Source organism: Pomacea canaliculata, linkage group LG4, assembly GCF_003073045.1.
Source record: "Pomacea canaliculata isolate SZHN2017 linkage group LG4, ASM307304v1, whole genome shotgun sequence".
Classification (NCBI taxonomy): domain Eukaryota; kingdom Metazoa; phylum Mollusca; class Gastropoda; order Architaenioglossa; family Ampullariidae; genus Pomacea; species Pomacea canaliculata.
The window spans coordinates 15,656,390-15,726,892 of NC_037593.1; the positions used below are offsets into that span (position 1 = coordinate 15,656,390).

At 38.9% G+C, this 70,503-nt stretch overlaps 7 protein-coding genes across 8 annotated transcripts; 6 read left to right on the top strand and 1 right to left on the bottom strand.

The window, feature by feature from the left end:
- The first annotated feature begins 1,813 nt into the window (after window positions 1-1,813).
- Window positions 1,814-4,442, top strand: LOC112563308 (galactoside 2-alpha-L-fucosyltransferase 2-like). The gene is made up of 3 exons (XM_025237174.1): window positions 1,814-2,003; window positions 2,123-2,197; window positions 2,797-4,442. The coding sequence occupies exons 2-3, from the start codon at window positions 2,173-2,175 to the stop codon at window positions 3,990-3,992; spliced, it is 1,221 nt and encodes a 406-aa protein (XP_025092959.1). The 5' UTR covers window positions 1,814-2,003; window positions 2,123-2,172; the 3' UTR covers window positions 3,993-4,442.
- A 6,415-nt stretch (window positions 4,443-10,857) lies between these two features.
- Window positions 10,858-32,353, bottom strand: LOC112561584 (DENN domain-containing protein 3-like). Its single transcript, XM_025234146.1, has 28 exons — window positions 32,213-32,353; window positions 31,565-31,708; window positions 31,194-31,393; window positions 30,630-30,787; window positions 30,129-30,253; window positions 29,265-29,410; window positions 28,740-28,848; window positions 26,754-26,951; window positions 26,188-26,328; window positions 25,450-25,640; window positions 24,439-24,549; window positions 24,181-24,277; window positions 23,605-23,753; window positions 23,119-23,272; window positions 22,391-22,522; window positions 21,467-21,595; window positions 21,072-21,195; window positions 20,617-20,791; window positions 20,235-20,365; window positions 19,858-19,875; window positions 17,689-17,866; window positions 17,094-17,296; window positions 16,650-16,777; window positions 16,248-16,393; window positions 14,372-14,511; window positions 13,631-13,752; window positions 12,907-13,029; window positions 10,858-12,721 (listed from the first exon to the last, which is right to left on the bottom strand). The coding sequence occupies exons 1-28, from the start codon at window positions 32,246-32,248 to the stop codon at window positions 12,500-12,502; spliced, it is 3,930 nt and encodes a 1,309-aa protein (XP_025089931.1). The 5' UTR covers window positions 32,249-32,353; the 3' UTR covers window positions 10,858-12,499.
- Window positions 32,354-32,544: 191 nt separating this feature from the next.
- On the top strand, window positions 32,545-38,593 carry LOC112562140. Its single transcript, XM_025235192.1, is given in 5 exon segments — window positions 32,545-32,644; window positions 32,836-33,482; window positions 34,041-34,196; window positions 36,977-37,052; window positions 37,055-38,593. Coding segments are annotated over 5 exon segments (1,545 nt in total). The 5' UTR covers window positions 32,545-32,556; the 3' UTR covers window positions 37,633-38,593.
- Window positions 38,594-44,832: 6,239 nt separating this feature from the next.
- LOC112562539 (epithelial membrane protein 1-like) lies at window positions 44,833-49,453 on the top strand. Its single transcript, XM_025235828.1, has 4 exons — window positions 44,833-45,207; window positions 47,614-47,825; window positions 48,369-48,512; window positions 48,826-49,453. Exons 1-4 carry the CDS (start codon window positions 45,014-45,016, stop codon window positions 49,014-49,016), a joined length of 741 nt encoding a protein of 246 aa, XP_025091613.1. The 5' UTR covers window positions 44,833-45,013; the 3' UTR covers window positions 49,017-49,453.
- Window positions 49,454-51,509: 2,056 nt separating this feature from the next.
- LOC112562544 lies at window positions 51,510-54,202 on the top strand. The gene is made up of 4 exons (XM_025235835.1): window positions 51,510-51,896; window positions 52,304-52,491; window positions 52,888-53,034; window positions 53,597-54,202. The coding sequence occupies exons 2-4, from the start codon at window positions 52,317-52,319 to the stop codon at window positions 53,749-53,751; spliced, it is 477 nt and encodes a 158-aa protein (XP_025091620.1). The 5' UTR covers window positions 51,510-51,896; window positions 52,304-52,316; the 3' UTR covers window positions 53,752-54,202.
- A 4,594-nt stretch (window positions 54,203-58,796) lies between these two features.
- On the top strand, window positions 58,797-63,444 carry LOC112562542 (epithelial membrane protein 1-like). Of its 2 annotated transcripts, XM_025235832.1 has the most exons (5): window positions 58,797-59,042; window positions 61,026-61,061; window positions 61,349-61,552; window positions 62,241-62,378; window positions 63,106-63,444. In XM_025235832.1, the coding sequence occupies exons 3-5, from the start codon at window positions 61,369-61,371 to the stop codon at window positions 63,276-63,278; spliced, it is 495 nt and encodes a 164-aa protein (XP_025091617.1). In that variant the 5' UTR covers window positions 58,797-59,042; window positions 61,026-61,061; window positions 61,349-61,368; the 3' UTR covers window positions 63,279-63,444. The 2 variants fall into 2 exon arrangements, with proteins under 2 accessions (XP_025091617.1, XP_025091616.1); XM_025235831.1 differs by lacking the exon at window positions 61,026-61,061 and having other exon boundaries at window positions 58,812-59,042.
- Window positions 63,445-65,284: 1,840 nt separating this feature from the next.
- On the top strand, window positions 65,285-69,887 carry LOC112562540 (epithelial membrane protein 1-like). Its single transcript, XM_025235829.1, has 5 exons — window positions 65,285-65,309; window positions 65,431-65,510; window positions 67,429-67,632; window positions 68,123-68,260; window positions 69,030-69,887. The coding sequence occupies exons 2-5, from the start codon at window positions 65,504-65,506 to the stop codon at window positions 69,236-69,238; spliced, it is 558 nt and encodes a 185-aa protein (XP_025091614.1). The 5' UTR covers window positions 65,285-65,309; window positions 65,431-65,503; the 3' UTR covers window positions 69,239-69,887.
- The last annotated feature ends 616 nt before the right edge of the window (window positions 69,888-70,503 follow it).

The following is a 70,503-nucleotide window of genomic DNA, read 5'->3' on the forward strand; positions in this document are numbered from 1 at the left end:
CCTACCAGTTTGCGTATAAAGCGAAAAGAGGAGTAGATGACGCCTGTTTGACTCTCTACAACCTGGTAGCAAGCCACCTGGATGGCACTGGTACATACGCCCGCAGTCTATTCATGGACTTTTCATCTGCATTTAATACCATTCAGCCACACTTGCTTTTACAACGTCTCCTAGCACTAAACGTTAACTCAACCCTAGTGCTCTGGATGAGGAGGGAGTTTCTCAGAGACCGGCCACAAAGGGTCAGCTTGGGAGACACAATCTCGAACACTCTGATCATAAATACCGGAGCCCCACAGGGGTGAGTTTTGTCCCCGATACTGTTCTCTGTTTATACTAGTGAAGTCAGGACGGAGTTCTCAAATTGTGTCCTATCACTGATTAAGTTTGCAGACGATATGACATTGGTTGCTGGGCTCAAGGATGAGGAGTCGCTGGCAAGCTATTTCCTCCAGGTTCAGAAATTAGACTCATGGTTTGAAGAAAACTTCCTGATGCTCAATGTCTCCAAAACTAGGGAAGTGGTCCTTGACGTAAGAAAATATCAACCTGTCCACACCCCATAATTATTGATAATGAGGTAATAGAACAGGTGCAAAGTTTTAGGTACCTGGGCACATTGCTAGACAACATAACTGTCCTTTCAGGAAAACACCAGCCTTGTTTTTAGAGAAAGCACATCAACGCCTGTTCCTGCCGAGGTAATTGAGGAATTCTGGTGTCAGTAGCCCTGTCCTCGAGTTAGTATATCGCAGCCTCTTTCAAAGCATCTTATCATTCAATATGTCAATGTGGCTTGGCGTTCGCTCTATCAAAGATAAAGTTGGTTTGACGAGGGTGGTCAAGAGTGCCAGTAAGATCATTGGTTCTCCACAAAGACCTTTTGGTGAACTATACATCAGGGCTGTGAGGTTAAAAGCGGTCAGCATTATCACAGACCCTTCTCGCCCACTACGTCCCTTATTTCCTAATTTCTCTTCTAAAAGGAAAAAAAAAGTGATACTGTACTTGTAATTTGAGAGATATTAACTAAAAACTTGAAGTAAAATTAGGTTTTCCACCAACGAAGCTTGTTTACTTTTCTAAACCATCTGTAAAATGTTGACATGGTCTTTCAGAATGCTTGTAAGGATTCAGGGTTCAAATCCCTACTTTGTAGTAGCACAGGTAGAGCTGTAAGCTTATAGCAAAAGTAGATGAAACACGCATTTTAATGGCTCGTTGCCTCGGATATCATTCACTACGGACGATAGACAGAACTATCATTATTTTTTAATTCTCTTTTGGTTGATTTTTTTAACATTAAATGTGTTGAACGTTGTCCGGACCTTTTTGTGTGACACAAGGGTAGAAGAGTGCCTCGAGCGTAGTTACATGTAGATGTACATTCACACTCGCAAACATCCATAACTGCACTCTTCTCACAAAACGTTACAATGCTTCATAAATTCAGCTATTGCTACTGATTAAACGTGATCAGTAGTATAAATGAAACAAAACAATTATAATTAAGTAAACATGTTGGGAAGTTATAAAAACAGTCTATAATGAAATATGTGTTTTGTGGATATGTTTCGCTTGGTTGTATCAACTGTTGTTTACTCTTTGACTTTTACTTATACACTTTGAGCCAGAGTGCTCTTCGTTAGGTCACGATCGCACTATCAGTTTATAAAAGTATTTGGGGGACGGGAAGGGCGATAGAGTTGGGGGGGGGGATCGCTCGTGACCGAGTGTGCTTCATCATCAAACAAAAGCGTCATCAATGAAACACGTCACGAGTGAAAAAAGAAATGTCGTCATAAAAGGAAGTCTTGGGGTGGGTTTAGGCAGGAGATAAAATGTCTTGTGGAGATATTTGAAAAAAAGTTACCACAGACATCTCTCCTCGGCTTCCTCATTGCTGCTGACGTCTAATCATCGTTTCTGTCTTAATCACGAACCGTGCGACCGCGGATTTCACCCTGGACAGTTGGCTATTGCGGTGGCAGCGGGCGACGCGGGTAACCAATTAATTCTTTTTCCGCTTAATCTGTTGTGTTGTTTGTTTGTTTGTTTGTTTATTTGTTTGTTTATGTTCTCCCTTTGGGGGTATTTTCCTCTACTCCTTTTTTCCTTACAGATTAAGTGTTTGGAAATATTTTTCAAGTGGTCAACATACGTCTATCAAGGATGGGGAAGAAAACACGATATTTTGGTAAGCTACTTTTTTTAATAATCCACTGATCTTCTCTCTGTCGTTCATGTGTGTGTGAGAGAGAGAGATAGAGATAGAGATAGAGAGAGAGAGAATAATTTTATTTAGTTTTTGGGAGGCCATCTGGCCAATAGCAACATTACATACTTCATAACCCTAGTCCTAACCCTACATGCTAAAAACCCTCTTCACATTTTTTTCAATGTCGACAAATCAAGTATTTCTACAAATTAGAAAAGACGTGTTCTGTCGACTGACGGATGTTAACAAGCAGTGATGATGATTGACGATGGTTGATGGATGATGGCTGATGGTTGATGGATGATGGATGATGGATGGATGGATGATGATGATGATGAGGAGGATGAGGATTTTCATGTTCTTCACTATTTTGAGTAAAAAAAGCGATCTAATACATCAACTGTAAAGTAATCAAAACGAGGGATAGAGGATCAATCAGCTTCAAATGTTACTTATTACACACATAAAGTAGCTAACGCCCGTTAATCACTGTACATGGCCTTCAAATAATCTTCATCATCATAACTTTCTCATCTTCTATCAATTTTTTCTAATTCCGTTATTAATTTATGTTTCAGTTGGAATCCTTTGCGTCGTTCTTGCCTTGGTGGTGTTTGTAAGACGCCATTATGTTGTGGACTTCACGCCCTCTTTCCTTGCTCCACTTGCAAACAGCGACCTGAGCATCCAGTCGGGAGCAGCAGACCATGACCATGATTCTTCCACTAATGTGAGCACAAGATACCCTACAACTTCTAGCATCCTGAGTATTGATAATCAACAGTCTGAAAACCCAGAATACACGTCTATAGCCGATAGAAATTTGCATCAGCCGACCACTCTCTTGTATCCTCTAAATTCATGTACTGGAGGCTGGGAATTCCCAAGTTCATCTACTCCACCATCTGTCACAAACACCACTACAACGACTGGTTCGTTGGACAGCATCAACGGTTCCAAGGTGATCTGCGCAAGAGCCGTAGGCAGGTTGGGCAATCAGATGTTTGAGTATGCGTCTGTTATTGGGATTGCACTGAAAACAAATAGGATACCCGTCTTTTTAGGCATGTCGTCTACTTTACATGATGTGTTGCAGAATACTTCGATAATTGAGAATTCTGTCAAATACTCAAACCAGTGCGAAGAGAACTTTGTACAAGAGCCCGTGTGTTGCAAATTTTTCCCACGGTTCATTGAGCTGGATCCAAACAAGAATTACAGGATCGGGCATTACATTGAGTCGTGGCGATATTTCTTTGAACACGAAGCGGAAATACGAGAAGCGATGAAGTTCAAGGACTCTATAGTGACCCAGGCTCGCAAAGTGGTTGACAGCCTCCGACACAAGCACAACCGCACGCTGACAGGCATCCACGTACGACGGGGAGACTACCTTCAAGTTGAGATTTGGGGATATAAGACAGCTCCGGTACAATATCTTGTGCACGCCATGGACTACGTCAGACAAAGGTTCCGTGACGTCACGTTTGTTATCTCATCGGATGACGTCGAATGGTGCAAGGAACAGTTTGCAAACACAAGTGACGTCACTGTGCTGCAGGCGAATTCGCCGCCTGCTGTTGACATGATGATTCTTGCGTCACTGGATCACATGATCATGACGGTGGGGTCCTACGGATGGTGGGCTAGTTTCCTGAACCCCGGGATTACCGTCTACTACCGAGATTTCGTGAACCCGGGTACATTTCTCTCGGGACAGTTTAGCCCAAACGGAACTGACTACTACTGTCCAACCTGGATTGCCTTGTCGTGACTTACAGTGTTATTGCCATCAATGTTGGCAGTTGATAGTGAGTTGCAGGTACACCCCTGACAGTCGTGTCGTGACTTTCATCTATTTTAGGATCTTAAATCTCAAAATTTTTGTTTCTTTTTAAAATATACTACATTAAAAATTATATTTTAAATAACTTAAAATCATGAAGTGTAGCTTTTACTTTGTGTAATTATTTATGGTTTGAAAAATCCTTGGGAGAGGTATTCAATATAAATATTTTTTTTATACATGATGGTCCCTCCCTTTTGATCCTTTAAAGAAATCCCTCTACAGTAGAAGATGAATGTCATTAAGTAACTTCTGAAGGCATTGTAATTTTTTCTTTTATATTAAAAAATTCTAACTTTTTATAATTTTATAGCTCTGTATTAATAACTGCATTATTGTATTATCATTGATGTTTGCTCCACCTTCTAAGGAACAATATAGCCCACCATCACTTTCACCTGATGACCATTTAACACTACGTCGTTAGTTAACCGAGGTGCAGTGAGTGTGTGTGTGTGCATGTAGGGGTGAATATGGTTCAATGCTCAAGCCGTTAATGGTCATCAACGGAAAGTTAACGACCTAGTGGTATGCACTAACTTCAAACGAATGATTTCTTGATGTCCGTCTTGGGAAGCTCTGCAAGTCACATGTAGATGTGCACGCACGTCTCGCAAGCAGTCGCGTGAGTACTACTCATCACAAAACGTTACTATAGGTAACTGCTGCTCTAGGACTTGTGAACTACAGGTTGTCTCCCTGAAAACAACTGCAGAATATGATGATTTATTCAAGAATACGTTGCAGGTCTACGTATTTTTTTTTCATCTTTAAAACCACGCCTTGCGGTCAGTGTAGTTCATAATCGCACGCACGGACACACGAAGAAGCACAACCACACACACACACACAGTGATATATACTTTCTTTTATAAACTCTTTCATATAGACACTCTTGCAGACCGACACATTCACCTGCGGACACTTATAGAGTGTCCCGAGACGGGATCTGAACCCTCTCACTGCAGTGGTGACAGGCGAGTGTTTTATCTACTAGACTACCAGCAGGAAATTCGTGACGTCAACAGCTTTATATTTTTCCAATCCTTATGTCAATAACTTTGCATTTTGTTTCAGTCCCACACTTAGCCATTGACCCACTTCATAATTTGACCCTAAGTACTATCCACACTTATTAACTGTTAGTCCCTGTTACAAATATACAACTGTTAGTTCATGTTTACTTTAGGCTTGATATGAGATTATCCAAAGGTTTTCTTTACCAAAGTCTGATTTTATGCTGCCATTAACCATGTTTAACGATTGTTTACATAATCATTTCCTCGCAAATATGTATGTTTGCGACTTCATGCAAGTTGTAGCAAATCAAACGTGTTGCAAGCGTGAAGAGAGAAATAACATGACAGGAAACCTCGCATTATCAGGTCACTACATTGTCAACCAGGGTGTCGCAGATAGTTCCCTACAGGCAATAACTCTGATAGCAACATGTCTTCTTGTGGACTTTGGGACTAAAGGTATGACAAGAACGTGAACACGTTTGGGTAATCTGTCTCTCTCTCTCTGTCGTATGTGTGTGTGTGTGAGAGAGAGAGATAGCCATACGAACTTATGACATGTGAGGGGTGAGGGGTGAGTTCTCATCTTCCTCACGAAGATCAGCGCCTTTAATTGTGTTTGGACGCAGGGACAGAACATAAGATGGACACTTAATAAATGAAGCCTCCACAGATGACCTGATGAACTCTAATTTTTAAAAAAATTCCCACAACTTGTTATTGAAGGCTGTTTGAACATTTGTTCCTTCCATGCCATCCCCTCCTTCCTTCGCCGTGGTCGAACTGCTTTAAAAAGAACCTTTGCTCTAGTCGTCGCACCCAAATCACGTCTCCACTAGGAAGTTTACTTAAACATTATCAACCGTTCCCTGGACGGGTGGAGCGGGGTCAAGTCATAAACCTAGCAACACAATTTATCACATGGTACGCCCATCCCGCCAAAACATTTTCCCAAAAACGTAAAACGACGTTTAGGCTTTGTCTAATGTGTCTACACGACTCCACAACAGAATTCTTTTGATTTGCTGACATGAATTTTTCGAAGAAAAGTGTGAAACTGTCTTCAGAAGTGGACGACACTTCACTGCTTAGCTTTAGTTCCCCACAAGGAATCCTTATCCCTGTTTCGTCTAGTGTCTTCTTAAAAAAAAAGTTAAAAACAAACAGCTGAGTGAGTAGAACATCAGTGACCGATGATGTACACACCAACGGCGACGATCCTCATGTGGTGCATTTACCATCCTCTAACCCTCCTGTTGAATGGGCGCCTAACTCTCTAGAGAACCGGGGAAATACAGCACAGCAATAAAAATAATGTACAAGTTTAATTTAAGAAGTTACGATCAAAGGTCTCTTATCTTTGGACAACACGTTTCTTTTTGTGGATTTACTATGTCAACAATAATGATTGGGGAGCCGTCATATTCCCGATAAGACCGTACAAATGACACTTGATAACCCTTTTTGAATTTTCGGTCGCTATGAACTTAGGTAATACACAGAACGCACTTCTGGTGAGAGGAAACCTCTCTCAAACATTTTCAATGAGATTTCTCAAAGCGACTTCGCCATTACCTTTTGAGAGCGTCATATCAGTTGTCAATTCATCTCGTGTCCTACCCAGATATATACGGTCCAACAGATCTTGACAATGAGTAGACAATAGCTCACCTAGTAAAAACTCTTGTCCACAACAACACTGACAACGAAGTTCTTCAAGGATTTCAGAAACTGAAAGATACCAGATTTTACGATCAACTAGGAACTGAATGACCAAACTCCTCACTGGATTTCAAAATCTAAAAAAAATTAAAAAGCCAAAACAAATAAACAACAAACACACAAAAAACCCCTGCATAAACAGCACTTTACAACTGACACAAGACCTGTGGAAGTCACGGCGGAAAGATGCCTGTCGCGTAACCGTCCCCGGAGGCACGCTCGCAACCGCTCCAACAGCTGGCAACGAACGCACAACCACCCGCTCGGCCGGAGACGGTTCGCGACGTACCAGTCGAACCTCAACTGAGCGCAGACCATGCAGCAATGACAAAGACGAAAATTTACGATACAAAACAAATTTATTAACCGCATAAAATAATACTGGCGCAGCAGGGTCACGTGTTCACGAGGCGATGAGGATGCAGGGTAGACGGTCGACACAATGGTGGACAGTAGCTCGAAGAGAATACGAAGAAACTACGACACGGATGAAGAACAAAAAGCATCAAGAAGAAGAATACGAGGAAGAATAAGTAGAAGCCTGTAGAGAGAACAATCCATGCAATCATCAGGCGGTTCTCACAAAACTGCTCAGTTCCTAAAAATATCCTTATATACATACATATATATGACCATCAGACTAGTCACAAAATCGCTCACTTTATAAGAAATGTTCTTATACAAATACATATATATATATAACCATCAGACTAGTAGTCCTAGACACACAAATTCACACAGGGAGAAACGGATGCGCGCCACAGGCTCCGCGACCCGGCCATCACAAATGCAAACATAACATTGTGAAGCAACATGTCTTGCACTCAAAAATCTGAACATGGTTTTTAACATATAAAAATCCTCTCATTCGCCCTCACGCGCACTCCCACCGCCAACCAGGGCCCCTACAGACTAGAACAGTGTGCAACTTGTGACAAAGAGACCAGCGCCGACAGCCAGGTCCCCGGTCTCGGACCGTCCCCCACGTCCGGCGCCGTCCGTTGCTGGATGACTACTGTCCAGAAACGACAGAAAAACGCGTCAAGGACCGCGCGCTCGCGAAGGAAAAAAAAAACAGAAAAGAAAGAAAGAAAAAGGGGGTGGAGAAAAGTCAAGGGTGTGTGTGTGTGTGGGGGGGGTGCATTCCAGTCCCGTAAAGAAGAGACCTGGGAGTACCTGACGCATGACAACAACGCGACATCAATGACATCCGCTCGCGAGACGGGTCTGGTTATACAAGATAGGCGTGAACTGTCCCCTGATTCCCCTCCATACGTGCGCGCACACCCGACGACAGGCCAGCAAAAATACGGGAAGCCCAACAGGACAACAACACAATCGCCGACACGCGACAATGTCCATGTACATTCCCGAGATTCCGGTCTGTGTGGCCATCGGATGCAGTGGGGTGGCCTCTGTGTTCCAGCTCGTAGCTGTCGCCGGATCGGGGTGGGTGAAATTGAACATTCCTGGTTCGTTGGGAACTGGGTTGTTCTGTACTGAAGATTTTTGTACTTGGAAAGGTGAAGGTAAGTGTACACCCAAGAGGACTAAAATGTGTAGACGTACGTCTTCAGTGTATATACGTAAGTTTTCAGTGTCCATAAGTAAGTTTGCAGCCAGTCTATCAGAAGAAAACTATCATCAAGAGAGAGAGAGAGAAAATAGAAGAGAGATTAAGAAAGAAACATGAAAGAGTAAATTAAAGAGAGAAAGAGAGCTGTCAAATTAACCATTAAAAGGTAAAATAGGAGAAAATTTTACGATGGTATTAATGTACTCCTAAAAAAAACCCTTTTCCTCAGTTCTTCGTTGTTTCTTTAATTTTTAAATTTTGGTTTTTAGATTAAATAATTGTTGAATGCTATCAGAATTTGAAGGGGATGCTTGATCAACTCTAAATGCGTACTGACGCGCGTGTTTCTAGACTTTTATTTGGCTCTTGTTTCTCTAGTTGGATGAAAGTTTGTCAGTCGTTGTCCATTTTCGCACTGGGGACTATTGTCAGCAATTTTCTTCTCGGAGTCATGCACATTTTCAAAGAAGACACACAGAAGCTCACATTTCCTGCTCGGGCTTTCAGTGCAACCGCAGGTAAGACGTGAGAGGTTTACCTCCCTAGTTTATTCCCTTCCTTCCTCCCTTCTCTCTCTTTTCCCCGCTCTTTTTGTTTCCATATATGTATATAAAATATTCAATTGTCTCTATATCTCTCTTCCGCCTCATTGTCCCTACATTTTGTGTTTGTAAACAGGTGTGTCGGTAACTTCGTTTAGCACGCGAAAACAAACGATATGCAATACATAGAAAGAAAACATGAAGTAAGAGACTTGTTCATAAAATGTTCATGTCAGCCCCTCCTCTTCTTTTTCAGCCGTTTGCGTGGCGATGGAGGTAGGCGTGTACGCTGTTAACACTACAGACTTAGACATTATTTCATCGTCTCCATTTTCATACGGGTACGGCTTCTACCTGTCGATCGTTGCCGGTGTGTTGAGTGTCGTGTCCACCATCCTCCATAGACCTTCAGCTTTTTGGGTGACATGTGTCACTAATAAGTACACTAGTATCAATTAAGCTGGCTTCAAAATGTCTTCAGTTGATAAATTTGTGAGGTTCTGCACAAACCCGCATTTTCTATCGAGAAGACAGATATTTGTAAAGCGTCTTATAAGATGAAGTTGTATGTGTACTTAGTGTGGACATATTTGTCCATATAGAACAGTTGATGAAACAATGGCTAAATACATTGTAATCACTGAAGTCTTATAAGAATAACACTAGTTATGATCATTTCCGTTAGTGAAGAGGTCAGACCTGAAGAATCAGTGGTCTATGGAAAAAGTCTTGGGGTTAAATATGAAATTTAAACACAAGACCTTTCTACTCCTCATGCTGAAAGTGAGTGATGATTTATGTCCCCGCATTCTACGCAAACAAACAAACCGTCACATTTGAATCGCTTTTAAAGCAGTGTAGATGATACATGAAAGACACAAATGCAAACATATTTCTTCAAACATGTTTCCAAAACATAGTATAAGCTACCGCTCTAGATTAGCTTGACATGTGTTGGACATTTTTGACAATCTTGTGTTCAGGAGCCCTGCACAATTTTAAAGAAGATTTCAGCTTACGATGTGGAAATGGTAATTGTCTCGTTTCTCTCCTTCATCTTTCTTCACATCTCCCTCTCTTGTCTTCTTCCTCTTTCTCTTAATCATCGTTTCATCCCCTATTCCCTTCCTATCTCGGCTTTTTTTTTTCGCATCACATGATAAGTGAGGTAAACAAAATTGATACATGCAGACCTGGAGTAAGAAGTTTGGTCAATTAGTTAATGTCTGCTTCCACGTGGGTTTGTATGTTGGTAAGACTAAAGAAATTCTCGCTCATCGTTTATCTGAAGCGTGGTACAGGGTCTACACCTGTCGATCTTTGCGTCGTGTCCCACGTTTTTCTTATGTTGACAAAATATTTCGATGTTGTGCTCAAACCTTTGTGTTCTTTCGAAGGCAATAAATAACATCAATTATTTTCAAAATGTCTACGGATATTGTACTTGAACATGAATGTGCTAACGTTTGTCTATACATTATTTTAGAAACAATTGATATAAAACGGTGTAATGAGGCACATCAAACAAACTTAACATCGCTGGCAATAATGATATCCAAGTGAAAAAAGCAGTGGACAGGCTTCACATGAAAAAAAAAAAGCAGACTTCACATGAAAGGAGTCTTGGAGCCAGATGCGAAATATATCTCTAGGACCTCGAATGCAGGCGCAACAAGCAGAAATGTTGAACCTTTGAACCCTTGACAACTCTTATCTGCACACCCAGAGATAGTTTCTTAAGGGTTAGCAAACAATAGCGAAAAGAAAAAAAAAAAATCGCATGTACTGCCCCATGAACTCACACGACAATGAGTGACGCGACACCTTAATTACAAGCCCCAAAGTAACAATGTAACCGATCCGTACCAGCAAGTAACACTTCATATTCTATTCACCTACTTCATTTAGACAGGTTCATTGCTCCAAACACAAGAGACAATCAACAGAGCCTGTTTATTATACCAATGCAATAAAATAAGCACAGCCCTAAAAATCATGCATAAGTTTAACTTAAAAAGTAACATTCGGAAATATCTTACCTATAAACAACACAATTTCACTGCTTGGATTTACTAACTCTTCAACAAGAAAGAACAAAAGGGTATCATTCTCAGGTAAGATTTGTCAAATTCACAGAAATGTATATGAAACCATGTTTACTAAAGACACTTTACTGGAATGTATGAAAGCCTGAAATGGTAATATAAATAAATCGAACGAAACATTAAACTTATTTGAAATGATCTGCAAGGATACAAATTTTGCTGCTGCCATGATCAAAAACTCATAGAAATTTAACAAGTTCACAACCATCACAATATCTTAGTAACAAATACTGCCAACATCAGTATGAATATTAGACACACTTCAGCGGTGGAACTATTAATATTACTGGCATCGCTATCCATTGAGCCATCATGGAGTCAACAGCATATCACTGTCAGGCTTCCTATTTTTTAAAGGAATAAAAAGAATTGTCCAAACGTGTAGATGACTACTGAAAACATCACTGGCACAATTATGGAGATCCACACAATCATAAACTAGCTAATAATAAATGCATGCTCATGCTCATGAAAGAGCATGCTGGTAAGGCAGAATCGATAAATAATAACAGGCACAACATAGAAGATGTATAGAGGAAGTGGGTAACAAACAATAAGGGTTGAGAGTTTCATGAATGCAGAGTAGGCAGACTAGTCAAAAGACAAAATGCAGTCACAGAATGCAGAATATAAGCCTGCACAAACAGCATACAATACAAGCTACATTGTATTTCCAACATGCAGATTTACTAAACTGATGTTTATGAACATCCACACTGCATCCAGTCTAGTTAATAATTGGATAATCATCACAGTTCCCATGAGCACACAACATCAATGGTTGCTGTTCTTGTTTGGGTTATTTAATAAGAAAACATTTCCAGCAAATGATGGCTATACACTATGTGGGAGGGGTAAAGGGTTTAATGAAAAGAAATCGTAAACCTCACCCTAATGACCCTGTAAACAAATGCCAAATGTTACAAAAAAATGTGTCTTCATTTTACATAGTTTGGCAACCCTATATTGTCACACAATAACATACAAAAACAATCTGTCCAGCAAATCTAATACAGCAAGGAATAAATAAATTCTTCTTTTTTTTTACGACATGATATGAACAGGAGGAAGACTATTAATAAAATTCTGAGAAAACGTTTGCACATATAAAAATAAGTAAAGTCAGTTTTGATTAAAGTCAAAGGAATCCATTTGAGGTAATAATTTGGTTGCTCTGCACACTCCTCTCCTGTGTCCCTATTTATGTAAGTAATTCTGTTTATGTAACTTCACAACCACAACTGCATCCTGTGCCCTATCATGTCAAAGTTGACTAATGAACACATACTTTGATATGAAATACTTTTTGTCTCCATCCCTAAATACAGATGGCTTTGAGTATAGGAATATAATGCTGCTCATTGGCATAATGCCCCAGCTAGGTAAACTTCATAATTTAGTTCATTTTCACGATTTGAGACATTTTAACTTGACACTTATCCCATGCATAAGACTTTCCAGAAGTGGCCTGCTACTCCCCGTGAATGCTTGGATTGGATAGCTCCATGCTGTACGCAAGTGGAGACCATATGGCCACTTTGCCATCCTTGCTGCCTGATCCACTTATAACATATCGTTCTTCAGCCGTGCACATGGCTCGAATAGCATCGTCGTGGGCCTTGATTTTTTTCCAGAGCTCACGATTTTCAGGTTTGTAGATAAAAATGGTCCCATCCTTGGTGCCCACCCAAATCTGAGGGGAAAAAAAATACAATATTGATTATAATTTTAAAATAACAATACAGACGTGATAACAAACTGACCAAGAAATTGTTACAGAACAACACCAACAGGCGAGTGCATATACAATTACAGAATATCTTGAATGAGGAAAAGTTATTTTAAAAAACCACAGAAAAAATGTACAAATCAACTCACTTTGTCTCCAACACACAGCATAATGCTTACACCCCGGCATTCGACCTGGATAGTATCTTTATATTTTGCTGTTTTTTTGTCCCATACAACAATTTGTCCTGAGCGCCGACAGCCAGCCCAAATCTTTTGGAAATGTAGTAAAATAAAAGTAAAAATGCAATTCTAATTCATTTCATTAAAGAACAATCTTTTAGTTTAGCCTACTTCTTAACAAGTCAATGCATAACACTAGTGTCTAAAGATCAAGAATCTAATTTTTTTTAAAAGATTTTCTTTTTCACTGGAAATTAAGTGGAACTGTAAAGAAATGTAATCTTCTGACACATGTTATGAGACAGCATACAACCTGCTCCTGTCTAATGGAGGACCAAAATTACTTGATCAATGAACAATCAAATTTAATCTAAATGTGCAGACGTACGAATTTTATGTTATAGTGCATCGCATCCAAAAAAAATAAGAAAAGGCTTTTAAAAAAATCTTGTGAGGACAAAGGAGATAATTTTCCCCCATAATACATAAAAAACTTGGGGAAAATTATTGTTCATTAGTATCATAGATGAGTAAACTTTCCCCCTTATAAAGAGATGCATGATGAAAGGGTAGTTTTCTTGAAGACTGTCGATTTAAAATAAGCAAATTAGACTAAAAAGTTGAGTAATATTGCAAAGAAAAATGAAATGTGCGGTGCTGATTGAACTGAAGCAATAATGTGGAAACAAACCTCTCCCTTCACCACAAGAAGACAGTCTAGCTGTTCTTGTTTGGATTTACCAGTGGCGGGATATTCAAATGACTGCAAGTACTTCCCATCTGCACTCACAACATGGATGCTCTCCCAAGTGCCTGCAGTACATAATGTATAGATATGACTTGTATAGATGTATCAACGTTTGTATATATTCCGTCTAAACAAAGGTGAACAGATTTAAATATTCAAACACTGTTATTAAAACATAGTAAACTGTACACTGAAATATGTAATCAGCTGCTAGAATTTGTTCTACAAAAACATATCCTCCTTTCTACTATCATCCAAAAATAAAGAAATACATATAAAGAGAGCTGGATATATATATATATCTATATGATACAGATGGGAAAAATGTCAGTAAATGTGTAAACAAATATCTATAAGGTTAATGTCAAACATTCCCTGTCCGGCAAAAAAGAATGGATTCAACCCTATGTAGGAAGGCAAGGATGCTTGTCGGCTCATATAGAAGCAATTAGTGAAATATGGTAGCTGGCATAACCTTAGGTAAAATTATTCTTTCCTGGCATAAGCTAAAAGATTGGTCTTTGAGTATATGTAGATATATGTTTGCATTTGTGTATATGCAAGCAAGTGCAGCGTGTCTTTGTGTATCTATAGGTATGTGTGGGTGTTCATTGATGCATATGTACATATAATATGCATACTGCAACCATGCATGTCTTCTGTCTGGACAGGTGTGCATCTTACCACACCAAAGCTGATTATCCTCATTCAGACTGAGGGATCGGATGGCGCGGTCTGCCCCTAGCGAAAAGGTGTACAAGGCAGTCAGGGTCTGAACTTCCCATTTGATGAGGACACCACCCACACACGAGCTGTAGGCATGGCTGGCATAGCAGGAGTGAGCATAAATATTAATAATGATATTTCCAGGGGATCACACGATTGTTTCATTTCTGAGGTTCCCAGTCACTTAATCCCCAGACACTTCATCCCCGACACTTAATCCCCGACACTTCATCCCCTAGACTTTTAATCCCTAAGCACTTCATCCCCAGACACTTAATCCCTAAACTAAATCCTTAACTATAAAAATTATGAAGCCAGCGAAAAATTTAATTGAAATTCAAATAATTCAAATTCAAACCATGCTATTAACTTCAACATCATTTGAACATCTACAACATGAGTTAAAGTTCATATAAGTTAGTAAATTTAATGTTCTTCAACAATATGATATGAAAATTGTTCTTGAGTGTTCGCGAGGTAATTGCTGTTAATCAATATGAAAGGTAAGCTAATGATCGGAGGTACAGAAGACGATCCATTGACTCATATCTCTCTACAATGTTGTCAGGAATAAGTGTGTGGGGATGACGTATTCTAATTCAATGCTTTGACAGAAGCATTACATAATGCTTTATGAAGGATTAAGTGCCTGGGGATTAAGTGTCGGGGATGAAGTGTCGGGGATTAAGTGTCGGGGATGAAGTGTCTGGGGATTAAGTGACCGGACACCCATTTCTGAGAGGTTTGGGGGCTTAGTGTGTCTGCATATGTTGAAAAGTGTAATATGTCAAAATATAAAAAGGATAAAATCAAAAAAACGCCTAAGCAACATATCTGAACAAGAAAAAATGTAGGCACAAACCATAGCTTTTAAAAACTACACGTACCATAAAGCAACTATGCATTGGCCTGAAAAGAAGCTTTCATAAACAACAGCAGAAAGATCTCAAATCTTCACTGAAACTTATTCCAGCTGAGAATTCCCTAAGCAGATCACATGAATAGAGAAGCAGAACAGTTGATATGATATTCATTAGATATTAAAAGCTAATTTTAGATAAGAATAAGCAAAGCTTTTAAGTGATGTCCCATCGCCTAATTGACTAGTGACAGCTCTTCATCACATTTCATCTTTGCCTATTTATCTGCTTCAGGTTTTGTGGTACTAGTCATTCATGAATCTTTGTCATCATTACCTAGGTTTCTGGATTGGTTTCTGAGTCTTCACAACTTGTTTCAATTTTCTAGAACATTTTTATTCAACCATAATGTCTGCGACATCTCGCCATATTTTAGATCTGTGCATCATTTGGAATACTTGTGCCTACTTCACTGAAACTTTTAACTTTTTTGGCATTTCCAGTTTCTGATCTGTGGGCCTGTGCTTTATGGCAGCAATTTCTGCAGAATACATCTTGGATGTCGCTGTCGTTCTGCTCTATGTGTGTTTTGAGGATGCTGTCATGTTTGCTTCTTGAGTGCCTAGATACTTAACTGTATTGCCCCAAAACTGAAGTATTCACATGAATTTATTCACCTCTCCTTGACTGCGTGAGACCTGAAATGTTGCTCTGCATAATGCCGTTGTCTTGTTTACAACATATTGAGCTTACCTATGGTCAGATTGTGCTATGGAGTCTGCTAATTTACATTAATATTGCTTATTGCTTATGTCAAAGTGCATCCAGCTTGCTGCCAGCAGGGAAGTGTGAGCTGTAGAAGTGATACTATAATTAGTAAAGCATTTTGACATTGCATTTAACATTATAGTATTAAAATCACAACGGAATTTTAACTAAAATTTCGATAACCACCTACATCTAATTTTTCTTACCGTCCACTCTTGCTTATAGCAATATCAGAGACTAAGTCTAAGTGATCTGTGAGAGTCTTGTTGCAGCTGATGGTGGCAGTGTCTATGATAAAGATCCCTTGAGAACCTGCCCACACCTGTGTATCACCTACAGCAGCCAGACATGTCTGAAATACATTTTAAAGGGTATAATCACACAAGTCTTAATCACATGTAGCAAGTAATAGCTGGCTAGACTGACAGAAGTATGATTGCAAGTTCCTTTCTCTGTACCTATGGTCTGTCTAAACTTGTTTTTTCTGCCACAAGGACAAACACAATCCACCTAATTTTGTGTAAAGACTAAGTGAAATGCAATTAAAACTCAACTTGTAGGTATATTTTAAAATGTCACCAAAGAATAGTTTTAAATACATTACATACAACAGTGCTTTTCGTTTGGACAAAAGTCTTTTCCAAGGTCCAGTTAGTAGCATCAAACACTTTGACTTTTCCATCCCCCATTCCACACCAGAGACGAGGAGGAATATTTCCTTGAGATACGTGCAATGCTGAAACGTATAAAAAGAGCTTTTCATAACATGATTTTCCTTACACAAACAAAGGGAAAAAAAGAAGTCTAACATTTGTGCTGAATATGCTGCATTACCAAGTGACAATCACTGATCAAATAAATTCATAAGCAACTAAAAATGTCTCCCTCTCCCTCCTGCCCTTCCACAGCACTCACGGGCTCCATGTACTTTTTGACTCTTCCTACAGAGATTGTACCAGCGAGTGTGAATGTCTGCATAGCTGTGGCCCAATTGCGTTCCATTAATTTTGAACGAGTTAAGAGATTCAATATTTATTAAAAGAGATGCTTACATTCGCAGCCAGGTGTGTACAACAGAACTTCTACAGTTTTGCGTTCTCTTTGTCCAATGTTTGGGTCCACTCGCTGTTGCAGTGCTAGCATTGTGTCTTGAGATAATTTATGGTGTCCTTCGGCAACAAAGGTCGTGAAGTAACACATGCTTTCTGCTACCTGTGTGAGGTTTCTGTGATGTGTTGTGTTCTCATCTTGCCCACTAAAAATGATACAGACCAGGCCCATTAATGAACGGGTCAAACAAACTTAAAAAAATCTAACTCTGAAGACTACTCAATACAAAATGCATCTTGCCAAGTTCTTAGTCCACCATAACTAAGCACACTATTAAAACCTTACTACATTCCTTCTGCTGACATAATATTCAACATATAATTAGACTGTTAAAAATATCTAACAGAGCATAACAAAAATTTGTAGCAAAGAAGAAATTTAGAAAAATTTAATTTAAAAGAAACATTAGGGAAAGTGTGGCAGCGTTTTTATTTAATTTTTAATTGAAAGGCAGACGAATGAGACAGGGGACTGGGAGGGTAGGGGGATGGGAGTGTACATTTTCTCCATGGAGTACCAACTGACTCGAAGACTCACCTGCGTATGATTGCATCCACAAGTAGGACATTCTGAATTGCTTGTGAGACTGCTGTGACATCTTTAGTTGCCTCAGCAACCAGTCTTCCTGCTCTCATTTCCTCTACAAGCATGGCCCAGCAGTTGCGCTCCTCTTTGAGTACTGCAGTGAATCCCCCTAGCTTGCCATTGTCACCATCTGTAGGGCCAGAAGGATGAGTCTACACAAAATTTCTTCCTTAAGACATTGTCAAGCACACTTTCAGCCCCTAATCACCGTGAAGGTAATGTCTATGTATGTTGTACACAATACATCTTGCTTTAACAAAGACTAATGTGAAAAAGAGAGTTTACACTACATTAATATAGCTGAACAACATCTGAATAGAGATTCATCCCTTAACAAGCAAAAGATGAATGATTTGATGCTTGAAACAGATGGCAGATAAATATGACAGAGAAAAGAGAGCTCAAAATCAATGAAAACAACAACCATCTTGATGCTGAATTTGTAAATAACAAAATAAATTGTAGATGTTGTTGACAATCCTGATGATGGTTCGGCAAGTGGTTGTTGCAAAAGATCTACAAGAATTTAATAATAATAATAATAAAAACAGTGTTTTTAAATAACCCCTTTTCTTAGCACCAAAGCTGAGCTCAAAGCATTTACATACAAGAAAAATAATGATAATAATTATCTTAAGAACACTTTAACCAACAAAGGCAGCTCAAAGCACTTTACAGATTCAAACAGAAATGATATTTAAAGGGTATCATCCTAAGGCTATATATGTGCTTTATACTAGCAAAAAGATTCACCCTCTCTCTTGAACGGATTTGTACACAACCATATCAAATGGTAAACAACACTTTACAGCAATAAGACACAAATCCTGTGAATTAAACAAATTAAGAAACAGAATTGTTCATCAGCATGATGTCACTGTTTTCGCAGTCCAGGGTGTTTATGAGTAAATATTTACAGTGTGGACAGACCATTTTTTCACCTGAAAGCACAGACTAATCAATACTCAGAAGAATCTTGACAGTAGATCAGATAGCTGGTTCCATGGCCACCTTGCAGAGAAAATAGACCACACTGCATTCAAATGCAAAAAACATGCGGCTGGCATAACTAAGGTTCATCTGCTGGCAACTTCCACAAACAAAAAACCTTGACTATTAGAGGAAAGAGTGGAAAGACCATAGTCTGATGATACTATGTTTCAGGTAATCTGTATGCAAAATATTGTTTTTCAGATATAAATTTTGGTGTTTTTTAAAACAGTTTTTAATCAAAATAAATCAGGGAAGAGAAGTTCATTTCAGAATATTTTTAACTGTCAATATAATTGTTTTTCTTCCTCCTACCATTCACACTTTAATTTGTGATTGTTGTTGTTGTGTTGTTGTTGTTAAATACATAAATCTAATGCATACTTCAGTGATTTCTAGGATTTATTTTCTGATGTTACTGGATGCTCTGTTGTCATAAGCAGACTATATTTGCCACAAATCTGGTCTATAAAAATGGTAAAAGGTAGAAATAGTTCCATATGCTTCTAGTCATTGGGGTAGGGTACTGATAGGTGTTTGCAATTCTACTTATCTCAGGGCCAGATTTTTTGTGAGGACAGTGCTCATCCTCTCACCTTAGTGTCCTTCCATCTCCAAACCCTCTATGGCAGCGGTTCTCAACCTTTTACATGTGACGCCCCCCTGACGAACAAAGGTACGTCTGCGCGCCCCCCTTAGCCAGCAATGTAAGCTAATTTCACTAATACCGGTATAAGAAACTTTAAAAAAATGACCACCTTCGTGCCCCCCTTGTAAGCATGTCGCGCCCCCCCCCCTTGGGGGGGGAGGCGCCCCACAGGTTGAGAACCGCTGCTCTATGGGATCAAGTCCCCAATTAAAAGTATGATCAACAATGACGAGTATGCTGCATCATCAAAGCAACTAGCATGTACATCAGGCCTTGGATGCTGGAGCCAAACCGTTGGCTACTCTTTTCCCCAAAAGCAGCAGTAAGAGCTAAAAGCAGTTTGTAGGTAAATTACTAAAAAATAATGGCAAAAAAAGCAAAGTATGATAAAAATACAATGTTTAAAGAATCCGAAAATCTATCTGAATGCAAACTCAAACTGATGCAAACACAGTCTATAATGACTACTTGAAACATCTCACCAGAGAGTCTTGAGCGCTCTGTAAAACATCACGTTTTGCATAAATGGGCAATGATGCTATTTTCATAATTAATATGGGTAATACCATCATAATCATAATCAACAATAAGAGGTTTCAAACTCAACCATCAGTTAGTCAAGTCAAAATGGTGACTGACCCTTTGGTAAAAAAATGTCAACCAAAATTAAAAAAAGCTAGGTATGAAATGTGCAACAATCATAAAATGCAAGTTAAATGCCAAATTTTATAAATATTTATAACTGTAATTAATAATATTAATACACATAAAGGTGTTTGGCTTTCAGCATCTAATCTGTAACTTATATTAACGTCTCAGTAATGAATCTCACTAGTTATCTATTGATACTTCTACTCACTTGGATAACCAATGAAAAGAGTTTTCACGCTATAAAGCAGTGAATCTACTTGTTGTTTTTCCACACTGGTGATATTTCTTACTTTGACCACTTCCCTGAAGGCATTTGTACCATCCTTTAGGAAAAAGATTCTGCACAAATTCATGAAACTTAAAAGACTTTGGAATCCTGTGTAAGCTTCAAAAACTTAAGAGCAAAATGATTTAAAAGAAAAAAAAAAATCACACACACATCTAAAAATTACTGTTAACAGAGAACCAAATATCTGGTATGCAGAAAAAAAAGTGACATATAGATTTTTCACACAAAAACTAGGAAATGACCCCAAAAGCTTATTAACAAGTCTAAACATTACTTAACGATTACATATCTGTTACCAGACCTCTTATCAGTGAGAACAATCCTTCCATTGCCAAAATCAGTTTTTACTAATGCTGACACACGTAGAAGTAGTTCCTCAGATTTGAGAAAGTCTTCTGGTACAACTAGCTGTTCACACTGCTTTTCATTTTCCACATATGCATGGTACAGCATTTCCATTGTGTAGTGGTCTACATCTGGAATAAGAATGCAACAAAGGAATAATAATAATCATAAAAATATTCAATGTGTTTTACATAAAACCAAACATACATAAGAACATGAATGTGCACAATCACATGTTCAGGCAAGGCATCATACATGTCTTATAGTCACTATTATTTTCACACACATGCATATGTGATCACTTTTTCAATGCATACCAACAGCAGGAATTAAGATCAGCCAATGTACATGTTGTTCTTTAGTGGAATAGCAATGATACAGCAGCTCAATATAAAACCGATGTCTACTCACGTGTAGGTCTCATAGGCATGCATAATGCATGAAACAAGCGCTGAATAGTGTCATAATCATTAGACATCGCCAGAAGAGAAACCGTCTCCACAAATTCCTCAAGACCTGAATATTGCAACATGTTCTTCAGTAACATTAAAAGGAGCATTAACACATTGAAGGAACATCACTTGAATATGATCACCATCTTTAGAAGTATATGAAATATGTGCACAAATCAATAAGAAAAAATATTCTAGTGATGCAATAAGTTCATACTAAGAATTATGAAGTACCATTTATATAAAAAAAAAAATGATCAAACGACAACAAAGACTGGAAAATTGTGAAATCTTTTTTTTTTTTTTGTATGTTGAAGGTTTCTGCAGAAAGTTCTTCTCAGATGAAATACATACTGAGGTCATTTTGAGGTATTGAGCAGTCTCAACAAATCCTGGAGATCTAGGCTCATGTCCTTGAGTCAGTTCCTGAACATGATTCAAGCCTTTGCGCCGAAGTATATCTTCACGGTCTATCTCAGGCAGCTGTGATAGCAAATCTTGACATAACCTTTAACAAAAGTTTCATCAGCCTTGTGATTTTCATTTATAGTTTGTTTGTACTTAGTTGGAAAAAATAAGTTTTTTCTGAAATTCAAGAATAAACAAAAATTTACCTGGGAAATAAATGAAGAGCTACACAATTTATATTAAGCACTCACTCTACTGGATTAATTCAATGTTATGTTTCATAAGGATGACATAAATACATACATTTGTTAGCTTTGATATTTCAAGAGTTGTATATACAACACAAACCATAGCACATTATAGTCTCTGCTACTTGTCCATTAGTACTGCTGCCTATCTGCCTTTCTTTGGAACTTCATGCAAAGACATTAAGGCTAACACAAAACTATCTTTATCGACACAAACAAAAACTCTTGTTTTGAAAAGTGTGTGCAGCAAAATTATCAAAATAATACAACTAAAATGTCAAGGTACTGCATAACATGGTGGTTAGAGCACTTTATTTTGGACCTTAGGGTCATTTAAGGCCCACCTTGAACTCTGGCTTTAAAGTTCCTCTGCTCTTCCAGTAGCTTTCCAGAAAAAAAGGGGATGCTGATTTATCTGAGAAGACAATGGCAGGGAGTGCATCGGGCTCAATTAATTAACATATTTTCTGGGATGGAATGCTATTTGTAATGCATATTAGGAGAGGACAGGGCTCCATTCTGCATGTCCCACCCATACGGCACATGTAAGTACTTACTGTCACTTCTGTTAGGTTTGGGACTCTAGAGCACTCTATCATTCTTTTCGATGATGCCTACCTTATCGGCAAAATCCATGAGTTTGCTGACTGTATGGACAATAAATCTTCCAGAGCTTGCATAGTGTCTCCTTGAGCAGCATAGAACACACACGCAGATAAAGGTAGGTAGCACGTGTATGTAAGTCTTTACTTGTCTGGAAAAAAAAAAAGGAATTTTAATAATGTGTTCATTCTGCTAGAGTTTATAAAGTATTGTAGTGAAGCACATATATCACACACATAATCATGTCTGCTCATATTTTTTTGCTCACTCAAGCGTAGACATCCTTTCACACATATACACTCTTTCTCAGTCACTCTCTTGCACTCACACACACAGATAGGCTAACATATGTACACGCTCAGGGTGTTACAGTAGCAAAAAGCATCTGACTACCTGTCAACCCTGTCCAAGGGCTCACCCAGAGAGAGTGTGATGGATGGGAGCTGCCTAGCAAACAGAGTAAGGGACCTGGGCACTTTTTGAAATCTAGGGGTAAGAGAGTCAGAAGGCAAGTGACAAAGGTCAGTCAGAAAGAGAGTTTTGAGGTGGAGCTATACCCAATAGAGCAGCGTGATCAAACTGTATGTTTTGCGGTGGCACATGAATAAGCACCTGAATCCAACAACAGCATCAAGTTGATGTGAGTAATGGGAGACAGTTCAAACCATCCCCTCCATCTCGCCTGTTACACATGCATGTGCACACTCTCTCTCTCTAAACATGTGAGGATGTTTTTTTTTTACTTACATCAAATGCCTTGTTCAGTTTGCAAATAGAATTTCTGATGTATGACCTAGAATCATTAAGTGGAGGAAGAGAGAAGACTTCAAACACTTTTGGTGTTAGGGAGGATGAGAAAGTTGAAATGGACACCTGTTTTCTGAGTGGCTTTTTCAAGTGCCTGAAATATAAAGAACTGATTTATGACCTTGAACACGATAATGAAATAGTTATGATAATGTATCTAGAAAGATTATATATATCAACAATATTTTTAAACGATTTTGAATGGAAGGGAGGGAGGGGTGCAGAAAGATCAGGTCTCAAGAAAAGTAGAGAGAGAAAGAACAAGTGACAGGACTGAACTGATACAAATTTTTTTTAACCATTTAATTTATTCCTTGAAATTTATGGATGCAAATCATGCAAAATTCAAGGTTTAAAAACAACGAATCAAACAAAAGTTTGTTTTAAAGACAAAAGCCATAAGCACAGAGCCAAATATTCACATACTTTGCTCTCACTGATATACTAGTGCTGTCTACCAGTCCACCAGCTCTTTTGGCCCAAGGCCGAGTTTTCATCTCATACTCTGACCACTGATCAACTCGCTCATTCAAACGATCTTCAATGAACATCTTGAACATGTCTGTTGTCACTACCTTCAGACATAAGCATTACAGATACTGAAATTTTGTACTCTTTTTTCCATTGAATAACTCAAAAGTTCATACTTTGAGTTCAGTCACTCACTTGTCTCAAATTGCTAAAATGTAGACAGTATACACTGCTATTGAAAGTACAAAATAAAGACCAATAAAATTTCTCAAACATTACAACCAAAGTTTAACAAACTGAAATTATTATATTTCTATCAAGTTTCTATCGAGTAGAATTGAATGACCATGACTTCTATGTGGCTGAACAAGAAACACCTTTTTTTAATTTTAAAAAAGTTATAATTGCTTAGTCATCAAAGCCATTTTCATATCAAAATTGACTCCTCCAAACCCCACAAAAAAAAAAAAAAAAAAAACAAAAAAAAAAAAAACCCAAAAAAACAAACTGTTAATCCGCTGAGCTACCTACCTTTTCATAGAAAGGTTTATCAGTAAATTCTATGCTTTCCAAAAAGCTCTGTTTATTGAACTGTCTCACTTCTACTCGAAGACAAGGCATGACACCTCTGCAACAGATACATCCTACATATAATGGAAACTCAATTGATAAACAGATGTCAACATTCTAAACATAAACTGGTAAGAAATCTCTATCTGCAAATTACAAAGGCACTAAAATGACATTTTCTCATGCATATGGCAGTAGGAAGAAGAAAGGCTTGATCACCTGAACAAGTTTACCATCAGTTCAAGAAATGCAAAACTGATCTCTGCATTGAACTGTAGACACTTTTTCATCCGGAACATTCTCTCTTGCTCGATATCATAATAGAATGGCCTAGAAAAGATTAAAAAAAACAACACCAGATTAGTTGCACAGTGAAGTTCTACAATAAATCTAACTCTACAGTGGACTTTGATGTGCAGATATGCTTCTGTTACTTTATTGAGGCGTCATGACAAAAAAATCGTGTGCTGGATGTTTCTTTAAATCATACAGTTAATTAATGTGACAAATTAGTATACTAAAAAGATAATGACATCATCACCCCAGCATTTATAAGGTTTCTATTCTGCAAATGCAAGGTACACCATTCAGCCATGTCTGTCATTGAAAAACATGACAGACAGGTCAAAAAGTAACTAGGAGAAATGCCAGTGATAATGGTATAGTGGATACAAGTAACATTGTATTTAATGTGCTCATAGATGGGAAGCCAATTCAGCTTCTTCATTACAGGAGTGAATAACTGGTGGTGATGTGTTTTGAAAATAAGGCAGGCAGAGGATACTGAACTTTCTGAAGAGGGAAGACAGTTTCCATGACAATAAGTTTAAGAGCCTCAATTTTGGCCTTATCTTCTATTCTATGTAACTACAAGGGGTGATTAGAATGTCAGAAGACTTTATATCAAGCACATTACAGTTCATTACTGCATGACTAAAGCATCAAGATCAAGAGTCTGTGCTACTAATAAATAACATGCTGGTGCCTTTACATTTCTATTTTTCTTAAGCCATGGGTACCATGTAGTTTTTTTATAAATATAGCGAAATTACAACCATTCACTGTGGAAAACTTATAAAAACTGTATAAACACTATTCCAAAAATATGGTGGGAGACGATAATCAACCACCCTTGTATTTCAACTCTGTGACAATTGAGTGATGGTTAAAATGGTGCAAACAAACGTTGTGTAATCTTTTAGTGATCCAAACGACTATGCAGGGATTAACCTCTGAACGTCAGAGAGTTCAAGCTGAAACCTGACTCGTTTGCAGATCTTTTTAAAGAGGTTTGCAGATTCCTGAGGCACATCTGGAATAATGTTACTATTGGTGATGCTGCCACGGCGAGGTGAAAGGCAGGTTTCTGGGTTGACACTCAGTGTTCCTTCATCCACATTCACAACCACAAGGCCACCAACCTATAACAGAAAAGTCTCACTTTCAAAACATCCTGGATTTTTTTAAGTTGGTGCTTATGCATCTTATTTTGAAAATCCTGGATTATAGATAATACTAAAATTGTACTATCTTGAATACTTCAAAAATTATTTCATCATTTTACTCTCTCTCCCTCACTCTCACACATACACACATGGGTGTGGATGCATGCATCCCTACACGCAGACAAAAGTATGAATAAAATGGCTGATGAATTTGTAATTGAAATATAAACACCAGTCAAAAGACTTTACAATAATAAATTTGGCTTACACATGTAGAAATAACAAAATAAGATACCAAAAAAATATCTTTTACTATAAAGAGAAAAATAAGTTATAACTTTTAAAAACCATTTCTAAAGTATCAGTACACAACTATATAAACAAAATTCTTTTTAAGAAGAATACAATCACAAGTGTATTCTTTTGTCACTGATCAATTAATACTTTATTGAACTCTTCTTAGCCATTTCAAGTGAGAGTGGAAACTGATAGAAAATTCAAGAGATGGCTTCTTGTTGCTTACCAGAGCTACAATATCAAGGTGTCGAGTGTGGCAGCCCATCATAAAAGTACCTGGTGCTTCAAGTAGCTCCAGAGAAGTTGCTGACAAGATAGGGACATACGTAAACCGCCATCGAAATGGCAGAATGTAGTAAAGGAAACTCTGGAAGACATATTCAGAACTGCGATTCTTTAAACACTAAATTAAATTGCATGGAAGAAATATTTTATGACAAATTCCGGAAAGAAAATTTAATTAATATTAATGTTACATTCAAAAGCATAAAATGCAATAATAACACCAAAACCAATGTGTATAAACGGTAATGTGAGAGCTTTAAGGTATGATAGTTTAAAAAAAAAACAACAATTTTAAACAGTTTCAATTTTGGCATTTATAGTCAGGGTTTCTTAGTAATCAGTCCCACGAAATGTTTAGTTTCATTTCTTACTGTTAGATTATGCATACTAAAACCTTAGAGGTAGTGATATCCACTGAAAGCATACACAACATTAAAATGTTAAATGAAATAAAGATAAGAAAAATAAAAGATAATTTTTGTAGATTTGTGTGAATTTTTCTCTTACCTCCATTATTATGGTTAGTAGGGCATAGTTGCTGGACACAAACACGATCCGCTGCTCCATAAGTACTGCAGAAAGTATTCTTAGCACATCATCGGCATGGAAACATAAGAAGACTAAATGCAATGGAAGATCATTCACAGGTTTCTCAGCACACTCTGCCGGATATAACATGACTGACAAATTGTAGACGCTCATCTCCTGTGAAAAACATAAAAGAGCATATATTAATCCGTTTTGTTTCTAACAAGTTATGGATTATATTCTGTTGAATCAAAGCACATGTGGAAGACAATAACATCCGAACATGAAAATGTAATAAACATTTTATGTTAATTTAGTCCTTGTTACTCCTTGAGGAGCATAAGGCCGCAACAAAACCTTGCCAGTGGACCCGGCTTTGGGCAGCCCCCTTCAGTTGGGCCCATGTGGTTCCGATGTCTCACTTTCTACTGTTCTTTTCCAAGTCTGCTTTGGTCTCCCAAGTCTCTTCTTCCCCTGAGGGTTCCAGTCAAGTGCCTGCTTGGCAATGGTGTCAGCTTCCTCTGTTAGCTTACAGAGTTTGGTTTGTGCATGTTGTTGCTGATGAGATAGGAGACTAATGTCATCTGCAAAGTCCAGATCCTCTAGCTGTTTGGTGAAGGTCCACCGGTGCTGTTGTCTTGGGTTGCCTTGTGCATAATCCAGTCTATGACCATTAGGAAGATTGTTGATTGTTGGTGACAATATGCAACCCTGTCTTACGTGGGTCTTCAATACGAAAGGTTTAATGAGTTTGCCGTTGTGAATAACTTGGCAGGACGAGTCTTCGTACAACCCCTGAATAATGTTATGAGCTTAGGTGGAATGCCATAGTGGATCATCAGCTTCCAGATGACATCCCTGTCTACACTGACGAATGCCTTCTCAAAGTCCACGAAAGTTATATAGAAGGAGAACTGCCATTCAACAGACTGTTCAAGGATGATATGGAGGGTGGCAATGTGGTCAGTGCATGACCAATCTTGGCAAAAACCCTGCTTGTTCTGGTCTCAGTCTCTTATCTAGTGCCTTCTTCAGTCTCTCTAGAATTATCCTTGATAGGACTTTACTGGGGATGGATAGCAGCATGATCCCCCGCCAACTGCACTGAGAGGTCTCCTTTCTTCGGTAACTTGAACAGGTGGCCTAGTTTTCAGTCTGTTGGTACTAGCTCGTTCCCAGATCTTGTGTAGAAGGGGCTGTAAAATTGTTGCTGTTGTTTTTGGTCTGCCTTTAATGCTTCTGGGGGTATACCATCCGGGCCTGCTGCTTTGCCACTTTTCATGCTTTTAATAGCTTTGATGATTTTTGTCTTAGTAGGAGGGCTGGTGTTGACGTGCAGTTGTTCAGTTGCTGGTGGTATGTCAGGTAAAGATGGTGGATGAGGTCAATTCAGGATCTCTTTGAAATGTTCCATCCAGCGGTCTCTTTGTCCTGCATTGTTTGTTATGGCCTTGCAGTCTTTGTCTTTCACTGGCTTGTTTGGGTTAATGTTCCTGCTTGAAAGAGTTTGTATTATTTTGTATACCCACTTCATGTTTCCCTGTATAGGTGCTGTCTCTGCTTCCTCTGTCAGTTCATGAGTGAACCATCTCTTGTACTACCTGACAGACCTCTTCACTTTGTGGTTGGCTTCCCAATATTCAACTCTGAAATCTTCCTTCTCTTGTTGATCTTGTCACTGGTTGAGCTTCTGTTTCAGTCCCTTTCTTGATTCAATCTTTTTTGTTAAACGTTTTATGTAATTAAATGAATGTACACCCAAAGCCTGTAAAATTAAAACAAAATACATGCTGAAATTGTCAAAAACAAAAATCCAATTAAGTCATCAGTGTAAAAAATATTGCATTCTTAAAGTTATTCTTCAAAACTGCTAGTTCCAGCTAATTTGGTTGGACACCTGTAGCAGACACAAACAAGATATATATACAGAAGAGTTATAATCTTGGGCAAATATATGCTACTTACAACGATAACATTGCCAGCTGGTGGTACAGGGCACATGGTCATAGTGTAGGTGAAGTCCTTGACAAAAGTGTACATCTCTTCCATATCATGTTCCACGTGGCTAATCAAGCTTTGAAATACCCACATAAAGAAATCACGAGAATGCGGAGACAAAAAAAAACAAGAGAGATAAATGAAATTACTTACAGCTTAAAGAGTAGATACAAGTTAAGTGAAAATGAAAGTCAATGATTATGAAAATATACAATGAATAACAAAATCTTCATATTTTCATCAAAGTTGAACTCTTAATAAGAAATACTTTAAATGAATAGTTATTTTAAGATGTAGCATGCATTCATTTCACAAGTTTGTTAATAGTCACATCGCACCAGCTTCAAACAATGGTAAAGATGCATAAAAAAAGGGCTTAAAATGTTTACCTAAAGAATTGCAGGTGAAAAAAAAAACCAAGAAAAACCATGAATTATATGGTATATGCTACATTTTACTAAATACAGTGACTTATGACATGATCTAGCTTACCATGAAAGGATTTCTTTTGTGGCATAAAAATAAGGGGCCTTGGAGACAACACAACAGCACTGGGGAAAGAAGCCACGTACTTCTCTGCTATTCAAACTACTGGACTCCTTGAGATCAAGTGTGATCACTAGATTGCACTTGCTACCCTGCAACAAATTTTTTACACCTGAAGCTAGAAATGTTTGTTGCACGCATGCATATGAATATACATGTATTTGATTTTCTATGTATGGATATGTGTGTAAGGCGGGTGTGTGTATGCATACGAGTGGTGGGTGTGTTAGCAAGTGTGTGATTATGTGTATGTGGGTATGAGTAATGAGCTTAATGTTCATATGAATGAGTGATGGTTAGAAGTTTTTTTGTTGGTTTGTTTCTAAGAGCCTTTGTAGACCATGAAAACCTACTCCACAAAAGAATTTGTGATCAGTGTACATACCGACATAATAAAAGTTTTAATAATCGTTTGACCTATGGTTATTTCATCCAAGAGTTTGCATCTTGTTGTGTGTAAATGTTGCAGGCAAAAATACATATCTAATTATTTGTCGGTATATAAGCACTATGGTTAAGTGTGTAATAAGGGAGATGGGAGAAAGGTCAATGTTTCTAAAAGTATTCACTTGTGTGAGGGTGTACTACTGCAACTTGTCTTGAAAATAAAATAAAATTGTGAGAGATCTCCAATATCAATTACATAAATACTTTGGCAGAATTTCCAAGATGACATAAGGATGCAAACCATCATCATCCTGACGAAAAAAATTAGCCTCTAGTAAATTATTTAGAGACAGCAAAGTGTCTCACAGAAGTTTTATGTCAAATTTATCAAAATGTTGATCTAAGTTAGCAAAAGAAACTCACAAGCTCAATGATGTAGGGTTTGTAGAATGTGATGCAGGTTGCAAATGTCTTGTTTCCAGCGATGTCAGTCAACACAAGGAAATGTACACTGTCCTCAGGGCACTCCCTATAGACCTTGACATTGTCTGCAGACATTATCTGGCTTAATTTATTCCCAGTAATAAAAGAGAGAAACATCACATTAATTGCTAGCACACACTGAACTTTTCTTCAAAACATACCTCTCCCTAGTTTTCTTTACAATGTCTGCACATCTATAACCTTTATGTAAGAGATAAATCAAAATACACATTCAAAAAAGCCTTTAAGCAGTGATTTCTGAGCGCATGCAAGGACTATAAAAAATTTCATCGTACATCAAGGCTCTCTCTGTCGCATACACACAAGTATGACAAACTCTTTCTTTTTCTCTCAATCTCCCAGCCCTGCGTGCTCCAACAATCGACAAACAAAAATCATTGTTCAGCTATCACTGCCCTACCTCCTACACTTTGTAAATACCTGGAAAACAAAATGTTGTTAAAGATCTAATCACATCCTCTGAAATTGGGAGGTCTGCTCCTTTCATGGAGGCACTCATTTTCCCTGGTTCCACCTTCTTCAGGTGGTGAGTGATCACAGCTGGGCTGACAGATGGTCCCCTGGGTGCAAACTTTGCTCTACAGAAGTAAGACACCAGAAGCACATCACTGTCACGTTAGCAAGTAACAATCAAGACATACAAAGTCTTTCATGTTTCACTGATTTAAAGCGGTTGGCTACTAGTCTTACCTGAAGACTAATGGGTACTGCTAAAGTCTTTAAAATGAATAGTATTAGCCAGATGCTAAGCTACTTCCAATTTTTAGATCGACTGATTAATTATTCTGTTTCCAATAAATTCTCTTAAATGCAAATTATAATATTCACACTCTCTTTTTCTCACTCCTCCATCTCACTCTCCCCACACCATCACTTGTTCACTTTCCTTTACTCTTATTCTTTATATTCCTTTATTTTCTCTTCAGTATTACATCAGCATGACATGGTTTTAATACTATTTTCCAAGTGAATTATGTTTCATACCTTGGCCTTTGTCCTCGTTTGCTTAAGTCTTGTTGTTTTCCAGCTGATGATTGTTGTGAAGGCTGGTGTGTTGGAGGATAATCTGGATCTTCCATGAAGTATGGTTGGAAGTAGAGTGCTTTAGTAGCTGACACAGCTGCTAGTACATGGGGTTCATACTCTTCAAAGTAGATGTTTGAGAACAAATCTTCACCACTTTTCTAGGAAAAAAACATGAGTCTTAGCTCAAGTTAAACTACTTTTGACCATGTACTCTTAGAGAATATGCATCTATAATAATTTAATTTAATTTTCTGCTCACAGCTCCTTTATGTGCATAGATATAATTAGACAGTTATTATTTAAGAATTCTTGTTATCATTAGTAGTTACCTCTAGACCCCTGCCATTTAGAGGTATTAAGCCAGTATCATCATTAATTCCAACTACTAGCATAAGTTCTGCCAATCTGTTTGCCATGGTCATTCCATTTTTGGTCATTGGACCTGGACAAATCTCTTCACCACCATCCATCACCTGTGGAAATAGATGTTAATAAAAGGATGATATGGATGATATGGAAAATAGAGCAGAACAACAATATATGATATGGGTGAATTAACTGGATAAACACAATTAACAATTTATTTCTTACACAAAATATTTTAGAAGTAATTTCAGTATCCAAGAGTGAACCAATCATTAAAAACCTAACCACTTAATATTCAGAAAATTTGATGACTGGCTGAAGGATAGCTACTAAGATCAAGTTTACATAAATCCAAGACTAAAGCGGATGTCCTATATGCTGCTGAGTTATCTAAACATCCTTATTACGTAAAACACAAAGTAAAACAAAACAACTCTTGTGCTTATATCATAAAGAAGATTCAATTCCTTAATAATAACCACTAATAGGTGGGAGGAGCAGCGTGCGCGCGTGTGAAACTCGCGCGTATTATTGCTTCCTTGAAACCGAAAGTTGTGCTTCACAAACATGTAAAACATCTACCCATTAGGCTGAACATATGAGCTTCATACCACAGATTCCTCTGAAGTCTCTGCTATCATTTCCATCTTTTTTTATCGCACAACATGAAAACTCGGTGCCAGCAGTGAGAGGAATATCTCAACAACATTTTCCCAGTGAAGTTCCATCTCTTCAGTCACGAGACATTTTAACAGAGTAATTTCCCTTATATGTCTTAGTGCAAAGTAGTTTGATTACAAAGTTAATAAATTTATTTATTATTGTAGGAAAATGTTAGATATTATGTTAAGTTTGTGTACAGTCTGGATTAAACTTAAGGGGTCTTCTTTTAATTGTAATAAAATTTCGTGATAGTCACATTACTTCCCTTTCCCATTCCTCCAAAGAAAATAAAATGGCGGCAATTTTGAAACGAAAGTTTGTGCTGTTTATGATTTCACTGTTTTTCGCATTGTTACTCCTGTACACAAAACGGAAACTAGGTGAGATTTTGGTCGGTTTAGCTTGGAAATTTATCGACTTTCAAGGTTTTAGCAGATTGTCTTAAAATGCTATCGCATTGTGACATTGTGACACCGTACAATTTAGTAGTGATATACTGATTGAATCACTATTTAACTATTACATGACTTAAATATCATTAAAATGCACCTAGCTGTTGTTTCTTTTTCAGAATGGCTTACAGACGTGTGTCAGTTGAGAGATGAATCAAGAAAAGCTGAGTCGTGGTTTAAAAAAATATGGTCATGGTTGTCCACTGTTATTTCCAACATCAAGACAGGAAACTCCACTAGAACTGTCGACAGTCATGACACACATAGCCTGCTTACAATCTCATGCCATTCATCTTTAACAGAGAGCATTCTTCATGTTTTTTATAGCCATATTCCGGAAGATATAACATTTGTTGTTTTACAAATGTGTGATAGTGTCTGTGCCACACTATACACCTATGTATATCCCTATGTTCATATATTTTGGTGCCTAATTATAACAGTGTTTATTATAATTATATGTTTCTGTGTGTTAAACAAGTGGAGATGCAGTCTAGTGAATCGCAATCATATCGAACAAACAGTCACGAAACATTACGATCAACTTATCATAGGCAAGTCACTAGATGAAAAGTACATGGAGGATAGTTTGCTGACTTATAATGTCAAAAGAAAAGACCTATTACAATGTTCTCCTAGACAGGCAAGGACTCTCTGGACTTCTGGGACTTTTCTTCTTCTTCTCTTGTTATGTGTCAGCATTCCATGGGAGTTTATACGGCTATACCAAGCAGAAGTTAGCAAAAGAGCTTCTAGAGTGTCTGCAGTAAGTGAAAGATTGATCATTATCTACTTATGGTTCTCCAAGTTCAGATGGGAATCAGGCAGCCATTCACTGTTTATTAGTTCATAAAGATAGTTGTAAACAAAATCATGTCACAACATAAGGATCATCAATACAGGAAGTGATTGAAATGAATGTAGCTTCAAAGAAATCTTGCCAATTTAATTAAGTAAAGAAATAACCTGACATATACTTGTTTTAGCAAAGTTACTAATTTATATTGGCCTTTTTTAAATTCTGTGACTGTGATATTTGATTTCGCCTTTACAATACTTTTCAAAAGTCTTTGAAAAAGGTACAGTACCTGTAATATAGTTTAGTAAAAGAGTTGTAGTGGGTCTTGATGATCCACTATTCTACTTGAGAAAAAGTTAGCAGTGTTATGTGTGTAAAGCAAAGGAGCAGATAATATATCTAGCTTTGTTGTTCCACTTAGCGTAGTTTCCATTATTGTCACGTTCTTTTTGTTTGTTTCCTTTTTTTTTGGAGTGGGGAAGTGGGGGTAGAGAGAAGCATCTTACTTTATTTTAACATTTTCAGGGTGTTCCAGAGTACTGCACTCCAAGAGAACTGTCATTGTTCAGGATGCTTAAATCATGGTTGAGCCACCAGGTGGCATGGAGTCATAACAGCCTGTGTGATCAATACTTTTATGCCCAGTTTGTTGATCCCATCTGGGAAATCAGCCCTTTAATGGTAAGCCTAATAAAATTGCCATGTGTAGTCTCTTACTTTGCAGGAATTTCCAGAACTATACACCAGCATCCATAAAGCATACTTGCAATACTGCAAAACCTATATGAAGTTGGTTTTGAAGTTTTCATGACTAAGTATAACCTACATCTACATAAATTTTTAGTGGATTTACATCTATGCTGATCTGAGACAGAGAAACATGGTCCTCAACTCTGTGTGCAATGTTTAGTTCCTAGTTTATAAATAATCTTTGTAATTATTAAATAATAATAATAATTGATCACAGCCTTTGCCATTAACTTCCAGTGCTCCCAATTTTGTACATAGTGTGTAATTCATGTAAGAGAACCCTAAAATCCTTCTAAAAAAATTCAAAAGGGTGTCAGAAAATGAAGCCGATATTTGGCTTTGGAGACCAGAAAACATAAAGATTGTTTAGGTTTTGTGTCACATTCTTTAATAAATCCAACATTATTGCTTTTATTTCCTCATTACTGGTTATTAGATGTTAGTGACAGATGTATAAAAAAAAAAAAGAACTACACACACGGCGAAGTATATATGTCCTTTTCTTCAGGTGGTTAAGTAAACTCGTATGTTCAGAGATTTCAGAAAGACTGTAAATTACTCCACTAAGAAAGGAAACAAATGCAATCAGGCTACTCAGTCTACATCTCTGACCTACACACGTTGGGGGATATTTTTTAAATAACTTTTTCTCTTCAAACGATCATGAAGCTCCCCTTTCCCCAATCCATCAACGCAGAATCAAATGAAAACTTTCCCATGAAACCAAACAATGGAATGCACACTATTCCGTACTTATGTTTCTCAAAGGCACAGTAGCTGTGATTGGAACTATAGCTAAAGTAAAATTAGCACCAAGTAGTACCATGGTTCCTTTAGAAAATAAACAGCGTTTAAAATAGTATTTTAAATTTCTGTTACTTATTAGAAATGGATAAAGCATTTAAGAAACTTACCTTTTGTTCTATTCTTGAAAGTGCAATGCACTTCTATTACCACACCGGTTAATTCTGGTCATAAGCGCTCCCCCTCTAAATTGCCCAATTTATTTGACCTAGATGATGACAGCACGAACTTCCGTTTAGTGTCACGTTGATGTAGACCTGCCGTTATCTTCGAAATAGACTGCAGCAATGAAGCCTGCATCGTCTACGTTTAGCTGCTGCTGATGTCATTGGTGCTATGGATAGATGCTTATAATCAACTATAGTCTCGTTATATCGCCTAAACCCATCTCTCGCCATACACTGTGGTAGAACCGATTTCCCTCAAAGTCAACCTTATTTATGGATCATATAACCTACATATGCGACCACGCTCGCCTCCCGCCCAACGTTTGTGTTGAGCGGATATCGGCGATGCAACGAATCTCTAATTACTGTAATTAAATGATAAAACTAAATTCAGATTTCGTTTGAGCAAACCTTATTCTTGTTGGTCTAGCCATAAGCATCGTTTACGGTGAAGCATGCCGTAAGCTTTGGTCTTGCGCTGCTATATTGCATTAATGCATAGATGTCGAAAAAAGGAGCAATGTGTATGTGTGTGGTGAGTGAGGTAGAAAGACGGGGATATAATTTTAACAATTTTAGTCATGACATAAAAAGCAACGAAACGGCTGCGGATTTTTTTCTTGCTTCACTTAAGAAAAAACTTTATGGCCTCTGCGTAATATTTAATTAGCATGCACATAGAACAGCACGTCCCTGTTTGCTCATCTTTAAAGGAGATAGCGGTTGTATAGATTAAAATGGTCTCCTGAATTTTTAATAGACATTGAGCAAGAGAATGTAGTCAGTTTGAAAACATGACTGCGCATGCCTTATGTAAGACAATGACTATATCTGTTTTTAGACTGCTCTTCTGTTTGGGTACATAAAGGATGTGGAAAGCTCTTCAGCTGCGGTAGCATGATGAAGCAAAAACTTGATTTATCAGAGAAGCCAGTTACTAGTCTGTTGGCGCAAAGCTTAGAGGTCAGGTTATATGTACTACAGACATCTGTTAGGAGTCCTTGTAATTTCCATTTTAAAGGCCTAGTCGGGTAAGTTGAGAAAAGCTCAGCGCAAATTTCCCCAAAAGTTCCTAATTCTATTCTCGCGGTAACGCGCGTACAAACATCACTGAAAAAAAAAAATCAACACCACAAACAGGATTTATATGGATACGTTTGTTTTGTCAAAGCCTCGCCCAGTGCAGACCTGGAACCATCTTGGAGAGATTTGAGTACAAACTTCACGTAACGATTTTTTGTGCACGGTGATGTCTGTGCGTGTATCTTGAGATCGGAAGGGGTTATTCAGATTTGTGGAAATAGTATCTTGCACTGAGCTTATCCAGTCGTAAAAAAATTAATAACACCAAGTAGACCTTTAAGCCTTTCCCAAAACTGTGTCACCCGTGAAACCTAAACTCTTTGTATACCTAATTATGCGCTTAGCGTCCAAACGGGCTCGTGTAAGTTTAAAAAAAGAAATTAAAAAAACTCAGTGATACACAGTTGTAAAGGCTTTGGCACACATCGAAAACGCAAATGAAGGACGTGTTTTTCGACGAATGTGATTTGTGTAATGGAAACTCCATTGTGTGAGTTTGGCTGATTTTCGTATGCTGAAGTGATGATGCAGTTTGAACTTCCATTAGAGAATTAAAGTCACCCTAAACGAGGCACTGCCTATTTATAGCTGGCAGAAATGAAACACCTTGATTCAAGCTTGTCTGTGACATGACTTTTTTTTTTTCTGTTGATACAGGTGGTGACGTCACTAGTGACCCGCTGCCTCGTCCACCCGGCGGAGCTACTGTTCGCCAGCGCGGGACGAAGCCTGCGAACTTCTTCACTGAGATCCCCCTACAGTGGCAACCCGTGCTGATGTTGGCAATCCTGGCGATGACTGTTGTCACCTTGCTGATGACGTGCAGCTACCGCCTCTCTGTTCCATGGCTGTTAAAAATCGAACCCCGTACTCCAGTGGCAGGGCAGCGTGAACAGCACAACGGCTCTGCCCAGGGGACCATTGCACCGCACGAGCGGAAACTGAGATGGCGCGAAATGGAATCGTCGCAGGCAGTGATGGGACGGGACAACAATCTCGTGAAGTCACGTGACATTTCCTCAACGCCCCATTCCTCCGTGTCGACGAGCCCTGCTGCGTGTAGCGGAAATACTCTCCTCCGGTCTGGCAGCAAGGCAAGGAGTGGAGTAACGACTGAAGAGACGCCTGTGGCTAGACAGTGGAAATCGCGAAGTGGCAGTTTTCATGGAGAGGAATATTCGGCAGATACCGGTGCTTGCCTTCAGAACACGCCCTGCACAAAAAGGAGCACGTGTAAAAGTCAGAAGCAAAGGGAAGGCAGATGGGCTGAAGGAAAGGTCCGCAGAAGACGTTTGACGAAGAATGAAAAATAACTTTTATTGAAAGTCGCAGCAGGCATGATGTGGGATTATCCTTTTGCTGCATTAGACGATGTCACAGTACCATCTCTTGTCATATTCATCAGCACTTTACCACCAGTATCGCCGTTGTTATTGTCGTTGTCATTGTCACCTTCATCATCAATCGTTGTCATCTGTATTAATCTCGTCTTATTGTAAAAATTATACAATTGCATATCTTTCGCGGCATTTCGGATCGGGCACTAAACCCACCTGTTTCAAAAATCATATTTCATAATTTAAAAAAAAAAAGTCTTTCTCTAACAGCTCAATTTTTTTATCTTTGTTCATGTACTTTACTCATGTTTGCCCCGACGTCATCCATTTGCTGTGTGTGTGTGTGTTTTTTTTTTGAACGCTTTCGTTAACTGTCGGTTGGGGTAGTTTGTTCGGGTACAGCGCATTGAGCTCCTCCGATAAGGGAATTGCACGAGTCAGCTGCTATTACAAAGGAGATTTTTACAACCTTAGTCGACCAGCGATATTTACCTGACAGTTAAAAAGGTTGTTATGACAGGTTTGGGTAAAGGCGGGGGGCTCACACCTTTAATTTGCCAGTCTGCTTGATGTGACACATCTTGATGCTTGTGTGGCCACAGAACATTCAACTGGTCCGTCACATGCCTACCTAAGATGTCAAAACTTGATCAGCCTGTGGCTAGTTAAGACCTTTAAAACAGTTTTTATCCGTCAGTAGTAGTCACAGTGTGTTTAACAATCCTCGTCGTCTTGGCGACAAACGCCTCACCTTTGCGCAGCCGCGATCCGCTTCATGAAAGTGCACAAGGAGTTCATGTCAAAGAAAAGCTAGCCTTGTCACAGGCATGACTGGGCGTGTTTCCCCCTCTCCCAGATCGTTTTCCATGTTCGCATGAACATTATCTTAGACCTGTCAATGGCTATGTTTTGAAAATAAACCTTGGTGCGTACGGCCTTTATAATTTTTTTCCTGCCACAAGCATGGATGGTAGTTCTCCATCCTGAGAGAATAGATGGACCAGGGATGGAAAATCAAATTCTGAATGACCTGGAGGTTACGGCAGAGAAAAAGCATGAGAAACTGGACTTGCTAAAACTGAAGAGGAACTACAGGAAGACAGTTCTAACAATCGTGGTAGAACAAGTTTTGAACTGATTTGCGAAATTGTCACCATGCAGAACAAGGAATGTCATGAGGTGGCTATTAAGGCTTTGAAGTTCTGACAAGCAATCTCGGATGTTTCCGGAGGTTCACTTTTAACGAGAAGGCGAGATTAAAAGCTCCTGGTTAGCAGGTGAAAAGGTGGGGGGTGGGGAGGGGGAAAACATGACAATAAAAAGAAGAATGAGACAGCTACATGGAAAACATCGGGGATACATATTTCATATTGTCTGTTGTCTATGTATTAGCATCATCTCCATGCTACAGCTAGTCATTTTGAATTAATTGAAGCCGTGTTTGTATTTCCTCCAGCAAATTATAAAATATGGTCTGCAGCTTGGGATAGGAGCTCCTTCTTTCAAGACTTGTTATCAAGAACAATACCTAAAACTTTCTCTTTATGTTGGGATTTGTAAAGTGGAAATTTTTTAAAAAAGTGCTGCCGTTGTTAAGAAATTTGGATGAAGGGAAATAAGAAGGGCGGAGCAAGAAAATCCCTCTTGCAAGACTGAAGAGAAAATAGCTGATACAACTGTATCCCAGGTTGTAGCTTCTGTCTTTAATCCTATAAATCTGTAATAAAATGAAATGTGAGTGACAGATGGCCTGCAGTTAATTTGTCTGCACATTACGTAAACGTCCTCAAAATACGTTTCCTATGTCCCTAGAAGGTCTTTATTTTAAGTGTAGTCATACCTGTGTGAACCCTGGTAATGGCTAAAATGAGGAACTGCTGGCAAAACAAAAGTGCTGGAGTCCGCAGTGAGGTCAAAAGTTGAGGAATAAAGGTTAAAAAGAGGACACGATGTCGGGCATGACAGATCGTCAGATCGTTCGAAATAAACAGATTGGAACTGATATGCAGTCTCGCCCCTATAATAACACTAGAATACCTCACTATAATAAGTAATCCTAATATGATATTCATATAAAAAAATTCTCCCCTTGCGCCCACGCAGCGCCTTTACACATAAAAATACATGCGTGCGCACTTTCTTCATGTCGTGACTGGGCTTGCTTGTAGTTTGCTCCCTGAAATTATCTTGTTCGCACGAAGGGTTCCATGGAACCACGAACTTGCATTACTGGACTGCTGGCAGACGAATTTTTTCCAGTTAACCACTAAAATTAACTACTAAAACGAGGCAGGTGTGTACAAAGCTTCCGGTTTCGTCACATTCATTGGTTAGGCTCGCCGAGACTAACAGCGGAGAACTTCGCAAGAGGCTAAGCGTTGGTCTCGGCAGACAGCAGTCCACGGAGCTGTCGGTTGTTGTATTCTGAAAGGTTAATAGGCTCCTTGCAAATGCGCAAGGAATCTACTCCACAGAAAGCTAGCTTGTTTGTGCTCGCCCTGTCTGTTGCTTACTTCCTTGTTGACACAAACAATCCCATAGAGCTCTTGGTTATTGCCTTTGAAATTCTATGGACTCTTTGTCATAAAGTGCAAGGAATCAAGGTGACTGAAACTTCTCTTGTCAAGGGCGTGTGTGTGCTCGTCTATGGGTTACTTCCTTGTTGACATGAATGGTGCCATAGAACTATTGGTTACTTTGTCTGAAAGCCCAAGAACTGCTAATAGGACACAGAATATTGGTCTCCAATGACGATGATGTAAACGACAAGATATGGACTCGATGTTGGGTATTGACGGAGATATTAAGACGTCTGGAACTGATATACGGCAGGGTATATATGGGGAGAGGAGTAGGTAGTAAAGGTAGTTAGGGATGCCTGCATGCTATGAAGGCTTATTGCTTCTTCTTTGCTGTCACAATTTTACAATGGACACTTTCGAGTTTGCAACATTCAAAGTATAACTATTGCTGGATTTTTGACAAAACTATCGACAGCAAAACATTCGTAGTCTTTCTTTCTTCCGAGTACAATGCAAAACGTTTTCTGCTTTTACGATAAACTTCAGAAAAGATGTTTATTTATTTTTTTAAATGTTTTTTTTTTTTTTTTGTAATTGGCTCACTCAAAGCTTGACACAGCCCTGACACTACCCTCAGGGTGTAAATTAAATCTGATGTAACTCACTGATTCCTCCTGTTCTACTGTATTCATTTCAGTTCCTAATATTCTTGGAATATTTAAAAATATGACTAATGGTTTATAGTGTATCGTCCGTGTTGGCATTGTCCCTGGCAACATCCGTTACACCGGATTACTTTTTCTTTTCACTTTCAATATGATACTAAATTTGTTGTCCACTCAGCTATGAATTCGCTGATAATACCAGTTTCTTTGTAACCAGAGTTCGATACTGTGTGAGAGTAGACGGTTTCTCTCAACGCAAAACGATTACATCGCCGCTTACAAATTATTCTTTACATTTATTTACTGTCAATACAACGCGCGCTCAAACCATCTCTCTCAACGTGTTTATAGTGGCGAGGACGATGTGGAGGGATCAATCGCTTTCTTGGCGACACCGACTCTGAGCCTCTTCCCTCCACCCAAAGCTTGTCTTCTCCTTAACCACTTATAACGACTGTTGATAAAAGCGGCATGGCAACCCGAAGATACACACGAGCGAGCTCTTCAAATAAGCGGTTGACTATCATTGAATAATCTAGCAAGCCCTAGAGACCAGTCACTTATCCATTAATCTTCACAGTCCGGCCTTGGTTAAATTCTTATTAAATACATCTCTTTTCACCTGTTTCATACGAGTTCACTTTCATGGTTTTGGTTATTCACGAGTTTGCTATCAATAATAAAATGGGCATTTCTTAACTTTATTTAATTTAGCCAGCAACCAAGGCAAAGCAGACAGCCCTGCTAATGCCACATGCAGAGAAAGAATAGCGTGTCGGAGACGAGATCTGAACCCCGAGCAGCCAATCCTCACTGTATTGGTGAGAGACGCCAACCGTTGCGCCATCAGAATCGCTGTGCCGCTTCACACCCGCGGAAGGGGTTCAGTTCTTCAGAGATTATGGTGTAAAAAAAAAGTGTACAGGGTGTTGGATTTTTGAATGAGATCGTAAAACTTTCTGAACTCAGAAGTCTGGCAGAGATACGTGCTACCACATGCATTGCTCTCTCTCCGTCTGACCCGTGGCATGCCTGATACTCAGTCTTTTATGTCTGTTAATTCTGGAAAAGCGATTTTCAACCTTTTGTGAATATTCAGTCTGCTGTACCGTTTATGTTTTGCTGAAGATAAAAACTTGCCGTTACTTGCTCTCCTTTGAGAGCAACCTGTGAACGAATTGATTTAAAAAGGAGGAAACTCGGAGTTGTTACAGTCAACTATTTGAAATGTACCAGTTCGAATGCTTTGAACTCCCGTTACCTTCAAATCATTGTTTCCACAGAGGCTGTAAACATGTGGCTGTAATAAAAACAAGTGTTTCTATTGTCAGTTCTTATAAAGTAGCCTGCAATGTCTGTCCATCGTGAAATCGTTATTAATCAAACGTTAGTGCAGTTTCTTTGTGTAAAGATTGCTGGCTTTCATTACAATTGATGTTTTTTTTGAAAATATAATTTTGAGTTCATCACCTACATAGTTCTGATAGATTCTTGTGTTTCCATGGGGACAAAACACTTTTGGTGTCCTTGTATCCAGTTACAGATCATGGACAATCTCTTTCCTGAGAAATGATTACTTTCACCACTTAAAAACAGGATATTCGTCTTTCCTTTTACTTAAAAGTGTGCCTCGTGCGACCGGCGCCAGCAAATGGACACACGAAGAGAAAAAGAGCGTTTTTTGCTTTTGCTTTTTTTTTTGTTTTTGCAGGTGTGACCAGGGGGAACGAATGGATTGATTTATTGATGACATTAGGATCCTGGTGGAAGAAAGTTCGAAGTCGACTTGCTCAGCTTTTTTTTTCGCTATCGCATCGGTGGTACCTGTGACCTAATGCCACGCACCTGACTAACCCCGGGAATTGTCATTAAGACGTAGGAGAGAGCACGTGGATGCGTGTAACAGCGAGTGGACAGACTAGCGAACACTTTGTAAAGAAAAAAAAAAAGCTAAAAATGAAAGGGAAAACCGACCAAAGTTGTGATGATGATAACAATTAATAATAAACACTGCAAGAACAATGGGAAAAGGAAAAAAGGAGATAATTTAAAGAAAGGCGTTAGCTAAGTAATGACTATACTGCAGATAAAGGTAAGAGAAAAGGCTGCAAATAAATGAACAATGTACATTCATGTCTATTAGTACAAGAAACGTTAGGGTTAGGCTAGCTGTTCTAATGAATGCTAGTCGCTGAACAATCGGTAAATAAAGCATTTCGCCTTGAAAAGCTGTCACGCGATGTAGATTGAATAGATATGCACAAAGAATTACAAAGCCAGGTAACTGTGGGGCGAATGGGTTACCTGGTGCCTGGACACACCCTGTAAAAGCTCTGCTTGATATACAAACTAGATGACAAAGCCCTGGACACTTTGCAAACTCAGTGCAGGCGACAATGTAAAAAATCAGTTTTAGGCGAGGCAATACCCTCCTGAACAAAACTGCGATGAAGAAATTTGTATATCAGAGAATAATGACATCTCAGAAAAAAAAAAACTACTAAATTCACGTACATTCACACATACAATACTAATCAACACCAACCGCACGTTTATTTTTCTTTAGGTAAAATTTCATGAGTACGGGCGAAAAATGCAGCCATTGGGACACTTCTTTCTTAAAAGAGAAATGATTTATGTTGGTCGCCATTGTTGTTGCCCAGCAATCTATGTTCTCCAGGATACCATGCGCTATGTAGAGAGAAAATAGACGCTTTTGATGTGATAGTTCTGAGCTTTCCACCACTTGTGACAGAAAGCCCTTCTTTGTGCATCGCACGTACAAGGGCTCCATGGTCCTCTCCAACTGGCGTATCCCGCCCTCCAAACTGCTCGAAAGTAGCATGACAATGGTTGCCTCTGTCCCACCTCACGCAGCATACAAACGACCTTACCCAGGCTGAACCAGGCCTGCTACTCTTGGTCTTAGGACTTGGTTTTTTGAAGATAACCAATCAAGGCAATTTATGGCATGAGCAAACATTTGAACATTCGCACATTTCAAACAGGACATATCGTGGACGACATGAAGCGCGTACTGGGGGAGGAAAGCAGATAGGGGCAAGTACAGGAGGATCAGGAGATGGCAGACGAAAGTGATTTTAAAACTTTTGTCAGTAGACTACAAGGACTGGAGCGTGTGTCACACTCAATACTTCTTTACTCTAGAACAGAAATCTGATAAGGTAATGTTGATGGTCTATTACAGTGAGAAACACGCCAAACGAGCTTTTCACCATGAACGATCCTCCTCGCCTCAGGGTAATCTTTTGTGCATGAATACAGATTTTTCTAGATATGTATGTGTGTGTCCCTATTTTCAGATTCAAATCCATCTTTGTCAAACTTCACAACATTATGAAATGCACCTTACTTTCGATGCCTTCAGCATGAAGACCTAAGACAGATTCCCGCTGTTGAAAACCTTTTCTCTCACCAATTGTAAAACTTTCACCGTACCTTTCATCTGAGTTTACTGGACTGCTATCTTACAATTGTACTAAAAAAATATCCGGGAAGTTATTTGGTTTATTGCCAGTTGATAGGTTTCTTTCTATTTGATTGAAATGTTTGTTATAGGTTTACGCTTACTATGAATTTTAGATATCTATTTTCAAGCTGGCGTTGTTATTTAGTTCTACAAACGCTAAACGTCTGTCCATACTTCGCTATTGGTTTTAAATGCATCTCAAATTCGTACATATTTCTTAAATTATATTATTTTCTTTTTGGTTTGTCAGAGAGTGTGTTGGAATCGTGTGTTGGAATCGTTGTTAAATTGTATAAGTTTTTACTCGATCACTGTCACCCACGCACACACGTTCGAATTCATGTAGGCAAGATTGTATATCTACAGCTTTTGTTTTAACTCTGCCGCGGAAATAAAAACAATTTGACTTCACGTGACTTTCAACGCGCGCGCGACGTTTCTCCTCCACTAATGATTAAACTCATTCACGCCCTCGTGGCGGAGTCCGTCTCAATTCCTTTTGCGAGGATCAATCGAAAATATTAGGAAAAGGCATGACAATTTTCGGTAAAGTAGTTTTCCGAAAAATATCTGTTATAATTTATTATCCTGAAGACTGTGAACTTGAGAGCAATCCAGTAGATTGGAGTAAACATGTCTTGACACTACCCACCCATAGCCTGATCCACGAGTAGAGATCGATGTTTGTTGTGTTACCATGGACAACGTTCCTAGAGACAAATAAAAGCCTTGTGGATGATCTGACGAGCCGAAACGGGGATCCGAAAAGGGAGAGCCTGTGTGTCAAGTCTTTTCCCAACAAGACTGGTAAAAAAAATAATCCAGCAAAAACAAAAGAATTACCAACTTGCTTTACATCTTTTTTGCAAGGAAGGTAAGTTTGTTTTTTGAACGTTAAATGTAGGTACTGTTTCTTAAAAAGTTACTGTGATAGAAAAACGTTTTTAAAAAGGAATATTACCTTTATTCTACCTGCTTAATTTTTTGTGTTATTACTTTGCAGAGAAGACTGGTCTGTAAGACTTTGTAAGTGAAAAGTCAATGTTTACTTATCTTAACTGTCAATACTGAAGTCATAGATTAACTTCTCAATGTTAGAATTTATATTTTTTAATGCTCTGCCTCTTTTTTCTCTTTTAATATCTATTTATTTTTTCCTTTTAGTTCGTCCATCCATTAAGTCTCATTTTATTTCTTCCTTCCTTCATTCATTCGTTCGCATTTTATTTCTTCGCTGTTTTCTGGCTTTCTATTTACCGTCCTATCACCTTTCATTAACAGAAAAAAACAGAAGATAAACGTAGCGATACATACACATTTATAAAGCATGGAAAACGATCTTTTTCAAGCTTCTCTGCTGTTCGAAATACGGACTCCAGGTTCTATAAAAGGTTTTAAAAGTTTATAATAGCCGTGTGCTGTTTTCTCTGTTATTGCTTTCTTTGCTTTCATTGTTCTGTTACTAAGGGTAACAACGCCCAGCTTTATTTCTAGTGTTCGATCAACCAGCCCTAAAGAGAGGCATAACCCGACATGGGAATTTTTTTTTTCAAGCTTTCCTCCACATGCGGACAATGCTGTTTACAGGATTGAGAGAGCGGGGTTTTTATCATTAGAAGAAAAAAAAAGATCAGCTATAACAGTACAATCTACGGTTTAGGTTAAAAAAATATGTTCAAATTTGTGCGAATAGATTTTCAATCAACACTTTTTGTGTCTTTTTTTTTTTTTAGCTGCTATGTTAATCTGGATTCGTTCTTCGTTTGTCGTTCATTCTACTGTGTACGCCGTCGCCGTTAGTCAACGTTTATTTATCTCACATTCCTCTTCCTCCAGCACAAGCAGTTTTGAAACTTGTCCCCGGTCGACTCAGTTGTGGGATGGGTACCTGGCCACACCCACCCATTTTCCAACGACTGTCAATTCACACAACAACATTTTTTGTTCTTTTCTCTTCACCAAGCTCTGCGACTTTTTCTTCCATCCCATTTTACAATCCACATGGAGTGTTCTGATCACAGTTTTTAGCTGAAAGTACAAGGGGGGTGTAAACTGCACGGACTACCCCTTTTAACTACCTGACCTCGACATCCTACCCGTTTTAAGAACCTTGTATCCACCTACCTGACTTGCCGACACGCACCCAGTCAGGCAATCCTTCAAACTCGCTCGTTTCCTCTCTGTGAGACATAACGGACATTGAAGGTCGAGGTGTTCCTTGGCCTCTTTTTTTGAGTCCCAGTCGTCAACAACTCTTTGTATGTGTTTGTTGTTTTTGTCATGTCCGTATTTTCATTGATTTTTGCATTCGCTCTCCGATGTTGTTTTTCTTTCTCGTTGTGGCGGGGTTCCCTAGGCGACGTATCCAGCACGCTGCCATCGATTGGTCTCACCAGGTGAGGTGGACAAACGATTGTCAGGTGACACAACGACCGAGGATGTTGTCAGCCTTGGGGAACAGACTCGTGAAGTGGACGATTGTGTAGCTAACCCGTTGTCTCTGGCTAATTACTCTTCTCCGCTACCCGCCTGGACATGTGGACGCCTACACTAAATTGCTAACTAATGATTTCACAATGGACTCCAATCCCCAGCGTACGTCCCCAGTAAACACAATTCAACGCAGTTCAGTGTAAAAATATAAAAGCTGGTATTGTATGCTCATTTACACAATGAAGCAAAACAGAATTACGTTTGGCTTTTTTTCTATGTTTTCCACAATCCTGCTGATGACTCCTACCCTTAATTAATTAACACACTAAGGCCCCACGAAACTAGGCACGTGGGTTAGAAGTATGAAGTAGCTATTATTACTCACACGGCTTCTCCGATGGCTGTTTGTTTATCCGACTACACTGTTCATACACACTCAACAGGCACAGGCTGTGAACAATGTTACGTACGACCGCCAGTCGAGCACCGGCTTAATGAACCGTAAACTATTACCGCGACATACCGACAGTTGGAGAAAGGTGAAGACGTGTTGACTGCGCTTCCTTTGCACTGACATCGTCCAGAGAACTGATTGCCATATTCTAGTTCTCTGTCTTAGCTTCATTCACACACGCACACACGCACACACGCACACACACACCGCCGACGCGAAGCCCTGTGAGCAGGTGTCACATACCACCCACAATAGGTATATGAACCCGCTGGAGTTTGTAAGTCGTCATCATCATCATCATCATCATCATCATCATGGTCGTCGTCGTCGTCGTCGTCGGCGTCGGCGTCATCATCATCATCATCTGACGACAACAATTTCTTTTTGCCTCAGTTTCAGGAAAAAACGACCAGCAGCAAGCATGGGTTTTAAGATGCCTCACATTGCCGTTATCATCGGACTCGTCGCCTCAGGCATCGCTCTGCTGTTTCAGATCATCGCTGTGGCGGCCGTTGGCTGGCTCAAAGCCAAGAATTATGACGTCTCTTATGGGCTCTGGAGATATTGTTCTTCTGATACATGCGTCGACTACCCCAGTACCATAGGTACGGAGCTTATTGTATACACACATTACACACATTATCACACACGCTGACACATACCCAATTTTTTGTTTGTGGTTTGTGCCGTGACAGCAGCTAAGCCTGTACAGTGGCGACAGAAACATTTTGAGATGTTTGAAAAAGATTTCAAGGTGATATAAAAATATAACCACTCCACAATCTCAAGGTAGATATGAACAATACAAAATAGTAAGTAGTGAGTTGTGGCGTCCCGGGTGGCAATTATTAAAACAAAGATGTGAATTATAATCTTAAATTTGATGGCACAGTTTTACCATCTTTGCAAATGAAAAAAATATCTTCCTGTCGAATGGACAAAAAAGAAAAGAAGACTGAGACCTGAGGTTAGCTCTACATCCCCATCACATAGCAACACAATATCTAGTATATCACACATTATAGTCATTAGAGGGGTGTGTGTGTGATTCTTTTTGTCCTATAGAGATATTGTATGACCCTCTTTTGTTCTGTAGAGATGTGTGTATGATTCCCTGTTCTGTAGAGATGTGTATGTAATTCTCACAGTCACAGACTGGCTCGACGCGACGAGGGCATTTGCTCTACTGGGACTTTTTTTCATCGCCGGGGCTCTCGCCGCTGGCATTCTCATCATGTTCCTCGATAAGAAATTCCTGGGTCTCATCGCTGGCGCAGTGGCTCTCGTTGCAGGTAAAGGTTAGGGCTGTATGCATGGATACATGTTTGTGTGTATAGATATATAAATATAGGTAATTAATGATTTTTATAGGTATTAAAAATGATTGAAAAAATATTTTATTCTCTAATATTAAATTTTCTGCTAAATATTAAGTCATCCCTTATACAAGAAGGTACAGAGATGCAACATTAAAAAAAAACCAACAAAACAAAACAAAAAAAAAACCCAACAAAAAACAAAAACAAAAACAAAGTCCGAGACACGAAATGAAAAAAGGGGAGACAACTACAAGTAATTAACTGCATCAAAAATTATTTGTTTCAGCTCTGTTCGTGTTGATCTCGTTTGCCGTCTTCGCAGACAACAGAAAAGCTTCGTTTTCAGAGCAGACGTTCGAGCTGTCCTACTGCTTCGCTCTGTCAGTTGTCGCCTTCGTCTTGTGCATCGCCTCTGGCGTCTGCTTCATCCTCTCTAACTTCCTCTCAGGAGCCTCGATTGTGTCTTCTACAGGTTAATAGTCATCCTCTCGAAATTTTGGGAGGATCGTAGGTAGTAAAGTGTTTAAGAAGAATGCACTCAGTAAGTCATAGTTGGAAGAACATTAAAGAGAAACAATAAAACGGAAAGATATGTTCCTACTATCAAGAGTGGTTAAATTATTTGTTCTAATCTCATTTCGTTTTTATCTCCTGTTTTCGTGAGTTTGTAGGGAAGAGAAGTGCTTTAATCGAGTTTACCCACCACTGACCTACGTTTGTCTCTTTCTCTTTATAAATCAACATCAGGTAAGGACGAGTTGCACGAGTAGAATTACATGGATGATAGGCTGTATATCAAGACTGTTCTTATTTGCTCAACGGTGTTTATGTAAATGTACTAAATTGAGTTAAAACAAGAAAAACAAAACAGGAAATATGCAATCGTCTTGCTTTGTAAAAATCCGATTTTCTACCATTTTGTTGTGTCATGTTTTGGCTTGTGGTTGAGGACGGCGATGTGTGTGTTAGTACTGTTGTTCTGATGGTGATGTTTGATATTTAGTAACATGCTAGCATCTCTGATGTCAGTTCTAAAACTCAGCTGTCAACTAACAGTCAATAACAGAGAGACTGACAAAGACGTGGACATAGACATCTTTTATTGCTTTAAGCCCATTGGCTACAGCAGGGTGCGAGAACCTACTCAAATCTGGTTATATACCCAAATATATACAACTTTTATTCACAATTCACTTGTATTCTCAGACACTGATATACACTTATACAAAGACATATTAGAAAATATTGTAAGGCTGGACACCCACTTCCATGCAACTAATACCTATCACCTCTATCCCACCACCCTAACCCGTATACCCACCCTGACCCAGCACTCTTCTTCTGCCTTCCTTATACACACATTCACCTCCACATCATCATCCACCATCATCCTTCAACCCATACTTTTTCTTGGTCCGTTACCACAGACAATTCATTATCAAGCGATGTTTTTCAATATTAGGAATATAAAAAGTCCAAATTGTCTAAATACCTACTCATAGTTGCCTGAAAACATAAGTTCCTTCCTTCAATATCTTACAATATTTATTTATTTAGATGTGTATACATAAACACACATGTGCGCCATTCAATACTAGGACGCTGTGAGTGCACAGTCGAAGCTGTGAGTGCACAGTAGAAGCTGTGAGTGCACAGTAGAAGCTGTGAGTACACAGTGGAAGCTTTGAGTGTGGGAGGTTCATTCTAGGAAGTCGCCATTGCTGAGAGAAACTTGTAAAGTGAGCCGCTCACCCGTGACGGGTGGCCTGGTTTCTGAGAAATGAATGGATCTTTCGTGTCACATGAATAAAGCTCTTTATCATTTTTATGTGTCCACACCTCTATCATTATTTTATTATCAAATCTACAGTTCTCCTTTAGTCACACTACACAAGATGATGCAATACATTTCCTTCCCAATGCATCTTAGTCCTCGCAGCCTTCCTCAATGATGCACTGCACCTTTCAAAAACATTCTTATTCGATAATGCACAGATGCACAAAACATAATGAAATACACACAAAGCACAGTGTTTAACAATACAAGAAAACATATAAACAGAAGGTAACAGTCATTAAGAGTTTATCTATGAGCAAAAACAAGCTAGCACCGTACTTGCGTAGCCGGCTACCTTTACTGTTTTAAACATTGTAAAAATAATTATGTCAATCAAGGCTTAAATCAAGGCTTAAATCAAGGCTTTCTCTTTGTTTTTAACCGTCTACTGATGTAATTGCTAATGAGAGTTTTCATTTACATTTATGTACGGTATCAGCCGTAACTCTTCATCTTAAAATTGTGTGAATTGTGCTCAACTCCAGCATTTCGCTGACCACACAAATAATAAATCTGAATCATTTCAATATATGTCGGGGGCATAAGTGTCCACATTATTTATCGCTTGCTCTCTCCCAAAAGCACTTCCGATCATGAAAGCATGTAGTCAAGATTGTATAACTTGTTAGAGAAATAAAAACCTTACGCGAGCGCTGGCATGTTACTCCACCCGTGACCGAGAGAAAGCTCTCCACCCTCTCTGATACTACTCACGCTCTACTCGTGGACATCGGTGTTTGTTGCATTACCATGGAAACTACTCTAATGACAAATAAAAGCCTTGCAGATGATCTTGCGAGCCCAAATAGGGATTCGATCAGGAAGAACAAACAAACTGAAGAGAAACTTTTGCCTCGAAGTATTTTCAATAATGTTATTACAGTGGACGGTACCACTGCACCGGGACTACTTTCCAAGATACTGACTGCACGAAATATCTAGAGACCGGTTCACCCATTGCACCGGGAGAACGTACCTCTCTCACAGAATAGAAGGAAAGAAGAAAGACAGAGAGAATACGAAAAGAGTGTGACTGGGCATATCTCTATCCGGCATAATCCCATACCGAAAATAAAAGGGTCACGTGGCTTTGTTACAAGTAACGGGCCTCCTCGTTGTGGGACATGCATGTCTTTCTTTGTTACATGAATGCAGGTCTTTATTTCTCTCCATGTGTGCACGTCTCTCTATTTTAATAACTATCATTGTGAATCTTTATTGTAAGTTTTGAAATGCCTTTTTGTCATACTACACTAGATGACGAACAACACTTTCATTATCAATGCTCTGAGCATGGAAACTTAAAACATCGATGCCTGCCATTGGAAATCGATGTTTGTTGCGTAACCATAGACAACAATCCTAGAGACAAATAAAAGCCTTGCGGAATATCTGGCGAGCCCAGACGGGGATCGAATCAGGGAGAACCCGTGAGTCAGGGTTTCCCTCCCAGCAGAAGTGAAAAAAGAAACCAAAAGTACAAGTTTACTTTCTAGACGTTTAATCCTTTTATTAGGAAGGTAAGTTTTGATTTTTTACTGCAGAAGTTTTATCTTCTGAACTTTGAATATCGACAATGTTTCTCTTTTAAAAAACACAATTACAAGAACGGAGTAAGCTTTCAGAAAAGTTTATTTTCTACTTGGCCTTTTCTTTGTGTTATTATTTTGCCGATGTCTGCAACACCTTGTTATTATTGATATGTAAATGTTAATGTTTACTGTTAAATTTAATTGCTTAAGATAAAGATCGTTCATATTTATTTTCTACCAATTATCGAACAACGTCCTTTGTAAGCTTATTATGACTATGTTAATTAGTCGTAATGATAAATCCTGGCACCCTCGGTATGTATTATGTATAAAAAAAAAAAAAAAGAGGCATAAACAGCACTTTAAAAATTGTAACCTGCTCTTGACTGTCGAAGACACTAGGGGAGGATGCCCGTGTACCAGCCCAAGGTTCCTGTCTGTGTGGCCATCGGATGTAGCGCGGTGGCCTTGGTGTGCCAGTTCGTGGCTGTAGTCGGAACCGGGTGGATGACATCGACCCTTTATGGTTCATCCCAGTCTGGGCTGTTCTGTGCTAAAGGCAGTTGTGATAATGATACTGGAGGTAAGTGTATGTCAACTCGATCTAACATTTGTTAGAGATTCGTCTTCAGTGTCCATGATTGTCAATACGTAAATTTGCAGCCAATCTCTCAGAAGAATAAAAGAGAAAGACAGAGAAAGAATGTGGGATACAGATTAAAAACGAGACATAGAAGAGGAAATTAACAAAAAATAGGGAGCGAGAGAGAGCTGTCAAACCGTTAAGTACGAGAGGGTAATAGTAATGGTGTGAAGGCACTCCTGTCTAAAAAGCAAATGAGACAATTTTTAAACTCCTTTTTCAAACTTCATAATTTTCTTCATATTACCTTTTGATGAAGGCTGTCAGTATTTGGTTATTTGATAAACTCTAGTGCCTACTGAGGTGTTTCTAGACCTCAACACGTGATTTGTTTAGATGGTGGCTGGATAAAAGCTTGCCAGGCCTTCTCCATTCTGGCACTGCTGACTATTACCGCCAGTCTTGTTCTCGGAGTTGTCCACATCTTCAAAGAAGACACACAGAAGCTGACACTTCTTGCTCGGCTTTGCAGTCTTGCCGCGGGTAAGATGTGAGAGGTTTATCTTCCTTTTTCTTCTACCTCCTTCATATCTCTCTCTCTCTCTAACTACTCTTTATATATATTATTCAATTTATTCAGTCTTTTTTCTATGCCTTTCTTTCGCCTCATTGTCTTAACGTTTTGCTTTTATATGTAAACAGGATTGTCAGTTAATGCGACTGTATATTCGTGTGTCTATTGGGAGAAAATTTTCAGATGTTTATTATTTCTTTAAGTTATTTGGCAAGTGTATATTAGTGTATGTTTTGATGAGCTAGATTGGGTGCCTGCGTATGTGCGTGTGTATTAGAAGTAAAGGTGTTTATGACAGAAAGACTATGCTAGCTTGCTGTGTATTCATGCGTAGGTACATGTGCTCGTATTTTTGCACACTGTGTACTTTTGCTTGTGTGGGTGAGTGGGCAAGTAACCTACTTTTTGTCCTGTATTTTCGTTTTTTTCAAAACTCGATAAACAATCTATGTGATAAAGATATACAATATACAGAAAAGAGGCTTGAAGTCAGAGACTTGCTCAATATGTTGATCTCTGCTTCTTTTCCAGCCGTTTGCGTGGCAGTGGAAGTGGGAGTATACCTCGGTAAAACTTTATCGGGTGTCATTCAACTTTGGCCTGTGCTTTTTTACGGGTACTGCTTCTTCCTGTCAGTCGTTGCTGGTATCTTGATGATCGTGGCCGTCATCCTTCATAAGCCTTAATGGTGACAATGGTGCGGATGGCATGTGTCACATATGAGCACACTTGTACCACTCTGGCTTTTTAATTTATTCTGTTGATAAAAAATGTGGAAAGTTTTTGCCCAAGCCGGCATCCATGAGTTGTGATCAAGAAAGCCGCGAGTCTAGTAAAGTTAGCACTTAGATATAATTATTTAGTAATGCCGGACTTTGTTTCTCTCGGGCTCTCTCTCTCTGTAAACATATAGACACTCTTTTTTTTGGCTCTGGTTTTGCTTTTTCTTTGTTGCACATGTTGTGGCATCACACCCTTGTTCTATTAGATTGTGAATGTTAAGTGATTTTGAATGGAGAGGAGTTCTGTAGCTTTATCTTCCATGACCTGCACACCACTTTTCATTTTAGTGGACAGTTTAGGTAGGTGTAGCCTCCCGTGTGTGTTAAAGTGTGATGAATGTGTTGGCCACAGAGACTCATTTATATACCCATGTACATAAATATATTCAAATAAAAATTAAGCTGTTTTTAATATGCACGTGTTGTTCAGATGTTTAGACTGGCTGCAGTCTCCAATGGTCCTTCTGTCTCTCCAACACACACACACTGATTCTCCTCTGCCTATCAGGCTGTACAGTGGCGAGTTATGTGAACAAATGTAAAGGTAATCACGTAAACTTTTCATTCTGTGGATGATGTTATTTCAGAAATGGTCAGCCACCCAGGGGACTTGATTACTGCATCTGAGCCGCCAAGGAATCTTGGAGAAGATGATTAGAAACTAAACTTATTGCCTCTCATTCGATCATAGACCACCGTATGTGACTTACCTTGTGATTAGCTTCGTACCTTGACTACCCTGTATAGACCCACTCAGCAAACAACTAGTCAAGCCTTGGACAGTGACCTTTCAGAGGCAGGAAGGTATAGACTTCAAATAATCTGAAGACCCCCCCCCCCCGACCTACCGTAACGGGAGAATGTACCTCCGTTACAGAAGACAAGGAAAGAATAAAAAGACAGAGAAAATAAGAAAAGAGTGTAACTGAGCAGTTCGCTAGCCCGTGTAGTTTTTCTACATAGCACAGAGTGGATAGCAGAGAAGATAAAGAATACAAGTTCATAATTAACAATTACAACACTACTTTATTATTGTTACTACAACAATTTCATACAAACTTCTACTACCTATCTTGTCCTCTAATCAGTTTCATCAATCAAAAAACAAAACAATCAAAATGCCAATCTCTATCCTACCCTCAAAGAACCAATACTAAGAGTTCAGAATGGTTTATTCTCAGATTACCAATAACGCACATCGTATGTTAAGACCAAAGTCAGCTCACTACAGTAATAGTGGATAAAAAAATAGTTTATTGTTAATGATCTATATTACAGTGGTTGCCGCCAGTGATGCCAACATCACTCAACGTGTAAAAGAATCAGCCCATGATGACTGGTGACTGGCTGTTAATTTTGTTTTACGACTTTAACAACCTTTTATGACAGTTACATTTGCACCATTGAACAGTAGGATGTTTGATAGACAACATGAAGCTGTGAGTACAAAGTGAAAGCAGTGAGTAGTGGAGGACAAGGGACGAGACAATAAGAATTACAAGAATACTAATTTTCCACGAAAAGAAATCTTATTGTGTAATATTAACCACATCTTAGCGATGAGATATTCGCGAGAATGAACGTAATACGACCCTTTCTAGACGATCGGGTGGTCAAGTTTTGTTTTTTTTTTTACTTTGAATGTGCAAGAAATATGTAGCTACTACAAAGTCCATAGCTTGCAGGTTACGTAAAGCTCATTATTCATGCCGAGGAGGTGGAGAGAAACAACTTGTAAACACATTATACACAAGGTGCGCGTCGTATTCGGGGTAGGGGCAGACCGGGTGCTGTCTTTGTGAACTAGAATTACAGAAGTGTTGCAGTCTAAATGAACTTAACTGTGAAAGGTTACGATGAGTTCAACCTTTCTGTCAGAATGCACACCTGGCTAGATTGGTGTCGCAAACAAGGAAGTCGCCATTACCGTGAGAAACTTGTAAAGTGAGCCTTTGACTAGTGTCCTCCAGCCATGGAAATGACTAGATCTGTCTGGTTACACGAATACAGTTTTTTTTTTGTTAATCTGTTTTGATGCGCGCACACCTCTCTCTCTCTATCTTCCAATGTCTCTAAGAGTATAACCCTATTGTCAGATTTGCAATGTCCTTTTTGTCACACTGCACACTATGATCCAATGCACCTTCCTATCCAATGCCTTCAGCATGAAGACTTAGGACACAGATTTCTGCCATTGAAATATTTATCTCACCAATCTGACTTTACCCTCTCAGGTTTGCTCTATGATGCACCTTACCTTACCTGAGAAGCCACATATATCAACTGTTTTTAGACAACGGAACACTGATTATGTCAGGAGTTAAGACAAGGCAAAGTTATCTTATTTTTTATTCGTTTACTGACGCCGTTGTTAGTGGAAACTTTTTTGACATTTATATATGACATCAACTTTAACTGTTCATCTTAAAGTTGTGTGAGTTGTGTTTAACTCTCTAATTCCTGTGGCCACATCTCTTGAAATACTAATTTTTGTTTAGTTTTGTTTGTGTGCGTAATGGCGTGTGCAACGAGTGAACACTTTGTAGAATAAACGCAAAGTACTGGTGGAGAACCAGAAATACTATGATATAATAAACAAACGAGAAAATAGTGAATATTAATCATAAAAAAAATATCTGTATAACTTCTTCACTGACCTTCAGTGACAAGTATGCACAGAAAGAAGAGAAAGACAACTCTCAAGCACACTCACTCATGTATGTAGGCAAGACTGTATAGCTGACAGACACTCTATAAGAAACACATTCAAATGCTACTTTCAGCATTAAAATTGTCCTTTTTTCAGTTATTCTCAAAGAATCCTACATAGCATTTTAAGGAAAAGAGTAGAAAATATCCCTTAGATATTTAACAAGTAACTGTTTTTTACCTCGAGTAATGGCAGTCTTTAAACATCTACTCGATTGTTGTAGTTTATCAGGGTCGGAAGATGTTTCCTATCACTTATCAAAGCCTCGACTTGGGCGAAATTAAATAAAACAATTACCTCGCCTGTTCATATCTCTATTTATTCATACGCTGAAGAAGCAAGAGGACTTTTAGTTGCTGTAAAAGCGTTTTCTTCCTCGGTCTATCCCTACATATAATTGATGGAATGTCTTGGTCGGGAGCATTTATGTCTTGAGTCCTGTCGGTGTTTAAATCGGAGACAACCGTTTCCCAGTGTCGTTTTATTTTTACAATTTGCTGTAGGTGTCTTAGACTTGATCTTTCCTAAGATTACCCATAAGACAGTGGGATCACATGCCCTTTGTTGGAATGGTAATAGGTCTGGGAAGGTCTGCACCACTTTGATTCATCGCAACTAATGTGTTTGTAAACACAAACCATTCAAAAACCTTCATTGCTATTTACCAGTGCTTTCCTGAGCTAAACAAAATACTCCTTTTTCTTAAATTTTCTTACTAATTGGTGCTAATTTGTCTTCTCGTTTGTAAATTCATTCACTAATGCAAGAAAAATATATTCTACCAGCCTACAGCAATCTTTGATAGAAAAAGAAATTTTCTATGAAACTACTATCGGTAAGCTTGAAAAGAGGTAAGAAGTCTCGTGTCTAGCTCACAAATATTCTTTACCACATTGTTGCAAGGTAGAACAAATCACAAAACGCACAAAATTACAAAACACACTCTAAAACAAGCACACGCAGGCGCACACACACACACACACAACTACTAAACAACAAAATGTCACAAGTTCACATTAAAACGATGACAAAATCTTTAATTTAAAAATTGTTTAAAAGGAATCACATTTATTTGCCATGGTAAGATGCTTTTCTACATGCATATTGCCAAGCCGCCATTTTTATTTAGTAACATGAGGGCAAAACTTTTTCGCAAGGTTCTGTGTAAAATAGGCAGCTGAGTGTGCGTATCTATATTGTTCAAACTACTTCTGGCTCTTTTGGTAATATTTGTGTCCATAGCTACTTGTTTTATCGGTGATCGACTCGCCTTTGGAGTTGGGACGATTTGACTTTGCAGTCTTGAGATGAAATGGACCTCCGTGGGACGAGTTGACTTTTGGTGTGGGACAAAATGGTGGGGGCGAAATGACTGGCCCCCGCTGAAGCCATAGAAGAGGACGTTGATGTGCAAATTATTTGAGTAATGATAATCTCAATTTAGCATTATACAAGCAAGTGTGTGTTTGTGTGTGTGTGTGTGGAGGGGGATTATGCTTTACTCCAAGCCAGGAACTAAGACTAAATCATGTCAAGGCAGCTAGCCCTGTGAACAGATGACACATTCAGAGAAAGAACAGCGTGCCCGAGACGAGAGCTGAACCTGCTACAAGCAGTCTCTCAGCAAGAACCGAGTTAGCAGTTACAAGCCTCTGCTAGAACTTCTGCTAAAGGCTAAAAGTTGAAGACTGTTAGACTTTTGCCTCGAAGGTCTTTCCATTATGTTATAACGGTGCACAGTGCCACGGCACCACGATATCGGCTCCACACAATCTGAAGACCCTAACCCTTGACCTATCGCACCAAGAGTTTGGCATAATCGGTCACCCATACCCAATATACTGTCGACCACGTGGCTTTGCTACATATGACAGTGTGTGTGTTTGTGTGGAGGCATAATTTCTTCACTGAAGTGTGCACAGAAAGAAGATAAAGACTCGAAGATAAAGAAGATATAAGCTCGCTCTCTCACGCAAGAGCACAGGCACTCTCGTATGTAGGCAAGACTGTATATCTGCAGTTTTTGCTTTGGTCTGCTAAAGAATTACAAACCTTTAAACGCGAGCGCCGACAGACGCAGGTAGTCATCACGTGACCAGGTGAATGCTCACCTGTGTGGCAGGTGAATGTCGAAGGGATTTTTACGCGCGGAAGGGTGGGGGTGGTCAGTAGAAAACACATGATAGTTTTGGAGTAACTTAATTTGTTTTCTTTGAAAACACATTTAATTATATTTTACAAGATGGCGAGTTTTCTCTTTTGTAGCAATCCACTTAACTTGTCTGAATATTTCGCACGCATCGCATGCTCTACTTATGGAAGGTGATGTTTGTTTATTGTGTTACCATGGACAGCTGTCCTAGAGACTGTTAAAAGGCTTGTGAATGATCCGATTAGCCAGAAAGTAGGTGTGAACAAGAAGAGTCCGGGTGTCTGGTCTCCAGCAGTCGTTAAAAACGTAGATTACAAGTCTTTGATTAGGAAGGTAAGTTTGATTTTATTTCAGTTTTTTGAACGTTGACCATAGACGTTTTTCATTAAACAGCAATTCTGTGGATAGAGAATTTTTTTCAAAAGGGAATATTAGTTGTTTATTTTTTACCCAGTTGTTTGTCTTTGTTGTTACTCTGCAGGACAACAGTGGTCTGCAGCATTTTAATATTACATGAAAAGTAAACGTCGTTAATTACTTTGAAATCTTAAATGTCTTTTCAAATATTGCTAATTAAATTTATTACCATTCCTCTTTTCTTTGCTGGTTTCTCTTTTATTCCTACGTTTCATCCCTCCATCCATCGCTCCATCAATCCTTACAACCATAAAGGGGGTCGCTCCATCCGATACCGGGATTGGTCCCTAACATATCTACCTCCCCAAATATCTGTGGACTGCTCGACCTGTCGTTCTGAGAGAACACCCCCGCTGCCGAGCAGAACGAAAAAAAAAATGAAAGAATGAAAGAAGGACAGAGAATTTGAAAAGAGTGTCACCGTACACCTCACTACGTGGGTCCTCTTACTGACACACTGGGAGCTACGAGCCTTTGTTACATTAGATAGAGAGCAATGATAAGGACGAGAATAAATAACACAGCATAATTCATGATCTGCAATACTACTTTATTAATTCTTCTACAACAATTAAATACAATCGTCAGCTGTCCATCCTTGAGTTAAACCTTAGGAGCTCAAAGTATGCTCCAGAGGAGTGTGAGTGAGCTTTCTTATTCTTATTCTTATTCTTATTCTTATTCTTATTCTTATTCTTATTCTTATTCTTATTCTTATTCTTATTCTTATTCTTATTCTTATTCTTATTCTTATTCTTATTCTTATTCTTATTCTTATTCTTATTCTTATTCTTATTCTTATTCTTATTCTTATTCTTAAACCTGCTTTTGTCAACTACGTTTCTTACTTCCCCAGCTGAACTCTCGGCCCTCCACAAGGCGTGTGACTACAAACAGCAAGCCACAAATTTTTTATTTATATTTTCTTCTTCTTGTTAAACTTAACAATTTTCCTTTATCTGTCTTCGCTGCTACGTCGGTGTGGCTTCGTTGGCTCATTCTAGTGAAGCTGGCTTCTTTCATTTTGTAAATGACTTTTTGTTTTCGTTTTACATCACTGCTGCCACCCGTTTGAAACCGTCATGAAAAAAGCGTGTTTGCTCCCAGTTTCCTCCAACTGTGGAGTGGGTACCTGGTTTCATTGAAGTTTGGAGAAGACAAGGCAGCGAGGGACAGGAGATGGGTATCACCCACCCTTACAAAATAACTTGTCCCGATAGGGGCTTTAAGACGCCTTATCCCCTCGACTGTAAAGTCACAAAACACAAAATCTTTCTTCCAAACCATCCTCTCTCTGACCTTTGCTGCACAAACTTCCCATCTCTACTTTTTGAAGCTGTGTTTGTGTGTGTTTGCATGCATACGTTTGTTTAATTTGTATGTAACTAAGAACACATCCGCGTTACTCTGACTTTATGTCCATCAGTCCACAAGCAATCAAAAAGACACGCTTTAATCCCTTAACCTTCAACATCAACATCAACATCATCAACAACATCATCAACAACAATAACAAGAACAACAATAATAACAAACAACAACAACAACAATAGTAGTAGTAGTAGTTAAGGAGTAGTTCACACTTTATGCTGGCAAGTGTAAGTGGAGCAGGTTACCCCACTTCTGTGTGAACTTCACTGATTACCATTTCACGCTAGTACTACCCTACTTTCAGAACCTTGTTTCCACCTACCTGACGTGCCAACACCCAAGCATTCAGTAACTTTCAATCTCTGCACTTGTTCACTCTCAGTACAATAGTATCGACAGTCTAGTGTATCGTTCCCTCTTTTGAGTCCAAGTCTTCTTTAAAAACCTTTTATATTTCATTATTCTTTGGGTCCTACTTAGTTTCATTGAGTCGCTTTCTTATGTTATTTTTGCCATGGGTGTCCCCAGGTGACGTACCAAGCACTACCGCTGATCGCGCGCCAGGTAAGAGGACAAACGACTCAAGGGTTACAGGAATGACACAATGACAGAGAATGACAAAGTTTAATTGCAATAAGAAGAATAGGTTGGGCACCCTCAAATTAATGACAACACACAAGAAATAGGCGCGCAATAACCTGAATCAAGGGAAAAACGCAAGTAAAAGTAAATTAGAAAATCTTGGCCACCCTAAAAATTACTAACACTAGACACAACTCACTGAGTGAATAATCATCCTCATTAACAACAAACAGTCCAATACTGATGACAGAATCCTACTTTTGCCTCAGGACAAGGACCAGCAGCTAACATGGGATTTAAGAAGCCTCACATCGCTGTTGTCTTGGGTCTCGTCGCCTTATTCGTCGCGCTCATATTTCAAATCATCGCCGTGGCAGCTACAGGCTGGTACAAACAAAAATATAGTGAAACCACCTACGGGCTCTGGGGCATTTGTACTTCGGCTACTTGCGCTGACTACACGTCGGTGTCTGGTGCGTAGCTTGTGGCATACACACACATACACACATATATATATATACGAGCGCGACACACATTCACAATCCACTCAAACATGCGCGCGCATACACATATTCTAACTGTACTGTAGAGGTTTGTACATGTTTGTCTTTTAGAGAAGTATTATGATCTTGGCTCTATAGATGCTATATTATCTTTCTTCTATAGCAGTGGTTCTTAACCAGGGTTCGATCGAACCCTAGGGTTTCGGTGAGTCGGTCTCAGGGGTTCGGCGGAGCCTCCGCCACGGAGGTCAAGACACACTGGCAATTCGTGATGACACTAAAGAAGGGTTCGGTGAATGTGCATATGAAACTTGTGGGTTCGGTACCTCAAACAAGGTTAAGAACCACTGTTCTACAGCCTGGTGTATTTTAGTATTTGTTTCAAAAAATATGCGGGCTTTTATTTTACAGACATATGCGATTTTTTGGTGTTGTATAGAGATGTGTAAGCAATTTGTGTTGTAGAGAAGTGAGTATGATTCTACAGAGATATGTGTATGATTTTCACTATATTATAAATATTGTTTATATAATTCTCTTAGTTTTATATAAGTTTGAGCCTTTTTGTTCGTTATAGACCTGTTCTCTTTATTTCATAGAAATATGTGTATGATTCTCTTTTTTTCCCAAGACTTGTTTGTAATTCTCTGTGTCACAGATACAATCAAAGCTACTCGCGCCTTTGCCCTCCTCGGCCTTATTGTCATCATCTTTGCTCTCGCCGCTGGCATCCTCATCATGTTTATTGATAAGAAAGTGATGAATATAATTGCTGGCGGAGTAGCTATCGCTGCAGGTATATATATCAATGTTCATCCGCCTAGATTTAGGTACCTATGTACGTACACATGTATGTCTGTATGTCTTCGGGCAGTCAATACTGTTTAACTATTATATTGAAATACAATACTATGTGACACTGTGACAAAATTTCCTCCCCTAAAAGGGGCCATGGGAGTAAATAGACTTTATTTATTCTTGTTTCTCTGGCTATATTTGTTGAAATTATGTGGCAGGAAAACTGTAGCTAAAAAGTAAGCTGTCCCTCTGGTTCTTATGTAATTACATAGGATATCATCCAGCCGTCCGATGGGCGTCATGCTAGGACAAACAAGTACAGCAGTTAGTACTGCTATCATAGAAAACCCACATGACTGGTTCATTAATACTGTTTATTCATACATTTCAAAATGAAATACTTAGCATTGGAAGCTTATATTCGTCCCCGCGACAACCACAAGATACCATAATTTATATTTTTCTCTCAAGTCCTCCATTTTTCGCGTATACCAAAAAGACGTTGACAAAGAACACTGTTTGACAGTAATGTTACTTCAGTTCTGAACAGATTTTAATTGACTTTTATCTAATAAATATTTTCATCCATTATGTAAATGGACGTCTAGGAGTACAGTACACAATAGATATAAACAGAGATATAAAATAAGTTCTGTACGCTAAATGAAAAAGGTGAAATAGAGACAATTACAACTAACAAATCACTACAACATTATTTGTTTCAGGTGTATTTGTGCTGATCGGTATTGGCATCTTTCTTGGCACCTATCTTCACGATACAATTATTGCGAATACTCTGCAGTACTACCAGCTGTCCTACTGCTTCGCTTTGACAGTTGTCGCCTTTGTCTTATGCATCGCCTCTGGCATCGCCTTCATCCTCCCAAACATCCTTTGAGGACCCTGGATTACGTATCCTACCTCATTCCCTCAAAATCTTAGCAAAGCATATAGCATAGAGCAAATCGAGACATTCATTCTTTGAAAGAATTGAGAGAAGAGATATCCACCTTTTTGTTTTTACTCGGATGTTATTTTCTCGCTGTTGCACAATAAACTTGTTGTCTCACCTTTTTTTGTTTGATTAGATTGGGAATTTCACGAACCGAAATGAATGCGATTTAGTTTGACATCAGTTGAAGTTGTGGCTCCTTCAGAATTTTGCATTTTGTAATAAAGCCGTCCAGTCAGTCCACACCAATCTTTTTCAGTTTAGTTGAGACTAGTTCAATACAGTTAAGTCCTTGGCTGTGTACCCAGTCAGCCCAATCCAGTTAAGACCTGTTCATTCCAGTTCACTTCAGTCCAGTTAGTACCCTCAGCCAAGTCCAGTAAGTCCGATTCAGTAAGTCTAGTCCCGTCAGTCTAGTCCACTCCATTTCAGACTAGTTCAATCCAGTTAAGTCTAGTCGAGTAAGTCAGGTCCAATCCAAAACTTGGTTCACACATAGCTGTTATACCTTGGGTACAACGTCTATAGTTCACACTCTCCACACTTGTCATCTCCCTAACTTTACGAGTGGACGTCTGTGCTGCATACACCCACGGGTAGCCAGAGGTTGAGCACACAAACCAAGGAAACATGGCAAAGGTCCGATAAGACTGACTGAGAAGCGCCTGCACAGTGTGGATAGCAGAAACGATAAAGAATACAAGTTCATAATATATAATCTGCAACACTACTTAATTTTTGTTATTACAACAATTTCATACAACCTTCTACTAGTATACAATCTTGTCCACTAATCAGTTTCGTTAATCAAAAAGCAAAACAATCAACATACCAATTTCTATCATACCCTCCAATAACCAATACTAAGAGTTAAAAATGGTTTATTCACAGTTTACCTATAAACCAGCATGTTAAGACCAAAGTCAGCTCACTACACTAACACAGTCGCCCAGCACCCTCAACCCAGGGCGACGCACTGCGGTAACCAGTGTGGAGTCTTCATGTGTAACCCTGTGCGTAAATGAATAAATACACAAGGGAGGCAACACTGGAACCCTTAGGATTTTTTGATTACTTCCCTTTAAAGGTTGCAAAGTTCAACCAATCAGGTATTTTCTCGTGTTAATCCGCGTGAAAGTTTGTTTACTTGAGCGCCATATTGACATTCGTTGCGGGTTACTCGATTTGACGTGAATTTGTACTCAAACAACCAAAAATGAGAAGAAAAACAGTAGGTAATATTAAAATTCAAAGGTATATTCTTGTAAAATATATGTCTGTTTTGTACTTTTGTATATATATATATTTTTAAAATATTTTTTTGTGATTGTCGAACTTTTGACCTGCATCCTGATTTGTGAGTTCTCCGTCCTATACATGTACATTCTTTCAGTTGATTTTTCTACAACACAACAAAACGTTTTTTTTTTAAGTACACGATGTAAATCTATTTTAAATGATCTGTAAAACGGAGTGTCACAGATAGTTGTTTTTATTGTAGGATATTAAATATAAATTTTAAAAAATACGGTCGAAATTTCATTCGCGGTCAGTCACCGCTGCGCTTAGTTCCCAAGATATCGGATCCACACAATCTGAAGAGCCTAACCTTTGACCTATCGCGCCGAGAGCTCGGCACCTATTTTATATGGTCCAAATATTCTAAATGGTCCAATGCGGCATAATCGGTCACCCATACCCAATATACTGTCGGACACGTGGCTTTGCTACATATGACAGTGTGTGTGTGTGTTTGTATGGAGACATACTTTCTTCACTGAAGTGTGCACAGAAAGAAGATAAATATTTATGAGCTCGCTCTCTCACACAAGCATGCACGCATTCATGCATGTAAACAAGATTGTTTACCTGCAGCTTTTGCTTTGCTCTGCTATAGAATTACAAACCTTTAGACGCGAGCGCCGACACACGCAGGTAGTCATCACGTGACCTTGTGCTTGCTCACCTGTGTGCCAGGTGATTGTCGAAGGTATTTTTGTGCGCGGAAGGGTGGGGTTTGTTCAGGAGAAAAGATATGATAGTTTTGGGGAAATTTAGTTTGTTTTCTTTCAAAACACATTGATTTATATGTTACAAGATGGCGAGTTTTCTCTTCTGGAACAATCAACTCAGCATGTCTGAATATTACCGACGCTTCGCATGCTCTACTTATGGAAGGTGATTTTTTTTTTTTTGATGTGTTACCATAGACAGGTGTCCTTGAGATTGTTAAAAGGCTTGTGAATAATCCGATTAGTCAGAACGAGGGTGTGAACAAGAAGAGTCCGGGTGTCAGGTCTTATCTCCAGCAGTCGTTAAAAACGTAGATTACAAGTCTTTTATAAGGAAGGTAAGTTTGATTTTATTTCATATTTTTGAACGTTGACCATAGACTTTTTTCATTAAACAACAGTTCTGGAGACAGAGAAGTTTTTTTCAAAATGGAAAATTAGTTGTTTTATTTTTTACCCAGTTGTTTACTTACATTGCAAGAAAAAAATATCTGCAGCATTTTAATATTACATGAAAGGTAAACGTTGTTAATTACTGTGAAATCTTAAATGTCTTTTCAAACATTGCTCATTAAATTTATTACCATTCCTCTTTTCTTTGCTGGTGTCTCTTTTATTCCTACGCTACATCCCTCCATCCATCTCTCCATCAATCCTTACAACCATAAAGGGGGTCGCTCATCCGATACCGATATTGGTCCCTTACATATCTGCCTCCCCAAATATCTGTGGACTGCTCGACCTGTCGTTCTGAGAGAACACGCCCCGCTGCCAGAACAGAACGAAAAAAATATTTTAAAAAATGAAAGAATGAAAGAAGGATAGAGAAGGAAAAAAAGAGTGTCACCGTACACCTCACTACGTGGGTCCTCTTACCCGATACATTGGGAGGCACGTGCCTTTGTTACATTAGACTGAGAGCATAGATAAGGACGAGAAGATAGTAGCGAATAAATAACACAACATAATTCATCGTCTACAATACTACTTTATTAATACTTCTAGGATTAGTTACAATTAGTAACAATTAGTTACAAACGGCATATCTATCCTCGAGCTAAACTTTAAGCTCTAAAAGTATACTCCTGAGGAGCGTGAGTACGCGCTTTATGAATTTCGCGTTATTATTATTATTATTATTATTATTATTATTATTATTATTATTATTATTATTATTATTATTATTATTATTATTATTATTATTAAGTCTGCTTTTATGAGCTACATTTCTTACTTCCTCAGCTGAACTCTCGGCCCTACACAAGGGCCGACTACATCTCTGTCTCCACGAAGTGTCGTTTCATCCTAGTGAAGTTGCCTTTGTTTATTAAGTAAACGACTTTTTGTTATCGCTTTACATCACTGCTACCACCCTTGTGAAACCGCCATGAAAAAGCGTGTTTTCCCCCAGTTTCCTCCAGCTGTGGAGTGGGTTCCTGGTGTCATTGAGGGTTGGAGAAGACAAGGCAGCGAGGGACAGGAGATGGGTATCACCCACCCTTACAAAATAACTTGTCCCGATAGTGGGGCTTTAAGACGCCTTATCCCCTCGACTGTAAAGTCACAAAACGGCCGTTTGTTCTTTCCTCCAAACCATCCTCTACTTTTTCTGCACAAACCTCCCGTCTCTCCTTTTTGCAGCTGTTTGTGTGTGTTTGCATGCATACCTTTGTTTAGTTTGTAACTAAGAACACATCCGCCTAACTCTGACTTTTTGTTCAACAACAACAAACATTAAGGAGTAGCTCACACTTTCAGCTTTCAAATGTAAGGGGAGCAGGTTACCCCACTTCTCTGGGAACTGCATTGATTACCTTTTCGCACTAGTGCCACCCTGTTTTGAAGACCTTGTTTCCTCCCACCTGACTTGCCAACACCCAACCAGTCAGGTAACCTTCAAGCGCTGAACTGAACTTCCCTCTCAGTACAGCAGCATTGACAGTCTAGTGTGTCGTTTTGAGTCCAGGTCTTAAAGATCCTTTTATATTTCATTACTCTTTGGGTCCTAACTAGTCATCATCAACAACAACAATAACAACAACAAACAGTCCATTGCTGATGACAGAATCCTACTTTTGCCTCAGGACAAGGACCAACAGCTAACATGGGATTTAAGAAGCCTCACATCGTTGTTGTCTTTGGTCTCGTCGCCTTAGTCGTCGCGCTCATATGTCAAATCATCGCCGTGGCGGCTACAGGCTGGTACACAGTAAAAAACACTGATGACACCTACGGGCTCTGGGGCATTTGTACTCAGGGTGTTTGCTTGGACTACATGTGGGCGGATGGTTCGTAGCTTGTGGCGTGCACACACATACACATAAAAAAATATATACTCGCGCGCGGACACACATTCACAATCCTCACAAACATGCGCGCGCATACACATATATTTACTGTACTGTAGAGATTTGTACATGTTTGTCTTTTAGAGAAGTATTATGATCTTTGCTCTATAGATGCTTCAATATCTTTCTCCTATACTCTTGTGTATTTTAGTGTTTGTTTCACAAATATGCGGGCTTTTATTTTAGAGACATGCGATTTTTTGTTGTATAGAGATGTGTAAACAATTTGTGTTGTAGAAAAGTGAGTATGATTCTATAGAGATATGTGTATGATTTTGACTATGTTATGAATACTGTTTATATAATTTTCTTAGTTTTATATAAATGTGAGTCATTTTGTTCTTCATAGACCTTTTCTCGTTATTCCATACACATACGTGTATAATTCTCTTTTTTTCCATAAGATGTGTTTTTAATTTTCTGTGGAAAGATACAATAAAAGCAACTCGAGCCTTCGCCCTCCTCGGCATTTTTTTCATCATCTTTTCTCTCACTGCTGGCATCCTCATCATGTTTATTGAGAAGTATGTGATGAACCTAATTGCTGGCGGGGTAGCCATCGCTGCAGGTATATATATATAATGTTTATCTGCCTAGATTTAGGTACCTATGTATGTACATAAACATGTATGTCTGTGTGTATTCAGGAAGTCAATACTATTTAACTAATATATTAAAATGCAATACTATTTCACATTGTTACAAAAGTTCAACCCCTAAAATGGGCCATGGGGGTAAAATAACTTTCCTTATTCTTGTTCTCTGGCTACATTTGTTGAAATTATGTGGCATGAAGTGTCCATAAATGCAGCTAAAAGTATAACTGCTTATTTGGTTCTTCTGTAATTACATTGTTAGTGTGACATCCAGCCGTCCGATGGGAGTCATGTTAGGACAAACAAGTACAGCAGTTAGTACTGCTATCAAAGAAAACCCACAGCACTGGTTCATTAATACTGTTTATTTATACATTTCAAAATGAAATTTTTATCAGCGGATTATGGCATTGGAAGCATATTTAACGAAGAATCTTTCTTCGTCCACACGACAACCATCAGATACCATAATTTATATTTTTCTCTCAAGTCCTCCATTTTTCGCGTATGCCAAAAAGACGTTGACGAAGAACACTGTTTGACAGTAATGTTACTTCAGTTCTGAACAAACAGACTTTATTTTGTTGGATTATCTTTTTCCTATTAAATATTGTCATCCATTATGCAAATGAACGTCTAGGATACAATAGATATAAACAAAGATATAAATGTAGGCTTAATGAAAAAGGTGATATAGAGACAATTACAACTAACAAATTATTGCAAAATTATTTGTTTCAGGTGTATTTGTGGTGGTCGGTATTGCCATCTTTCTTGGCTACCATCTTCACGATAAAATTACTGCGGATACTCTGCACTACTTCCAGCTGTCCTACTGCTTCGCTCTTTCAATTGTCGCCTTTGTCTTGTGCCTCGCCTCTGGCATCGCCTTCTTCCTCGCAACATCCTTTGAGGACCCTGGATCCTACCTCATTCCTTCAAAATTCTAGCAAAGCATACAGCATACATTCAATCGAGACATTCATCCTTTCATTCCTTTGAAAGAATTGAAAGAAGCCTTTGTCTTGTGCATCGCTTCTGGCATCGCTTTCATCCTCGCAAGATCCTTTGAGGACCCTGGATTACGTATCCTACCTCATTCTCTCAAAATCCTGGCAAAGCATATAGCATAGAGCAAATCCAGACATTCATCCCTTGAAAGAATTGAAAGAAGAGATATTCACCTTTTTTTTTTTTTTTTTACTGGGATGTTACTTTCTCGCTGTTGCACAATAATCTTGTTGTCTCGCCACATTTTCTTGTTTTATTAGATTGGGAATTTCAAGGACTGAAACGAATGCGATTTGGTTTGACATCAGTTGAAGTTGTGGCTCCTTCAGAATTATGCATTTCGTAATAAAGGTCTTTGAAAATCCGGTGTACATCTGTGTGCGTTTATGTCTGAGAACATTTTCCCATCTGTAACATCAGTATGAAGCAGCTGCTTATGTCAAACACCAGACGGAGTGAGTATCGCTGATATCACACAGAGTTCTGTTAATATCCTCGAGCTACCTTGATTGAATGTAATAATCTAAATGGTGTGCATATATTTTTTTAGTGCTGACATCTCCAGGAGGAAGAGTATAAAACAGTGGAGCCCAACCTTTTCTCTCCCGAGGGCCACACTGGACACGATGTAAAATCTGGAGGGTTAGAATAAGGAGGATATGCCAGAAGCAGGATGTTAAATATGAAATTGTGTTGTGCTCGTTAAAACTAGCGTGCCAGTTGAGGCACCTTCGTGGTATATGGCATGCGGTTGGTGGACCCCTGGTCTAGTCCCATTCAGTCCTGTCCAGTCCAATGCACTAAGTCCAATCTAGTTCAGTCTAGTTCAGACTAGCTCAATCCATCTCAGTCCAGTTAAGACCAGTTTAGTCCAATCGAGTTGAGTCCAGTTTAGTCTAATTCAGTTCCGCTCCGTCCTGTCCAATCTAGCTCCGTGAAGATTAGACCAGATCTGTCCAGTTTCGTCCAGGCAGTAAACTCAGTCCAGTCAGTCTTGTTCCAATTGTGCTCAACATTTTGTCGTCCGAGGGCCGCACTGGACATGATATAAAATCACTCGGACTAGAACAGCGATTTTGACAGAATCTTGATGTTAAAAAAAAGAAATTATATTGTGTCTTGTTAAAAGAGCGGGCCGGTACGGATGTAGCCCGTAGTTTGGGCATCACTGATACAAAAGGTCTAGTGTGGTGCAGCTTATTTG

What these genes read in the sequence shown, in the direction of transcription:
- LOC112563308 (XM_025237174.1), top strand. Translation starts at nt 2,173, where the DNA reads ATGGGGAAGAAAACACGATATTTTG. An exon ending in GAAGAAAACACGATATTTTG is followed by an intron (nt 2,198 to 2,796) that starts GTAAGCTACTTT and finishes TTTATGTTTCAG; the next exon opens with TTGGAATCCTTTGCGTCGTT.
- LOC112561584 (XM_025234146.1), bottom strand. Translation starts at nt 32,248, where the DNA reads ATGGAAATGATAGCAGAGACTTCAGAGGAATCTGTG. An exon ending in AATACCTCAAAATGACCTCA is followed by an intron (nt 21,196 to 21,466) that starts GTATGTATTTCA and finishes ATGTTACTGAAG; the next exon opens with AACATGTTGCAATATTCAGG. An exon ending in GTACACACCTGGCTGCGAAT is followed by an intron (nt 16,778 to 17,093) that starts GTAAGCATCTCT and finishes TATACGTTTCAG; the next exon opens with CATTGCACGTATCTCAAGGA.
- LOC112562539 (XM_025235828.1), top strand. Translation starts at nt 45,014, where the DNA reads ATGTTTGTTGTGTTACCATGGACAACGTTCCTAGAGACAAATAAAAGC. An exon ending in ACATCTTTTTTGCAAGGAAG is followed by an intron (nt 45,208 to 47,613) that starts GTAAGTTTGTTT and finishes TTTTTGCCTCAG; the next exon opens with TTTCAGGAAAAAACGACCAG. An exon ending in CGCAGTGGCTCTCGTTGCAG is followed by an intron (nt 48,513 to 48,825) that starts GTAAAGGTTAGG and finishes TATTTGTTTCAG; the next exon opens with CTCTGTTCGTGTTGATCTCG.
- LOC112562544 (XM_025235835.1), top strand. Translation starts at nt 52,317, where the DNA reads ATGCCCGTGTACCAGCCCAAGGTTCCTGTCTGTGTGGCCATCGGATGT. An exon ending in TTGTGATAATGATACTGGAG is followed by an intron (nt 52,492 to 52,887) that starts GTAAGTGTATGT and finishes TGATTTGTTTAG; the next exon opens with ATGGTGGCTGGATAAAAGCT. An exon ending in GCTTTGCAGTCTTGCCGCGG is followed by an intron (nt 53,035 to 53,596) that starts GTAAGATGTGAG and finishes CTTCTTTTCCAG; the next exon opens with CCGTTTGCGTGGCAGTGGAA.
- LOC112562542 (XM_025235832.1), top strand. Translation starts at nt 61,369, where the DNA reads ATGGGATTTAAGAAGCCTCACATCGCTGTTGTCTTGGGTCTCGTCGCC. An exon ending in TGACTACACGTCGGTGTCTG is followed by an intron (nt 61,553 to 62,240) that starts GTGCGTAGCTTG and finishes TCTGTGTCACAG; the next exon opens with ATACAATCAAAGCTACTCGC. An exon ending in CGGAGTAGCTATCGCTGCAG is followed by an intron (nt 62,379 to 63,105) that starts GTATATATATCA and finishes TATTTGTTTCAG; the next exon opens with GTGTATTTGTGCTGATCGGT.
- LOC112562540 (XM_025235829.1), top strand. An exon ending in GGACTACATGTGGGCGGATG is followed by an intron (nt 67,633 to 68,122) that starts GTTCGTAGCTTG and finishes TTCTGTGGAAAG; the next exon opens with ATACAATAAAAGCAACTCGA. An exon ending in CGGGGTAGCCATCGCTGCAG is followed by an intron (nt 68,261 to 69,029) that starts GTATATATATAT and finishes TATTTGTTTCAG; the next exon opens with GTGTATTTGTGGTGGTCGGT.